Source organism: Lactuca saligna, chromosome 1 (assembly GCF_052625555.1).
Source record: "Lactuca saligna cultivar CGN05327 chromosome 1, ASM5262555v1, whole genome shotgun sequence".
NCBI lineage: Eukaryota > Viridiplantae > Streptophyta > Magnoliopsida > Asterales > Asteraceae > Lactuca > Lactuca saligna.
Window position 1 is genome coordinate 64,994,529 of NC_136417.1, and position 72,089 is coordinate 65,066,617.

At 37.3% G+C, this 72,089-nt stretch overlaps 1 protein-coding gene across 1 annotated transcript; it reads right to left on the minus strand.

Annotated features, from left to right (window-relative positions):
• Positions 1-24,338: 24,338 nt before the first annotated feature.
• LOC145038406 (non-specific lipid-transfer protein Lac s 1-like) lies at positions 24,339-25,227 on the minus strand. Its single transcript, XM_078986782.1, has 2 exons — positions 24,820-25,227; positions 24,339-24,574 (listed from the first exon to the last, which is right to left on the minus strand). Exons 1-2 carry the CDS (start codon positions 25,152-25,154, stop codon positions 24,565-24,567), a joined length of 345 nt encoding a protein of 114 aa, XP_078842908.1. The 5' UTR covers positions 25,155-25,227; the 3' UTR covers positions 24,339-24,564.
• Between the last annotated feature and the right edge of the window lie 46,862 nt (positions 25,228-72,089).

The following is a 72,089-nucleotide window of genomic DNA, read 5'->3' on the forward strand; positions in this document are numbered from 1 at the left end:
GTTATTACTCCGAAACGTTTATATGCTAGTTCTAATATTGTAGTCATACATTTAGAATCCTACACACATAAGGTTTCCAGATCTGGTCGGCAACAGACCATAGATCCGGACAAATAATGGCATATATGGCAAGCATATAGCATTTAGAATATAAAAGCATTTTAGGCATCTTTCCTTAAATATATTAGTGCTCGTGTCTAAATTATCGTAGACACTCATCTCACAATCATCACTTAGCATTCTAACTTTAAGTCTAGAAATCCTACAATTTCTTAGTTCGCTTAAACTAATGCTCTGATACCAACCGTGACATCCCCTAATTTCTCGGCCAAAAAAGACCGATTTAATTTATGCTTTTTAAAATTAAATCAGAGAAACCTTTATAAAAGATGTTGCGGAATAGGTCCCCAATATAAAATATGATAAAAGTTTGTCAAAACCTTTCTTTAAGAAATATATCATTTCCTTTTATAACAAAACCTCGGGATGTCATGTTCCGATACATATCAAAAGCATAAACAAGACATTATAAGCCTTACAACAGTTATTTATAAGGACTGGGCTATAATCCAAAATCACTCATCATAATCATCCGACTATGCTTGGGGACCTCTACCTGTAATATAAACAACTGAGTGGGTCAGGCATGGAAGCCTGGTTAGCATATAGGGTTTTCAACACACAATACATAATTTAATATGCTTAAACATCAACGAATCAACCAAATTTCCCCGACCCCATTATCTTATTTAGTTCTTAAGGGTTTAACCTAAGAATCAACTATCACTCCTTCCTAAGGATTCATCCTAAGGGTTGTGCACGAAGTCACATCGTCACCAGGGTTTATACAACAGGCACTAAGTCAATAGCTGCCATGGTTTATTCAACATGTGCTAAGTCCATAGCTCTCATTTATCGATAGTATTATTCACAAGTATTCCCTCCTGCAATATATGTCAATGGGTCTTTAGAGTACAGAAAATGAACATATAGTTCATTACACCTACAGGTTGCGGGCCTACTAGTGTTCCACAGACTGTGTAGAATAATCCATGGTTGTCATCCATACTCGGCCGAATGAAAGGGGCAAACATTTTAGGTAAGTGATTCTATCAAATTTCACCACTCACCCTCAACACATTATCAATATTACTGATCATCTCTTTTATCCAACTCACCTTTCATCAGACCCACTATTTCATCTACCCATGTTTTACCCAACATTTTTTGTAGATAAAAATACATGTGCAGTTTAAATTATTTAAAAACCTGTATAAATCATTCCTTTAACACCCATCTAAAATAAACAAACAATATAAATTCACACAGCAAGTACTTTATGTAAAATACTTCATATCTATGTGTAAGGTGAAAACTACACACTCACTTTATTTAATGAAAACCAGGTAACAATTCGTTTCATAAAATGATCGTTTCTGATAAAACCGGGAATTTTATTGAGAAACCGGGCTCTGCAAAGGTCGGACTTCGAAACCGAAAAGGTAAATTTTCCAGGCTTCATGGGCACTTCGTGGGCATATTCTGGGGGTTATAATCGATATCGGGTCTTTAGGGAATGTTAAGATGAAGAAAATAAGGAAAAAGGGGTTAAAAGTGGTGATTTCTTAAAAATTTCCAAGAAGGCTCGCAACCTTCTATTTATAGGGAGGAGCTTCTGATCGGACGGCTGAGAAGCCTCCTGGTGGAGAAGATCTAAGGCTCGCAGGAAAGGGCTCGCACATGGGCTATGCGTGCGAAGTGGCTGCTGGCAGCTTGTGATTGGACCGAAGCCTAGGTCCGAAGTAGGGGCATCTGTGGCTTCATGCGAGGGCTTAGTCATGTGAAAGAGGGTACGTGTCGCCTTCTTAGTGGACCACTCCAGATCAACTTACAAGATCGGTCGACTCAGCAGCTCGGACACGTGGCTCGCATAACTCACGAATTTCGGACACGTGGCTAGTTCTAAGCGAAGGTGACGTGGCCGAAGCCACTTATGCGAAATTTCTCGGTTTTCGGGCCAAAACTTCTAAAATCCATAACATTCGCATACGAGCTCCGTTTTAGACGTTCTTTATATGCACACGTAGGTAAAATTATGCTCTACAACTTTCGTTTTGACTTCATCGGCTAATCTTGAATTTAATTTTTATATTATTATTTTTAACACAACGGGATAGGAAATCCGTTAAAAATTCATAACTTCTTCATCTGACGTCTGTTTTAGTCAGACATTTTACCGTTGTGCTACTAATGAAGAGACCTTCAATTCTCGTTTAGGTTGTGTCAGCTAAAAATCAGTCGATCTGAATTCGATTTTTTAGCTATCTACTTCTAAGTTGAAACTTCGAAAAACCATAACTTCCTCATACGAACTCAGATTTTGGTGTTCTTTTTATACATACTCTCGGTTTAACGAGCACTACAAGTTTTTTTTAGATTACTAAGGCTAAAAAGTGGTTTATTAAAAAATCACTTTTTACAACATTTGGTACCATGCCGGTTTATCGTGAAACTTCGACAAGTCATAACTTCTTGGTTATAACTCGGATTTCAGCATTCTTTATATATCCGTAATCCTTATCACGCCCACTACAAGTTTCTTAATAGATATTGGCTTTTTCTAAAATTTAATTTTCGATGCTCATTTTTATTCTTAATTAATTAAATCCTAATCATTAAGCATAAAACACATAATTCATATAAAATTCACATAATTCCTTTCCATTTCTTCTAAATGAGTTACAAAGCTTAACCTAGACCATTATGTCAATATTAATTCCGAGCCTAGAAACACGGGTGTTATAGTCCGACAGACAGTGATAGAGGAGGCTCATAAGTCTCACTTTTCTATACACGCGGGGGCCACCAAGATGTACTGCGATCTGAGTATGAGTTACTGGTGGCCCACTATGAAGCGAGATATCGCTTGATATGTTGAGGTGCCTGACCTACAAGATGGTCAAGGCCGAGCATCAGAGGCCGCATGGTAAGATGCAACCTCTAGAGATTCCCATGTGGAAATGGGAGTAGATCAGGATGGACTTCATTACGAAGTTGCCGAGGATGGCGAAGGGGTTTGATGCTATATGGGTCATCGTCGATCGATTGACCAAGAGTGCCCATTTCTTGGCCATACGGGAGAGTTCGTCGGCTAAGAAATTGGCCGACATGTAAGTCAGCGATATTGTCTCTTGCCATGGAGTTCCAGTATCCATCATTTCCGATCGGGATGTCAGGTTTACTTCCCATTTCTGGCAGAAGTTCCATGAGGAACTAGGTATGCGGCTGCATTTTAGTATAGTGTTCCATCCATAGACCGATGGACAAAGTGAGTGAACCATTCAAACCCTCGAGGATATGTTGAGGGCGTGTGTCATTGACTTCGGTGGGAATTGGGATTCCCACCTACCGCTTATATAGTTCGCCTACAACAACAACTATCATTCCAATATTGGCGCCCTGCCTTTTGAGCTATTCTATGGGCGGAGGTGTAGAACCCCACTCTACTGGGGTGAGGTTGGGCACAGGGTGATGGGTTGGATAGAGGTAGTTCTGCAAACTACCAAGAAGATACAGCAAATTAGACAACGATTGCAGACTGCTCAAAGTCGGCATAAAAGTTATGTTGACAGACATCGATCTAGGTTGGAATTTCAGGTAGGTGACATGGTACTTCTAAAGGTCGTGCCCTGGAAGGGTGTGATCCGCTTCAGGAAGAGGGGAAAATTGGGACCTCGATATATTGGGCCATTCGGGATCATTGCCAGGGTTGGAAAAGTTGCTTATAGGCTTGAGCTTCCGGAGGAGCTTAGCTGGATTCACAGCACGTTCCATGTTTCGCAGTTGCGGAAGTGCATTATGGACCAGGAGGCAGTAGTATCGCTGGATGATATTAGGTTGATGAGCGCCTAAATTTCGTAGATAGGCCTGTGGCCATCTTGGAGAAGAAGATGAAGATTGTGCAGAACAAGGAAATAGCTTTGGTGAAGGTGCAGTGGGAACATCGGAGGGGATCCAAGTGGACATAGGAGCCGGAGGCAGAGATGCGTGAGCACTACCCGACATTGTTTATTCCAGAGGACTCCGAGGGAGAAGTCTAGTTCAAGTAGGGGAGATTTGTAATTCCCAGATTCTCAGGTATTGACTTAAATAAGAATTTCTTTTTTTATAAGTCCTACTCAACAAGTTGGTTGCCCTACACGTCGAGTAGTAGCTGTTGGAATAGTGTCTAAGGCTATAACTATATTCGGTGGTGCATGGTCCTTTTGGGTTGCCTTCACCATAGCAACTTGAAGGATGATTTATTAAGAGAGAGTAAATATTATAAGGAATAATATTTAGCTATTTGATTAATATAAGTCATAAATTAATTGGTATTAATTTGGTGACTTAAAGAGATTAATTAAATAAGAGGGTATAAACTGTCAATTGTTTGATAGTTAGACTTTAGACTGTAAATCCATTAGGATGGACCTTGGACGGATTCTAAGAGCTTTAGGATAGCTCAAAATCGTCCATAGGGATATCTATGGAATGGATTTGGATAGCCTTAAGAGAAGATTATCCAATTAGGGTTTAGGGTGAAACCCTTAAGGAGTCTAAAGGTATAAATAGGCCCTTGGGATGTGGAATTCGTGTACAACCTTCACACAACCTTAAGCAAGGATACTCTGGCCGAATCCATCCCCTCTCCTCTCTCCTAAATCATCTTGCTTGCTATTGGTGTTTGTAAGCCATTAGAGGAGTGACAATTGTGACTCTAGAAGCTCCAAGACAAACAAGATCAACAAGGGATTCAAAGGTATGATTCTAGATCTGTTTCAATATTGTTGTTTAACCTAATTAGCCATTAGAAGTCTTGGATTCAAAAGCATGTTTATTAGAAAGCCTAGATCCAAGCAATAGGGTTTTGCATGCGCACATAGGAAAGTTGTTATGGCTAAAAACCCAACAGTGGTATCAGAGCCTAGATTGGTTTTCTTTAAATTGTTGCTTGAATAACTGAAACAAACCTGCAAAATTCGATTTTTTGGGTTTTGAGTCACTGACTCGTCGAGTTCCAAGGTGGACTCGTCGAGTAGGCCTGACTCGGCGAGTCCCTTTGTGCACTCGGCGAGTCCAAGCGTCAGGAATGGCCAGATTTGGGATTTTTTTCATAATTATCTTATGGAAACTTACCTTAATCATATTAGATCAATGTAAATCCGATTTTTTGATAAATATGACTATTATCTTGATCTAATTAAAGATATTTATCATCTAATAAAATATTTAATTTCCTTATATGATAATAATTAATTATTTTGGTAATTATCTTCAAAGAAATCAAGATAAATCAAATAAAGATAATTAGAATATTAATTGTTAATTGGAATTATTTGTTATTTGATCCTTCATGTTTTTAAATGTTTAAAACCTACCCTATAGTTTTTGAAATTTATATTTGTGATTAAAGTTTTAATTTAGACAACTTAAATTTCAAACCCTAGATTTTGAAAAGTTTAAAATGCAACCCTATACTTATATAATATTACTAGGATAATATATATATGTATAACTAAATGCTAGTCTTACCGCTAGTAGGCCTCATTAACGAAGCCGATCTATAAGGTGGGTATAAGGTTGCAGCCTATAAAATGGCGCTTAATGGGTGTACACTCACACCCACCGCTTGCTTGATTGGTGGAGGGTCGTTAGCCGAATGGGTAGGATAGGGCAACCTCATCCTCTCATTAAAAGTATAATAAGAAATACGAAGTAACTAAACTTTCTTTTAAAATTTCCCAATCTTAGTTACTTTAGGAAAAGTGAATTGATGCAATCCCATGAAATTACACTTTGCACCTTGCTAAGATGTTAGTGGAGCGTGTGTGGTTTACCGGCACACTAATTGGTTCTAAGCGAAGGTGGCAAAGGGTGATTCATTGTTTATCATAGTTCGATGGAGCGTGTGTGGTTTACCGGCACATCGAATAGGTGATCGTTACAATGAAGGCACCAGGTGAATTTGCATGGTAATTCACACCCGCTTTGTGATCCTCGGCATCCCAGTCACAAACGAGAGGGGCATATCGAGATTTAAACATGCCATTGAATAGTTCAATGAATCTCATCCGAACATAGGAATTCTCAAAAAAAAACACTTAGGACTAAAAGTTTAAGTTTTGTGATGGAGAATTAGTGAATCGTCATTCACTTACCTTCAATTTATTTGCATGTTAGATTACGGCATCCCTTTTCTAGTATGTAAATGTTATTGTTGGATCCTAGCCCTAATTTTCTTATTGGGTGATAATTAGGGATTCTTGTTCTAATCTATCTTTGTCCTTGCTATAGATGTCAAACGCAAACAACGCTGCTGCTAGTTCTTTCACGTTGATGAGCCTTTGCCAAAAGGTCACCTTCGATGGAACGAACTTTGGCGAATGGATAAGATACATTCGCACCATTGCTCGCTATGAGGATAAAGAGTATGTCCTCGACGAGAAGCTTGAGAAAATCAACCCCGAAGTTGCTACTCCCGCCGAAATCACCGCCTTTGAAACTCATGAGCGAGATGCAACGAAAGTACATTGCATCATGATCGCTACCATGAACTCCGAATTCCAAAATTCCTACGAGGACATGTATCCATACGAGATGCATCAAGACTTGTTGGATAGGTACCACCAAAACGCGAGACAAGAGCGTTACGAGATCTTCACTAACATGATTTCCGCCAAGATGGGTCATGGAGAATCTCTTACCGTGCACTTGCAAAAGATGCAAAGGTATGTCGACCGCCTTCGCAAGTTAAATGTTGACTTCGGCGAAGACTTGGCGATCGACATGGTGCTTCACTCTTTGCCTCCGATGTACAATCAATTTAGGATGACCTACCACATGAACAAAGAGGAGGTCACTCTAAGTAAACTCCAAGGTCTCTTGAGGGTTGCTGAGAGCAATTTCAAGGACAAGTCTGTTGCACCAACTCCCAATCCATCCGCTGCTCTTGTCTTGGCTATTGGTCAAGGGAAGGGAAAGAAGAGGAAAGCTTCTTCAAATAACTATCGAAAGGTGAAAGCCCGAGATGGTTCCTCTTCTAGTGGGACCAAAGTTGATCCCTCTAAGCCCTGCTCTAACCCGAAGGAGGCAGAGTGCCACCACTGCCACAAGATAGGACATTGGAAGAGAAGCTGCCCGGATTACCTGCAAGCCATCAAGGAAGGAAAGATCACGCCATCTTTCGCAGGTATATATGCGATAAAATCTAACGATTCTAATCATGCTATTTCTTGGGTTCTTGACACCGGTTGTGGTTATCACATTTGTTCTAATGTGCAGGGACTAAGAAGAAGTAGGGATGTGGAGCAAGGAAGGATCAATCTAATCATGGGGAACAGAAGATCATCGCCTGTGACCAAGATTGGAGTGTATTCTTTAGTGCTTAAGAATAGTTTAGTTTTAGATTTGAACAATTGTTGCTATTCGCCAGAAATGGCTAGAAACATCGTTTCATTTCATGGTTTATATAGACAAGGATTTAGATTTTCTTTTAATAATGAGAATGGTTCTATTTTGGTTTATCTAAATGGTGTCTTTTACTTTGAAGCTATACCATGTAATGGAATATATGAAACTGTTATGATTGTTGATAACTTAGGAAATGATGTTTTGAATATTGATTCTTCCACTAGTATGGATAAAGCATCCTTGTGGCATTGTCGTCTTGGACATGTCAACAAGAAACGCATAGCCCAACTCCAAAAGGATGGAGTGTTGGAGTCATTCGACCTTAGGGAAGATGACACATGCGAGTCTTGTTTACTTGGAAAGATGACTAAGTCACCCTTCACGAGTACTTGTGAAAGGGGTGAGGGACTATTAGACCTAATACATACCGATGTATGTGGACCTTTTAGATCAACCACGAAGGATGGGAACCGCTTCTATGTGACTTTTACCGACGATTATAGTAGATATGGGTATATCTATTTAATCAAGCAAAAGTCAGAAACCTTTGAAAAGTTCTAAGAGTTCAAGAATGAAGTGGAGAATCAATTGGGCAGGAAAATCAAGATGCTTCGATCCGATCGAGGAGGAGAGTACCTAAGTCTTGAATTCCACGATTATCTCAAGGAGTGTGGAATAGTTTCGCAATTGACGCCTCCTAGGACACCACAGTTGAATGGTGTGGCAGAAAGGCGTAATCGAACCTTATTGGATATGGTTCGCTCTATGATGAGTCGTGCTTCACTACCTATCTTCTTTTGGGGGTATGCCTTAGAGACTGCCGCCCATATCCTTAACCGAGTCCCTACTAAGAAGGTTGCCAAAACACCTCACGAGATGTGGATGGGGAAAGCTCCCTCGTTGGCACATATCAAGGTTTGGGGTTGCGAGGCTTTCGTAAGACGAGATACTCACGACAAGCTTGAACCTCGAAGTGAGCGATGTATTTTCATCGGCTACCCGCAAACTTCCTTTGGATATCTCTTCTATAGACCGAAAGATAATGTTATCTTTGTTGCGAGGAGAGGAGTTTTCCGAGAGCGAGAACTCATAAGCCAAGGAGACAGTGGGAGGCAAATCGAACTTGAAGAGATTCAAGAGTCGATAGATGAAGGAACCTCTACCGCTGGCATTCAACCCGAGGAGGAAACTCCAGTTGAACCGATTGACGAATCCTTACCTCTTAGACGTTCCGATAGAGTTAGAGTTCATCCCCAGTTTTATGGTTTTCATATTACTACCGAAGGGGACACGTATATTAGTGATGGTACACTAGTAAATCTTGATGAACCTAATAGCTATAAGGAAGCCATGGCAGGCCCGGAGTCTGCGAAATGGAAAGAGGCGATGGATAGCGAGATCCAATCCATGTACGATAACCAAGTTTGGAATTTGGTTGATTACGTGCCCGAACGTAAGACCGTAGGGTGCAAGTGGATCTTCAAGAAGAAGACCGACGTGGATGGGAACGTACACACATATAAAGCGCGATTGGTTGCGAAGGGCTTTACTCAAAATCCCGGAGTTGACTATGATGAGACCTTCTCACCAGTTGCGAAGATTAAATCTATTAGAGTGATGCTAGCAATTGCCGCATTTCATGATTATGAGATTTGGCAAATGGATGTCAAGACCGCTTTCCTTAACGGAAAGTTGGTTGAGGATGTTTACATGGCTCAGCCAGAGGGGTTTGTGGATCCGAAGCATCCGAATAGAGTGTGTAAGCTTGAGAAGTCCATTTATGGACTTAAGCAAGCGTCTCGCAGATGGAATCTTTGCTTCGATGAGAAAGTCAAAGAGTTTGGATTTGTACGAAGCGAAGACGAATCTTGTGTATATGTCAAAGCCAGTGGGAGTATAGTAAGCTTCCTCGTTCTATATGTCGATGACATATTACTCATAGGAAACGACATCCCGACTCTGCAGGAGGTTAAGTCCTGGCTCGGGAAGTGCTTCGCTATGAAGGACCTCGGAGAGGCTTCTTACATTTTGGGAATATGGATAGTAAGAGAAAGAAGTAAAAGACTAATTGGACTTAGTCAGAATACTTACTTGGAGAAGGTACTAAAGCGTTTTAGTATGGAAAACTCAAAGAAGGGAGAACTACCGATACAAGGAAATGCCAAGTTGAGTAAGAATCAAAGTCCGAGTACCGAAGCTGAGATAGCAGAAATGAGCCGAGTACCATATGCTTCCGCAGTTGGCTCAATCATGTACGCTATGACTTGTACTCGCCCTGATGTAGCCTTCGCTTTGAGCATGGTTAGCAGATATCAAGGGAACCCTGGCAAAGCACATTGGATTGCGGTGAAGAACATCCTTAAGTACCTTCGTAGGACGAAAGAATGGTTCTTAGTCCTTGGAGGGAGTGATGACTTGAAGGTGCGAGGGTATAGTGACGCCAGCTTTCAGACCGACAGGGACAACTACCGTTCGCAGTCGGGCTGGGTCTTTACCCTAAATGGAGGAGCAGTGACATGGAAAAGTTCCAAGCAAGAAACCGTAGCTGATTCAACGTGCGAATCAGAATACATCGCAGCGAGCGAAGCGTCGAAGGAGACAATATGGCTGAAGAACTTCATCGGTGATCTTGGAGTTGTGCTGGCCATAAAGGAGCCCATGGAGATTTTCTGTGATAACGAAGGTGCGGTTGCCTTGACCAAGGAACCGAGGGATCATGGTAGATCTCGACATATCGACAGAAAATATCACTTCATTAGACATCGTGTAGAAGAAGGACAACTCGTAGTGAAGAGGATATCATCAGAAGATAACCCAGCAGATCCGCTTACGAAGGGACTGAGTAGGTTTAAGCACTTGCAGCATGCTAGGAGTATTGGGCTGAAGGATGATATTGGCATAGATTAGATAGTATTAGAAACGTATAATAGATAAATGTAATTGACATTTGATGATTAAATAAAGAAGTTTTATTTATGAGTAAAGTTACTATCACATGTTAGTTGTTTAACTATTGTTTCACTTTGCATGTTTTGACTTCCAGAATAATTGATTTTATTAGGAATAATGGAATTATTCAAATGGTCCACAATCGTTCATATGTTGGGAGTAGATATGAATGAAGATTGTCATGAATTGGTGTGTAGAATGTCTAAATGGTGTTAAACATAGCAAGGGTTGCTGCAACGTTCATGAGTGCTTATGAACTGGTTTTGAGCATTGGAATAAACCCGCGCTTGCTGGAATCACCTTATGGAATACGATATAAAAGGTGATCGCGAGACGATAATATCATATGGTCTTAAAACCTAGATATATGGTTTATTATTTGTTAATTGATTGTGCATTGATAATGCGAAAACGCATCAGTAACTTGATGTTATAAAACGCATTGTTGTGTATAGTTGGTTAATGAATAAGTAAATGCATATAAGTCGAAGTTTATCTGTAAATTTTATCCTAAAAGGGTAGAAGAGATATCTTGGCCACTCGATGATTTGATTTGACTTATGTGCCGGGCCCGGTCAGAACTGAATTGATGTGTTCGATTAAGTTCTATGTCAAATAAATCGAAGATCGAGAAATCTAAATGCTAGACTAACCATTCCATAGGATTTGTCAGCATGATATCTAACAGAGGACTGTACGATCCCTTATCTAAAGGACAAGATTGATTAGATCAGAGTTGACAGCGTCTTTGAGAGCTACGATTGCAAACCGTATTGTACTTGTATAGTTACTAGACTTATCCAAGTGGGAGACTGTTGGAATAGTGTCTAAGGCTATAACTATATTCGGTGGTGCATGGTCCTTTTGGGTTGCCTTCACCATAGCAACTTGAAGGATGATTTATTAAGAGAGAGTAAATATTATAAGGAATAATATTTAGCTATTTGATTAATATAAGTCATAAATTAATTGGTATTAATTTGGTGACTTAAAGAGATTAATTAAATAAGAGGGTATAAACTGTCAATTGTTTGATAGTTAGACTTTAGACTGTAAATCCATTAGGATGGACCTTGGACGGATTCTAAGAGCTTTAGGATAGCTCAAAATTGTCCATAGGGATATCTATGGAATGGATTTGGATAGCCTTAAGAGAAGATTATCCAATTAGGGTTTAGGGTGAAACCCTTAAGGAGTCTAAAGGTATAAATAGGCCCTTGGGATGTGGAATTCGTGTACAACCTTCACACAACCTTAAGCAAGGATACTCTGGCCGAATCCATCCCCTCTCCTCTCTCCTAAATCATCTTGCTTGCTATTGGTGTTTGTAAGCCATTAGAGGAGTGACAATTGTGACTCTAGAAGCTCCAAGACAAACAAGATCAACAAGGGATTCAAAGGTATGATTCTAGATCTGTTTCAATATTGTTGTTTAACCTAATTAGCCATTAGAAGTCTTGGATTCAAAAGCATGTTTATTAGAAAGCCTAGATCCAAGCAATAGGGTTTTGCATGCGCACATAGGAAAGTTCTTATGGCTAAAACCCAACAGTAGCAATGTGGGATCGCGTGTTTAGTGACCCACTCGCCGAGTCCATAAAGGGACTCGTCGAGTATGAGCTGGCAGATAAAACCATAAATCTCGGGGTTCTGCACTCTATTTAAGGAAGCATAAGCCTCATTTGGCCTCTTTGCAGTCCTTGAGAGCTCATAGAAACCCTAATTCGTGTGGTGCTTCATTCTTGTGTGCTGTAAGATTGGAAAGAACGTTTTTAGAGAGGAAAAACTTGGAGAGCAACAGGATGGGAGCAAGGAAGGAGTGGGAATCCAAAATCTACCTCAGCTAGCATCCATTGAAGGTATCAAGTCATCATCTTTACCTCTTTTCCTTCAAGACCTCATATGGTGGAGATCTAGGGTTTTTATGGTTTGAATGAGGTGATATTGTAAGATATAAGCTAGATCTGCAGTTGTAACTTCAGATCTGGACCCTTCTTAAGTCCTAGAGTCATAAAGTTTATGATTTGGACGTGAATTAAACCTTCCTTGGGTAGGAAACTGCATTATGGGTTAGGATTGGGAATTTAGAGCCCTTATATATATGCACGCATGTAAAGTTTGCAACTTTTCGTGAAAATCATCCCTAAGAAGCTTGGATTTGTACTTTGGAGCTGCTGCATGAATCAAATGAGTCTATATGAAAAAGTACAGAAGGGACTCGGTGAGTCACATGGTCGACTCGGTGAGTCATATGAAAATAGGCTTGAACTCGACGAGTTGGAAGAATAACTCGGCTAGTCCGTTGAATATTGCCATAGACTCGACGAGTTGTATGAACAACCCGGCCAGTCGGATGAGGCTTCCCCGACTTATGTATGTGTGTGTAACCATCAACTTGCAAGAAGGAAACCCGACGAGTAGCCTTGGAGTTCGATCGTAAACCGAAGGAACTCGACGAGTCACTCTGTTGACTCGGCGAGTGGAGAAGTATGTCAAGGAACTCAGCGAGTAAGGTCAACATGGACTGTTGACCTTGACTGAGGAATTTGAATTTGGTTTATGGAGTACCTTGTAAGGTTGAGGACTTATGGGTATATTTGTATTATGGTAATAGGTGGTGCGGTCTTTGGCAAGTGATCCGAGAGTTGGAGTCTATCTACTGATTCGATGTCTACGAGGTGAGTTATCCTCACTATATCGATACGGTGTACGGCATCGAGGTTGGACCTTTAGTTGTTATTGTTATGGTATGCTACAGGTAGTTATGATCTGTTAGATCGGAAATAGGATAGACAGTATGTTATGCTCTTATGATTATTAGGGATTGGTATGTTAGTGGCCTCCTTGGTCGGTGCTCTAGTTACGAGAGAATTCTATGACTGATGATCAGTGAGATAGACATGTTTGATGTTTGTATATGCCAGTATATGATAGTTATGCGCACATGGTTATTTGCTTGTTGGTTGGGTTGAGGCGGTCCTGGTTTGTGCTGAAGGCTAACATACTGTATGAGCAGTCCGAGGAGACTGTAGGCCTATGTGGCAGACCAGTCATGCCGAAGGCTCAGGATAGGATTAGATAGACTATATGCCCTGCAGCGCGGTCCAGTCAGGCTGATGGCCCGATATGCATGTTATTGATTGTTTGTTACTAACATGGTATTGTCAGTGTGGTATTGGTATTTTGAGGGTAGCTCACTAAGCCCTCGGGCTAGCAGTTTTCAGTTTATTGTTTCAGGTACTTCAGGAGATCAAGGCAAGGTGAAGTCATGACCGTACCGCTCCTCATTCTTTTAATCTAGTTATTGGGACACTCTGATGAATAATGATTTGAAAACATTTTGTAAACAAATACTCTTTGGTTATTTATTTATGATTGGAAAAGTTTAAATTGGGTGTAAATTTTTGGATGTTAGACTAGGTTTGAAGACTTATATGATATTATCATCTCATGATCACACGAGATAAATTTCATGAAGTGATACAAGTGAGCCTGGTTTTAATCCAATACTCAGTACTTATGAGCACTCATGAATGTCATAGAATATGTAACCATTTTAGAAAATCTACAAGCCAAATTGATGATAGTCTTGATTCAATACCTACTTCCAAAGTATGACCGACTGTGGATTGTTTGAATAATATTATTATTATGGAAGTCAAAACATGAAAAATTGAAACAATAGTAAGTAATTGAGACAAGATAGTAACTTTACTCATAAATAAACAACAACTTTTATTTAATCATCAAATGGCAATTACATTTTATCTATTGCAAGTTTCATAAATAACTATCTAATTTTTAAAACTAATATTGTCCTTCAGTCCGATGCTCCTCGCATGATGCAAATGGTTGACCCTATTCAGTCCCTTCATGAGGGGATCTATCGGGTTCTCTACTAACGATACCCTCTTTGCTACGAGGAGTCTTTCCTCTATCTTGTGTCTTATGAAGGGATATTTTTTGTCAATGTGCTTGGATATTCCATGATCTCTTGCTTCCTTGGCTAAGGCAACCACATTATTATTGTCACAGAATATCTCCATAAGCTCCTTTATATCTGGTAAAAATTCAAGGTCTCCAATGTAGTTTGTTAGCCATATCGCCTCCATCGTCGCTTCGCTCGCTGCCATATACTCTGATTCGCACGTTAAATCAGCAATGGTCTCCTGCTTGGAACTTTTCCAAGCTAATACTCCTCCACTCAAGGTAAATACCCAACCCGAATGAGAACATAAATTAACTCTGTCAGTTTGAAAAATGGCTTCACTGTACCTTATCACTCTCAAGTCATCACTCCCACCGAGGACAAGAACCAAGTCCATAGTCCTTCGCAGGTACTTGAGAATATTCTTTACCGCAGTCCAGTGAGCCTTACCAGGGTTTCCCTGACATCTGCTGAACATGCTTAACGCAAAGGCCACATCAGGGAGAGTACAAGTCATAGCATACATGATGGAGCCAACTGCGGAAGCATATGGTAATCGACTCATCACAACTATTTCAGCCTCTGTACGCAGACACTGAGTCTTACTCAGTCTGGCATTGTGCTAGATCGGTAAATCACCTTTCTTGGAATTCTCCATGTTGAACCTCTTCAACACCTTATCCAAGTAGGTACTTTGACTAAGTCCAATTAGTCTCTTACTCCTGTCTCTCAATACCCTTTTCCCTGGGATATAGGCAGCTTTTCCAAGGTCCTTTATAACGAAGCACTTCCTAAGCCAAGATTTCACCTCCTGCAAGGTTGGGATGTCATTTCCTATGAATAGTATTTCATCCACATACAGTACCAAAAAGCTAACTGTACTCCCACTACTCTAACATATACACATGACTCATCCTCACTTCTCGAAAAGCCAAACTCTTTGACTTTTTCATTGAAACAGATAATCCATCTACAAGATGCTTGTTTCAATCCATAAAGGGATTTCTCATGCTTACACACTCTATTAGGGTATTTAGCATCAACAAAACCCTCTGGCTGAATCATGTAAACATCCTTAGCCAACATCCCATTAAGGAAAGCGGTTTTGACATCCATTTGCCATATTTCATAGTCATGAAATGCAGCAATGGCTAGCATAACCCTAATAGACTTAATCTTCGCTACTGGTGAGAATGTCTCATCATAGTCAACCCCCGGAGTTTGAGTAAGTCCCTTCGCAACTAGTCACGCCTTATAAGTGTGTACCTTCCCATCTATGGAGGTCTTCTTTTTGAAGATCCATTTGCACCCAACTGTCTTACGACCCTTTACATTGTCCACCAAGTTCCAAACTTGATTGTCATACTTGGACTGAATCTCGCTGTCCATAACCTCTTTCCATTTTGCAGACTCAGGGCCTACCATGGCTTCCTTATGAGTGTTACATTCATCCAAATTTACTAGTGTACTATCACTAATAAATGTTTAATCTTCTGTAGTAATATGGAAACCATAAAACTCAGGTGTATTTCTAACTCTACTGGAACGCCTCATAGGTATAGACTTGTCGATCGGATCGATAGGAGTTTCCTCCTCAGGTTGATCGCTAGTTTTTTAGGTTCCTTCACTACTTGACTCTTGAAGCTCTTTAAGGTCAATTTGCCTCCCACTATCCCCTTGTAATATAAGTTCCCTCTCATGGAAAACGCATCTCCTTGCAACAAGACAACATTGTCACTCGGTCTGTAGAAGAGATAACCAAAGGACTTTTACGGGTAGCTGATGAAAATACACCACTCACTTCGAGGTTCGAGCTTGTCGTGAGTCTCGCTCCCCACGAAATCCTCGCAACCCTAAACCTTGATGTGTGCTAACGAGGGAAACTTCCATGTCCATATCTCGTGAGGTGTCTTGGCAACCTTTTTAGTTAGGACTCTTTTAAGGATATGGGCGGCAGTCTCCAAGGCATACCCCCAGAATGAGATTGGTAACAAAGCTTGACTCATCATGGAACGAACCATGTCTAACAAGGTTCAGTTGCGCCTCTTAGCCACACCATTAAGATGTGGTGTCCTAGGTGGCATCAACTGTGAAACAGTTCCACATTTCTTAAGATAGTCCAAGAACTCGATACTAAGATACTCACCACGTCGATCGAATTGGAGCATCTTTATCTTCCTGCCCAGGTGATTCTCCACATCTTGCTTAAACTCTTTGAATTTATCAAAGGTTTCTGATTTATGGTTTATTAAGGGGGTGTTTGGCTTAGCTTTTCACAGCCAAAAGTTCTTTTTGGAAAAGAAAAAAAAGCCAAAGATGTTTGGCAAAATTAGTTTTAAAAGCTACTTTTGAAGTTTTTACATAAGGAAAAAGAATTTTTTTCGAAAAGTCAGGAAATCCTGACTTTTTGTAACTCTTCCAAAAAGGATTTTTGGGGTTTGAAAAGCTAAGCCAAACACCCCCGAAGTAGATATAGCCATATCTGCTGTAATCATCAGTAAAAGTCACATTGACGCGATTAGTATCCATTGTGGAGGTTCTGAAAGGCACACGCACATCGGTGTGTTTGAGATCCAACAAACCCTCACCCCTTTCCCAAGAACCAGTGAAGGGTGACTTTGTCATTTTTCCAAGTAAACAAGACTCGCAAGTGTCTTCCGACCTTAAGTCGAATGACTCCAAAACTCCAGCCTTCTGGAGTTGGCGTATGAGCTACTTCTTGACATGTACAAGATGACAATGCAACAATGATGCCTTATCCAAATAATTAGAAGAATCGATATGCAACACATTATTTCCTATGTTGTGTACAACCATCACAGTTTCATATACACCATTGCAAGGTAATGCTTTAAAAAAAACCATTATAATAAGCTTTTATTGCACCAATTTCATTATCATAAAAAATGTGAAACCTTGTTTGTACAAACCATGAAAAGAAATAACATTTCTCGCCATTCCGGATGAGTAGCAACAATTATTCAAATCTATTTCTAGCCCACTACTAAGCAATGAAGAGTAAACTCCAATCTTGGTGACAGGTGAAACCTTCCTATTCCACATGATCAAGTTTATCTTCCTATGCTCCACATCCTTACTTCTTTTCAGGCCCTGCACATCAGAACAAATGTGAATACCACAACCTGTGTCAAGAACCCAAGAGTTAGAATGTGAGGAGTTTTTAGATAGAATAGTGTAAATACCTACATGGGTGGGTTTAACCTTCCCATCCTTAACATCCTACAAGTACTTGGGGTAGCTTCACCTCTAGTGCCCCTTATCATGAAAATAGAAGCACTCTGATTCTTTTAGGTTGGCCAAGGGAGTAGCAGAACCTCCTTTGGTTCCACTTAAAGATGATCCATCAAGAGAGTTTCCCTTATGGATCTTGGAAGGAGCCTTCCTCGTCGTCTCCTTACCTTGCCCGTTTGCCAAAACAGGGGCACTAGTAGTAGGAGTGGTTACAACATTTTTACATTTGATACCACTTTCGACAGTCCTCGAAAGGCACTGAAGTATTCTCATAGTGACCTCCTCCTTTTTCATATGATATGTCATGCAGAACTGATCATAACATGGAGGTAGGGAGTATAGGATAATATCTATCACCAGATCATCATCAAAGTTCAAATTCAGTTTGAGTAGACAGTCCACAAACCTTTGCATTTTCTAAAAGTGGCTCAAGATGGGTTTACCATCCTTCATCTTTATTGTAATCATGGAGCAGATGATTTCATAACGCTCTTGACGAGCACTCTAATGGTATCTTTCCATCAGATCCTAGTGCATCACAAAAGGGTAAAAGTTCTCATAGGACTTTTGGAGTTCAGTAGACATGGTGGAAACTATGATACAAGCTACCTTGGTGACATGTTTCTCTTGTGCCCTAAAATTAACAATCTCATGAGGAGTAGCAACAGATTCATTGATGACCTTAAGCTCCATGTCTAGGACATATTCCTTGTCCTCATAACGAGTGACCATCCTTATATTCCTAATCCAATCATTGAAATTAGTTCCGTCAAAGATGACTTTCCCACAAAGATTTATGAGACAGAAGGAGCCGGCAGGGTTTTAGCCAGAAGCAGCATTGTTGGAAGACATCTGAAAAGGAAGAAAGACAAAGTTTAGATTAGATATAGATTACTTAATATAACACCCAAAATGAAATATTAAGGCTAGGACCCAACACAATATTATACAATTTGGAACAGGGATATCGTAATCCATCTTGCAAAATAGTTGAAGGTAGGTAAATGACGATTTACAAATTTTCACCATGAAAAACGAAATTGATTTATTAGGTTTTAGATGAATTGAAATTCCTAGATACTTTTGAGACTCATTGAACTTTTCAATGGCATTTTTAAATCCCGATTATGCCCTTCAAGTTTGTGACTGTGATATTGAGGATCACAAACAAGGTGTCAATAACCATACAAATATACTTGGTACTCTTAATGTCATTTATCAACTAATCGATGTACAGGTTAACCACACACGCTCCATCGATCTATGAAAAATATTAAGCCACCATTTCCCACCCTTTCTAGTCCATATTAGTGTGTCAGTTAACCACACATGCTCCACTAACGACTTGGTAAGGTGCAAAGTGTAATTTTATGGGTTAACATCAATTTCACATTTTCCTAAAGTAACTATGATTGAGAATTTATAAAACATTTAGTTACTTTATATTTATCTTTATACATTTAATAAGAATTATAGTTTTTGTCCTACCTATTTTGCTAACAACCCTCCACCAGTCAAGGAAGCAGTGAGTGAGAGTGGACACCCATTAAGCTGCCATTTTATAGGCAACAAGCTTATACCCCCTTATAAACCGGCTTCGTGAATGAGGCTTACTAACGGTAACACTGACTCGTTCTTATATATATATATATATATATATATATATATATATATATATATATATATATATATATATATATATATATATATATATATATATATATATATATATATAATTAAACTTATAATATTATAATTGTATAAGGGTTGAATTTTTAAATTTTAAAATTCTAGGGTTTGGAATAAATTTTTAATGTGTGACTTTACGAATTCCAAAACTTCAGGGAAAATTTTGAAACTCTTCAAAACTTTTCAACTTCATAACATATGAGTTTAATGGTCTTTTAAAATGAGACTCTTCATTTTTCTATAACCTATGATTTTTTAATGATTCATTTAAATGGAAAAACTTTTAGAATTCCATAACTTGAGGACAAGTTATGGAGTCCATTAAAATCATCAAGAACGACAATTCAACTAACAAGAATGTTCAAGTTCTAGATCAAACTCATCTGATCAAGGCAATTCAAGTCAAACAAATTCCATGTAATTTGGACTAATCATATAAACAAAAACAAAACATGAAATTGTGACAATCACCTTACAAATGGATTAACATGATCATTACCACATATTAAAAAACATATTTTTATGATTCAAACAATCTGGGATAATGATTATATCAATTTGGGGAAAAAAATCGTTTTACTGCACTCAGCACAACTAACTCGGTGAGTCCATGAATTGGACTCGTCTAGTAGCTCAATTTGTACATGGAGTCGTCGAGTCCAGCAGTGGAATCGGCGAGTTCACCAGTAAGGAGGCAAAAAAACTCAATTTTTCCAACTTAAAACAAGTAGCCTAAAGTATAATTGAAAGCAAGCCTAGTCTCTGATAGCACTAATGGGTTTTGAGCATACTAACACTCCTAAGGTGTTCATGCAACCCTAAATACCTTGGATCTATGTTTTCACTATTATACATGCAAACTTGAAGTTTCCAAGGTATTAAGCTAACTAGCATATAAAACTTTGATACATAGTGAATAAAACTAGTTAGGAAACATACCTTTTGTTTTGGTTGATTACTTGGAGTTTTAAGAGCCTAGCACCAATAATATGAATGCCTCAAGTGGAATCACAAATAACCACCAACACTTGCAAACTTTGGAAGAGAACTCTCTACCTCACAAAATCGGCCTTTCCTTGATAACTCACTAGGGTGCTTTTTTCTTGAACCAAAGGGCTTCTTATATAGCGTGCACATTAGGGTTACACCATGTAACACATGACTTTCCACATCCCTCATGATCCATGGGTTTTAACCTCCATGGAGCACCCATGGGTCACCACATGGGTTAAGCCCATGATAAAGAATTATGGATCACTAACCCACTTTATGAGAATGAATGATTTACACAATCAATCCCTATATATTTAATTAGTCTCTTTTGACCACAAATTTAATTCCAAATCAATTATTGATCAATACTAATTAAATAATATGATTTCATATTAATATAGTATAACTAATAATATATTAATAAATCATACATATCCTCTTCTCAAAGTCCAAATTGTTCCGGTGAAGTGCAACCCAAATGGACAATGCCAAATCGGGTCAAGTACATACCAAATATAGTTATGGACTTAGACACCTTATCCAACATTTGCTTCAAATATGCCATGTACGTTTTAATGAGTCATGCCCGTATTAAGTAAGCCATGCAAGTTTCAAGTAGGCCATGTACGTCTTGAGTAGTCCATGCATATTCCTTAGGTGTCAAGCTCGTCTTTATGTTGATCATCCATGCATGTACCATCTTTTCTTTCTTGATTCTCAAGTCATCATTATCTCGCTTGTTTCTCAATATTGATATCATCCTATTTATACTAGGGTGTTATTCAAACCTTCTGAGCCCACAAGATGGCCCATGCAAGCCCTACTACGGCCCGTTGATAAATCCTAGAAACCTCCACCTATAAATACTCCACTTTTATTTCTCATTCTTGTTTTCTAACTCTCTCATAGATTGTTGCTCTCACACCCATTTGGAACATCTTCTAGACACAATTCCATTTGGAGCAACTTTGGAACCTACATTGAACCTTGGAGCAACTTTGTGACCAAGTACCCCCTTTGAAGCAAAATCGAGACTTTTTGTTATTGGATCAACATCAATTTTTTGGGGAATCTTTGGTCTTGGTGCATGATCAACACCTCACAGAAGAACCCTGGCGCACCTTCGGTTATGGTCCCCCCACCCCCCTTGAAAGTTCCTTGGCGCAACTACTCTTGGTCCAACTCCCATTCGTAGGCCGCTTTGAGCATCTCCTTCACTTTGCAAGATCTTCTCGGTGCAAACTCTTATTGGTCTAACTCCCCCTCGTAAATCCCTTGGCACAAACTCGGCCTAACTCTCCTCTCTTTGCATATTCTCTTGGCGAAACACCTGCTTGGCACAACTTCGCCCTCTCCCCTCACCTACTCCTTCTTGACCACTCACCTTCTAGTGCCTTATACCCTCTTGCGCCACAAACCATCTTGGGCCACACACCCACTTGCACCACACAATCTTTTGGGCCACACACTTCTTCTCCTAATTTCTCCATCTCTCCTTATTGTGTTATTCGATACTTTGAACCCAAGGCACACATTTTTTTGGCGCAACACTCTAGCCGAAAATGCCTCCCTTACTCCACATTCAACCCACGATACCCTTCTCTACTTGCGACATACTCCAAGAATTTATAATTGTACCACACCCAAACCTCATATCTTGCTCCTCACTCTACCCTAGCTAAAAAATACCTTATAAAAGTCTCAAATCGTGAGCCCTTGCTTCATTTTCTCATGTCCATTCTGATCCACAGCCAACATTGATTTTTTTTCGCAACATACCTTTGGCGCACCTTCTTCATCAATCCTACCTTTGGAAAACATCATCTTGATCCAACCTAACTTGCGCCATCACGATCCCTTGTAGAAATGCAACATCACCCATTCTCTTGTCTTGGCACAACTTAAACAACATCAAAATATTAGTGCATCTAAGATGAAACTATTGGCACAACTTCTACTCATCCAATCTCATGTTGCGTCATCAACCAAAATCTTTCTTTTGCCATACTCTCAGTTCTACCATAAGTTACTCTAACTAAATCTTAGTTTCGTGCAACTTGATCTTGTTTGACACTCTTGGTGTAATTATAACTATTGTGCCACACTCCCTCTTGCTCCACCTATCTGTTGCATCCCACTCTATCCGAGATACTCTACAAAGTCTTTGGTGCAACATTAAAGTATACAACAATACCTCTTGGCGCAACATCCTTTTTGCATATCTCCATAATTAAGAACACAGTTGTGCCAACTCTTCTTCTATCATGATCGTCAAGCAAAAAAACGAGGTTAACTTTCTCTTGTGCCATCAACAGTTGAAGCAACATCACTTGGTCTCAAACCCTAATTGTGACATTCACAATCCCAAGGTGAGCATTATGATTTTTTAATCGATTTTTCTTTTTTTCAAAACCCTAGTGATCGAATTTTCTATATCAAGCCCTAGTCTCTTATGTAGAGCATCACTAATTTTTTGTGTTGGAGCATCATCATTGTAGCACACTCTCTCGTGGACCATCTCCAAAGTCTAGGTAAGCATCATCATCTTGGTATGAAACCCTAGTTGTCAAGTTTTTTTTTTGTTGAGCAACATCATGTGTTGTATGTACAATACTTAATTATTATGTGTACATCATAACCTTTTTGTTGATAACTCTATGCTTAGTCAAAACCATCAAAGGTTTCATCATCATTCTTTGTTGAGTATCACATTCCTTGATCAATTTAGGTAACTATTCATTCTCTTTCTTTTCCTCAATGATGCTCATGGCATACATACCGTTTTTTTGCTTCTCTTGACATAACATAGATTTTAAAAAAATTTCAAGTGTCATTGTCAATGTGTGCACCTCTATCTTTGTGTTGTTCATTGATTCAACAAGACATCAACCGGTAAGTCATATCCCTCTTTCTTCTTCAAATAACCTCATGCGATAATATTGTCTTTCCTTCGTTGATGACTCGTGTGTTCATTAGTTTATACATACCTTCCTATGCTCAGGTTCCCCTAGTATTGGTCTATCACTTTTTCTTTATGAATACCACTTCTTATTGCAATCATATTGGGTGAGCATCACACTCTTTTAGTATTCTTTTTTGTTGATCATTCATTCACTTTCACATACCATGCTTAGGTTACTTATTGTTGATCCTTTGATCATATCTTTCCTCTGAGCATTATACTTATTGGTGCATATCTTGCTTTTCCATCTTCAAGAGTCTATTACCTTCACTCTTCTTCCTCAAGGTAATGTCTCTTTTTTTTTTATCTCTTTTGATCTTACTTCTCATGCCTCATTCATTTTATTTAAGATCAACATTTTTTTTTGTTTTCTAAATCTATCTAAATCCACACACTCTTCTATGTATTCTTGGATTTACATATATAGTTGCCACTTACTGTCTCTATGATACATATTCTCTTTGTTAGTATCTAAATACATCATCGTTTGATATGCCGTAGTTATCATAAACCATGATTTAGCAGTTTACTTGATCCTTGCACTTTTGGTATGATTTAATAACATCAACTTTTTGTTGTTTTATATGGCATCTAGTCCTTTCTCTTTTATTCTTACTTGTTACGTCATTCATTTTCAGGCCTATATATACTTAGTGAATTTCTAATTTGCAGATTCTTCCTATCTATAGTTGAATCAACAATACTACTCAAGTCATAACTTTGTTTAGTTAATGAAAATGAGTACAATTTTTTTCTCACACCCCACCCCCTCCCTTTATTTTATTTTGTTTTTCCTTGGAATTTAATTAATATTATATGTTAGGAGTAAAGCTGCTGACAAGTAAAACTATAAATACACAACACACACTATTTACGTGGTTCGGTCAAGATGGTCAAGATGACCTACATCCACTGTAATAGAAGAGATAGAATTGAGAAAATTGATGTGATTCTCTTTCTAAGATGACTCTGTGCTTAAGACGCGCATTTTTATATTTTTCTGGACCTCAAATAAGTTGGATGATTAAAGGTGCAGCCTCAAACCGGTCCTCTCTGTGTCCAAAAAGTATTTCGCTTAAAGCTTAGCACGTGTAAATTAATAAACCTTTGCAGTTATTAAGAAAAAGACAATACTGATATATTACAAGTAAGTAGAGGAAGGGACATAAATAAGACGATGACATACAAATATTACATGCATAGGCACCAGTCAAAAGGCCGTACAAATCATGCATAACCATATGCGGTAATATATGTCTTTTTCAATCAAAATAGTGCTCTCGCTATTTATTGTAATTTATATATGCTTCTAATCTTCGGAACATCCATTAGAATCACCTTACTGAACCCTGCAAAAATGACAAACGCCAAGCAAAATCAATACAACTAATGTGTGTTCATGCAATATTTAATCCAAATAGATGTCTATGTAAATTTGTAACTGATAAAAACATATAAGCATATATATATATATATATATATATATATATATATATATATATATATATATATATATATATATATATATATATATATATATATATATATATATATATATATATATATATATATATATATATATGTTTGAACATACTTGGAACAATCAGTGCTAGGACTGATCTTGTAAGGGATGCTGACACCACACTTGCCGGGGAGGCTAGCAGCGTTGCCAGGATTGACGCCACCAGAAGCACTCTTTAAACAGCGACAAGCAGTCTGACGATCAGGAGTTGTTCTTGCAGCGCTATTGAGTGATTTAACCCCATTGCAACATGCCGATGGCACAGCACCACCATTTTTTAGGTAGCTAAGGCATGGAGATAAGCTACTTACCACCTGAGCACAGGTAATAGCAGCCTCTGCATAGGGTGCGGCCACCACCATGGAAGTCACTACTACACATAAGACCATCATTGCCATCCTTGCCATTTTTCAAGTTTACAAGCACAAAAGTCGTAGGAAACTTATATGTGATTGAAAATGTAGTTGGTGCAAGAAACTTTGTACGTCAAAGGTATTTATAGCAATTCTTGTCCATGCCTATGTGTGTGTGAATGGATTCGTTGGTTGGAAGTTGGATTTAATATTAATTGAACCTTCAACGCCTTCGATGGAGCTCACTTTTAATTGTAGGGCATAGCTATGACTTTCCATTGCCGACCAAGTTTGGGCTTTTGGATCTTAAATTCTGTATATCAAAAACTAATTTTTACTTTTCTCATATTATTGTTCACTAGTTACTAATTAAGCTTGGCCAAATTAAATCTATCATTGTGACCACATATAAGACATTATCAGTTATAAAGTTTGTTATGTATCATGCATATGTATTATAATGACCTCATATAAGACATGTTTTACCAGATTTTAGATGCTTATTTTTTGGTGTCTACATAAGACTTAGTTTTACCTGATTTAGATGCTTATTTTTTGGTGTCTACACGTCCTAAGTAATTTTTTTGGAACCAGCAAATATATATAAATAAAAGAAAAGACTTCCAACTGCCAAGGAGCTAAACTAGGAAGAAATGAATACAAACTAAAGTAATGAAAAAAAGCGATAATCCCAAACAAACATCAGTAACACCTCAATAACAAAGAATTGGACATGCATTCCACTCAATCCGATTACACACTCCTTGGGTGCTAGGGTGCTTTAATCATAAAGACGTCATTGATTTTACCTAGTCAACCACTTTTGTAGGAAAAATCCTAGAATTATTGAATATACTCGCATTCCTCGCTTTCCAAATACACCAATGATTTATGTAGCCCATTCCAGCATGATTTTGTTTCTTCTTTGGGGCAATCAATCCACTTAGCTGCAAACTCCAAAAAATCCTTGAATTTACAAAAAAATGTTAAGTGTAACACCACACCATTTGAAAATCCACTAGTTTTCGCGAAAGAACAATCTGTAACACTAGGCTTGAAATCATTTCATTATCCGGGGCCGTGACCCAAAGATCAGTTATCATAAGGCTTCGGGCCTTGAGGAAAGAGAGAATTAGACCCTTTTTGGATGTGGGTATTATAGATTTGGTGATCTGAAAGTTCGCTTTGTGTTTTGGAGCCTGAGGGTATATCGGTAATGTGTCAGATTGGGCCTTTATAAAATTTGGATTTGTAATTCGAAAAGCTTTGAGGCAAGGGTAAGTTTATATAACTGTATAGCTCCTTATTACCTTTCCGTGGATATTAAGAACGTCAAAATCGGACATAGAATGAAGAAGTCATGGCCTCCAGAAGTTTGGTGGTTTAAGAGCTAAGCCTAGTACAGTGGGCGTATAAAAGAGCACGTTGGGCGTACTAGGCAGAAGAAGTGCGGGAAACTTATGGAGCACAGTGGGTACTAAGAGTACACGGGGCGTACTCCAGTGAGATGAAAACCCTAATTTTTGGGTATGAGCCCTATTTAAATATCCGTATGGCCTTTGGACAACTAACCTTATCATCCCCGATTTTTCATTTCGTCCAATTGAAACCCAAGTTCATCCTTTGAGTGTTCTGGAGCTTTGAATTGGTTTTTGTGGCATTTTTGTATGTATTCAATTGGAAGGAACTTGGAGACCAAGCATTTGTTGAGGTTGAGCTTCTAGATAGTTTGATTTTAGGGTTGTTTAAGAGCTTTTTTGTGGTCCCATAGATTCTCCTGGTGAGTTTGTGTAACTTCAGGAGTTGAATATGTTATATCTCAATCTCTTTGTTGCTCATGTTGTATAAAAATGTCATCCTGATGGTTGATATGAGACCATGCATGAATTTGAGTTCTTAATATGATCATTGATGGATAAAAATGGATGTTGGGTTCCATTAAGACATGTTAGGGGTTAAGGTTTCCAACCTTATGTATTAGAACCATAAGATGGTTGAGATCTAAAAGTTGGACCCAATTGTTGACTAGATTAAGCACTAAATGGCTTAGGGTGGCAAGCAGCCCAGTACGTTGGGCGTACCGGTGATCGGTTGTATACGCCAATCGTACAATGTGTACACCAAGCGTATACCTCTTAGTAGCCTTTTGAATATCGGTTCGGTTTTGGTCATTTGGGCCTTAGTTAGGTGTTGAGCCTTAGCTTCTTTATTTTAGGTTGGCCTCAAAATTTATTAGTGGACCTAAGTTGCATGATTTGGGCCTTATGGGACTTGAGGTCAATATTTTGTTATTGGGCCAAGTTTGGGTAGGCCCATTATGGAATGGTAAACGCACTAGTACAAAAATGGGCTATGGTTACACCAAAAAACTGTGACCATATGCCTATAGTCACACCTTTTTTTTTCATCGGAAGTGTCACCGAAGGACGTGCCATTTTAGGCACCATACATCCACTTTTAAATTTAGTGGTTGTAACATATGAAAACCTGTGACCATAGCATAAAATTGTGGCTATACGGTAGAGATTTTTGTTGTTGTACACTATCATTTTATCCAATATTGTGGTCGTAAACACTTTTTAGACACACATTTTTTTTATTTTAGTGACTATCTTTCATGTAATGGTTACGTGAAATTATTTTTAGTGTGGCGTATTGCTATTAATTGGTCACACAAAAAAATTTTATTATGACTATAGACTATCGTTTAGAGACACAAAATTAAGCATAACATGACCATGTTCATCAAATGGTCACTTGAATTTATTATCACCATTACGTTTTGCTAATAAATTGTCACACAAAAAATTATTCGGTATGACTATTAACAATCTTTTAGACACACATAATTAATCAACTCATCACAATGCTCCCAAAATGGTCACATGAATTTATGATTTTAATGACCAAAAGTATTTTAAAGACACATACTATATTTTTTACTATGATTATCTTATAACTTACAGTCACATACATATAATTTAGCATGACTGTTGCTATCATTTAAACACATAAAACGTAGTAAGTGTGGTTATTTTTTATCTTTTCGACATAGGAAATCAATTAAACATAACTGTAAGTGATTTATAGAAACAAAAGTATATATAATAGTGGCCAATGTTCACCTTATGAACATAACAATTTGTTTTAAGTGTGACCGATTTTATCATTTAAACATTAAAAAATTCCAGATTCTTACTATTGTTTTTATTGTAGTCACACATACATACTTAAACCATAGTTGTAAATATCATGTAGTTATATAATGTTTTTACAAATGTGACTATTGTCGAACATACAATTACATGAAGGTAGAAATAAGTGACAGATGTTATGATTTTGACACACAATTATCTACATTAATAATATTATTTAGTTTTTTGTCACATATATTAAATTAAAACATGACTATAAAATCATTGTAGACACACAACTAATGTTTATCGTCCTTATTGTTTAGTATTTAGTCACACAAAATTTTGATAACCATAACATTTTTTATCCTTTAGACACACCTATAGTTTTCAATGTGGCTATTGCTCATAATTTAGATATCGCAAACCAATGCAATTGTAACCATTAGTGTTGTATCGACACACAATTTCATTTACCATGACTATATTTACCCTATTGTCACATTAGTTTTATCTTATCATGTTGTTTTTTTTAAGATTTTGACTCACAAGTATTGTTTAAATATAACAATACATAAACTATTAGTCATATGATTATTAAATAAAGTGACATATGTATCTTTTCCGACACACAAATTTTCAAGGTTGTATTTGTTTTACTTCTAGTCACACATGTTTAATAAAAAATGACTGTAAAACACTTGCAGACGCATATTGAGTTTCTATCATGACTATTGTTAGCCGTTTAGTCACACGACACATTTGTTGTGAAGTAACCATTATATACATTTTAGTGACAATAAAATAAAACATGATGATAAAATTATTAGACACATGGAATAAAAAAAAACAATGTTAAATAAACATAACCGTAAATGGACATATAAACGACAGAAAATATCAATATTAATAATAATTCAAATAAAATTTTTCATTCATAATTTCACTAGTTAAATGGTAAAAATCCTTGTAATCAAATCATGTTTATTAAAATTGTTAAAGAAAGGAATAAACAGTCATAATTAACGAAAAACTAGATTTCTTTAATCTTGTTGAAAGTGCTCCTTGATGCTTGCCAATGCTATCTGTCGTTAATTTTTTTTTTTTGCTTCGTGGAGCTTTTATGTTCATCATCTTGAGTTAAACTTTTTCTTTGTTTCTTGGAGCTTTTATGTTCATCATCTTGAGTTGATCCCATTCGTGGTACCTGAAAAAACATTGAAAGAAATTTGAACAACTATTAATTTAAAAGACTAATTTAAAAAGGAAAAAAAAAATAATGCATAAAGAAGTTAATAGAAGAAATAAACCTTTTCGTCACATTTGTCAAGGTATTTTGGCCATGCAACAAAAGTTTTATGTGCATCCTCAACTAATTTGATATCACCGTTTGGATATGGTAAAAATGCAACTCCCTTTATCACTTCATCAATTGAAACTTTATAGCAGTCGTCTTGAAGTGGAACTCCATGAATTATTTGTCTTTCTGAAGATATGTAAACGGTACCAAAAGCAACATTACTTCTATTATTTGGATATTGTAGAATGCACTTCATTGTCTTCATTGTCTACAATGATTGCACATATTTAGATAAAAAAAACAATAAACATAAATTTATATTTTCATGTCAAAATAAAAATACATACCTGTGAGAGTTTTGGTGAATGAGTATCTTTTGTTTTTGGATGTGAATTTATAGTCGTACTCTTAGATTCAACAGTTATTTTGGTGGTCTTTTCCATTACCTAGAAAAAAATAATTTAATATCATATTAAAATCAGAAAATACTGCAAAAAAATATTAAAATCAATGAATTTGTCAAATAATTACTTACTCGTGTAACTGTTTCATTTGTCGATGCTTTATTTGTGATATGTGTTTTCTCTATGATAGTATTAGTAACAGGAGTGGCATGAGATTCAATGTTCTTGTCCACTAAAAATACCTACAAAATTTAAGGAAAATGATCAATTTATATAATAAATGCATTTTGCAGAAACAGTAACAACTCACTTGTGTTGGAGAATGATTCGGATGAGATGGTAGATTAGGTATCATTGTTCCTTGTGATTCAAGATGAGCTAAAACTAACTTTATTGTATTATCTTGTTCTCTCACCTTTGTTGACAACGCCTTAAGTTCTTCATCTTTTTTCTGCAGCTCAAGTCTCTCATATGGTAGTTCAAACTTTAGGTCCGCAATTTGTTCTTTTGAAGATCCTTTGGTTCTAGGAATGTGGAAATATCTGTTAGTAGTCACCCCTGTGCCAACCCCTTTTAAGAATCCACCATTTTCCTTGCCAAAGACTATTGTCATGACATCTATCCCATGATCAAGCTTCACATCTCCATCTTTGATTTGTTTTTCATGTTCCATCTGTACACAAAAATATATCAAAATAATGTCTTCAATAGTTATTTAACAGGTCTAGTATTTATTATAGTAATAAAACAATAAAGGAGAAAGTTTTAATGAACTTACTAGTTTTTCTGCCATGACTTTAACATTAGCATCTTCCAATTCGTCTGCTTTGTTTTCACATCGTTTACACCACATTAATGACCGGGGGGGGGGGGGGGGGGGTATTTCGTCTTTGGCAAGTACTTTATTATTAACCTAGTAATCATATACAACAAAATGCAAAAATATTATCAACATGAACCAAAAGAAGCAAATAAAGTAAAAAAAAATATATACATTCTATTAATCTTACTACGATCATTATCATAAGCAAACCTATATTTTAAATAATTAATTTGCAATTGATGGACTTTGCTAGATCTATCATAACAAATACTCAATAAATACACAATGAATGGAATAAAAAGCACTTTTGATTTCAAAACCTCATTATTTCCATAGGGATGGACTCTCCCAAGAATAATCTTGATAATTTTCGGGGAAATAAAAGAAAATAAAATTATAAAAAAAATGATCCATTAATTTGTTGGTAAATGTTGACCTTCTTGGACCACCTGATGTAAAAAATGACATTTTTTTCCATGTGGTTAGTGTCGGCAGTTTTGAACATGCTTGCAAAAGACCGGATACATAACAATTGTGCACATGACAATTTTGATTACACTTCTTATGTGTAAATTATCTTATTTATAATGATCTGTATAAATAATAAAACATATCAGCTGTCATGATATGAACTTTATACAAAATATAATGACATTTATATCCAGCAAAAATCAAATTAAAACATGTCATAAATTTTAAATTTACCATTTCACTAGAATCTCTTATTATGAAAAGTCATATGCTAGTTATATTGTAATTTGCAAATAAATATCAATTTACTCGTGATAACTAGTTTGTCGACATACAAAAATATGAATATTATATATGTAACAAACCAGTTAATGTATCAATCATTGAGCTATCGTGAAATAATCACATATTTGTAACGCATCAAAATTTGTTTTGTTTAATTGTGCTCATACTGCTGGTGAATTGGTTTTCCTGGTGACATTGGTTTTCCATTCCTACCTGCCGATAATTTTTCCCTCCTTCAATTTTTTTTTGTCATCTAATAAAGTTTTATTAAGGCTGTACATATGCCTATAAAAAAATATTTTCCAACTGTTATCTACTTTAAATGGATTAACATAAAAGCCCATATCAAACAAAACGAAACTCACGTTTATATAATATAAGCCTATATGAATCTTTACAAATTAAAATTAAATGTTTACTTTTATGTATAAAACATTATATATAATATATTATAAACTTCTTCAAATTTCTAAAAACCACATGTATCCTCTATTTTTAATAACTCAATTCCAATTTTACCCTTTGATAACTCTTTTACATCTTTTTTTATACTTTCAGAGCTTCCCTAAAAACAAACACATATACAAATACACAATCCAATCAAAGATAGAACTTACCAGTTTCTCTCTTAGAGCCGTATATCCTCCTCGTCCCATCCGGTGATTATAATTCGATTTCGAACGCGCTACTATCGCCTTTCTCGACGTATCCTTCCAAAAAAAAAAATTCACAGATCTTATAAGTATTTTTAACCTTAATAAAATATAAAATAAAAGTCATAATGAATATAAAAAATGATTTTAACCTTGAATTTGTCTGACTGTGTGTGTTCAACGAACTTGTCCCAGTGATCTTGGCTAAGAATTATTGTACGGTATCGTTTAGGAATTCTTTTAAGCTTGGCGGTATTCCCTAAGTTGGGCTCTATGTACTTTGCATACAATTTTCTTCTAAAATTCCGTAGAAGCATACCAAGCCGATTCATTATATATTTTCTTCGACTATCCTCAATTTCATAAAAACGCTGAATACAAGTAGCTAGTATGTTAGTTATTGAATGAAATTGTATTGGAGAATACCAATAACATATGAGTTGCATATAAAAAAGCATTATTTACCGTTATCTCTTCCGATAGTTTTTCCTTGACCTCTTTTGTTACCTTCTTCCATATGAAAACACTAACTCCTACCCTTCCCATACTAAGTCTCCCAGATAACTAGGTAACTATGATCTATACTTCCCTGCAAACCTTCCAAATTCATCAAACTTTACACGTTTTTTTCTTCCACCAGAATTTGTATGTTCGGTCCGTAACTTTGGCAATCGAGTCAATCCCCTCTTCCTTGTTTTCTTTGTAGTCTTTGTATTGCTATTGGAATCACTAGAAGTGTAATCCGATGTGTCTTCATGTTCTGAATCATCTAGTTGGCGGTTGCTACTGGTTCTCCCCTAAAAAAACGTCAATTGGTTGATGTTTATTAATTAGAATTAGAACTAGAACTCATTTGCCTCATTTGTGTTTTGACTCAAAAGTGACAATAATACATTTATTGTTAAACTATTTTTTTTAACCAAATTAAATGGTAGATTAATGATGGAGAGCTCTAATTATAAGAATGTACTTTATTTTTCTCTCATTGTAATTGTACTATTCACAGTTCTTTGTTAGTATTTTAATTTAATATAATTTATTTTGTATTCAAATTCTTTGAATTTATATTATTTTATTTAATCAATGATCAATTAAACCATCACTGTATTTACTTTGACTATTTTTGCAAAAGATGTTTAGAGTTCAACTATTAAACATTGAGTATTACTGACAAAAAATACTTATGATCACATGTTTTTTTTTTCTGTTATCATAACAAAATATTTAGTTTTCGACACACATAAGAATTAAACAGTAATCATGAAATACTAATAGTCATATGTTTCTTCTTTTTTGACGACGATTGTTTACTTTTAGTTGTACGTAAAAATTAAACCATAACCATACAACACTTGTAGTTTAAGGTTCTTTTTTTATTAAACCTTAAGCATATAATACTTATAGCCCTTGTTTTTTTTCCTTAAAACATGGCCGTAGAATACTAAAGGTCACATGTTTTTTTATGATTATTAATATTTTTTACTTATAATCACTTATATATATATATGAAATGAATAAATGTCCACAAAATAATAATAGTCATATATTTTTTTGTTCTTTTATCAAGACTACTATTAACTACTAAACATGCATAAGAGATTAAATCACGACTATGTGTTCTAAAAATTGGCAATAAAATACTCATAGTCACACGTTTTATATTTAATCATAGTCTTTTTTTTTGCTTTTACACACCTAATAATTTAATCAGCAACCTTTAAATACTTACAATCAATTTTTTTTTTCTTTTATGATGACTATCTTTTACTTTTATACATACACCAAATTGTAAAAAGTAACAATAAATTACTTATAGTTACAAATATTTTCTTTTTTCATGAATATGATATACCTTTTAGCCATACATAACATGTTTAACTGTGACTATAACATATACTTATACATTTTTTTCTTTTATCATGACAAATGTTTATTTTTAGACACACATAATAAACTAAACATGACCATAAAACACTTATATTTACTTGTTTGGTTGCTCTTAATCAGTGTGTAATAAACGCTATCGTATGGACACACAAATAATTAATGTCGCCATATATTACTTTTTAGTTACGTTGCATTCAAATGTCAATATCTGCTCCATGATACAACCACATAAACATTTGTTTCATGTGACCATATAATAATCTATTGTCTCTAATAAAAACCATCACAAAGTTTTTCAATATATCTAACAAAAATGTGACGGATGGTGACATTTGGCCTCATTGTTCCAGTGTGGCTAATAATTGTCACATTTGTTATGTTTAAACGTGTCTAAAGGTTTCAATTATATTACTAATTGTAACACCGTAAATTTCAAAACAATTTTCCATTTAAATATAATGGCTTAATTCTTAAAAACACTTTTCTCAAAATCTTATTCATGATCAAATGACAAAACATAACTCCATTTTCACTTGCATAATAAACCAGGATCCTTGAAATATAACTCTTTTGCTAGTGTGTACAATCAAGTCGGTGCCGTCCCGTAATCTTGTGAGAAACCTGAAACACATAACACAAAACACTGTAAGCACGAAGCTTAGTGAGTTCCCCAAAATACCACATATAACACATATTAGCCACTCGAGGCTATAACTCTGTGGGTACGTGCACCCAAACTCTGCGAACCCTCAGGTTCTAACTCTGGGAACCTTCCGGTTCTAACTCTGTAAACATGCACAACATAAATCACATAGAAATAATGCAGTACAACACATAACATACATAGCAAACAAATACTCTGTCACATAACTCTGGTTACCTACTCAAGGTAAAGTATAGTGAGAAGACTCACCTGGCAAGCAGGAAGCAGATATCCTCACGCTTGCATCTCGAACTCGCCACCATCTATCACATAAGGCAAATGCTCTCATGAACATAACTCTCGAGACTAGACTCTATCCTCTCATGGCATCCTCTCAAGGGTAAAAGACCATTTTACCCCCTTCTTGGCCCAAAGGCCACATTGTTGACCAACCCTAAAAGTCAACAAAAGTCAACGGTTAAACTTTGACCCAACTCGCTGAGTGCACTCCGGTGACTCGACGAGTACACACATGACCGCTAACTCTTTAAGATCCTCTCTCGACACGTTGAATATTCTCCTAACTCGATGAGTTCCACCTGGCATGAGTTGTGGGGCCTCCACTACTCAACTCGCCGAGTCTCAAGAACAAATCGGCGAGTTCCAGCTTGGCTCAGTCCACCTATCAACCCACTCTGACTCTCCCTGACTCACTGAGTCAATCCCTTAACTTGGCAAGACCACTCGCTGAGTGGTGCTGGGCAATCTTCATGCTACTCGCTGAGTCTGTTCTTCAGACTCGGCGAGTCCATGCCATGCATCAACTCAAACTCACTCCTGAGGTCAGATCTGTTCCATACATTCATAGATCTGGCCTCCCCAAGCATGATAATCACGTAAAGTCCAAACTTTGGGGCTCAAACAACAACTATTTGCTCATAAATGATGTTTTAGCCCCATATCTCATAACTCTAGGCCAATACTCTCATGAACCCTCATAAAGCTTAAGGAATATAGCTCTTTTGGACCTCTATGGATCTCATCTCAAGCCTTATCATGAATAGGGACGAAATGGACATCAAATCTAACCAACAAATGGGTCAAGAAACCCTAAACCCCCATGTTCATCATAAAAACCGAAAAAGGAAGCCAAGATATACCTCCAAGATGATGCTCTGAGCTCCAAAATCGTAGAATGTCCACTTCCCTTGCCTTCTCTTAGCTAGAATCTCCTTTGCCTTGCCAAACCAAGCTTCAAAGGTCAATAATGGCCTCTTTTCTCTCCAACAACGCTCAAATCTCTTTAGGGTTTCTCTCTAGGGGTTGGTGGTCGCAAATGACGGCCATAAGCCCCTTTAAATAGGTCTCAAACCCTGGAAATTAGGGTTTCATTAAACAGCGTTGACTCGCCGAGTCCACTCTTGGACTCGCGGAGTCCAGACGCGAACCCGCGTCCAAAATCGCGATCCTACTCGGCGAGTTTGAGCTCCAACTCGCTGAGTCTACTCACAATTCTCCAAAAATACACTAATAATAAATACCTGGAAATTCCGGGCTGTTACAATTCTCCCCCACTAGAACTAGACTTCGCCCTCGAAGTCTCGCTCTACAAATAACTCCAGATGTTGCTCGCGCATCTCACGCTCCGGTTCCCAAGTCATCTCGGACCCCTTCCGATGCTGCCACCGAACCAAAACCAAAGGTACCTCCTTGTTCCTCAGAACTTTGATTTTTCGATCTCTGATTGGCACTGGTCTCTCAGCATAATTCAGGCTCGCATCTACCTGAATATCCTCTAACGAAACCACTGTCGACTCATCGGCTATACACTTCTGCAATTGCGACCCATGGGAAGTGTCGTGAATCTGTCCCAACTCTGCTGGCAATTCCAATCGATAGGCTACCCTTCCTACCCTCACAATCACCCGAAATGGACCAATATATTAGAGCCCCAACTTGCCCCTCTTCCTGAATCGAATCACTCCTTTCCAAGGAGAGACCTTCTGAAGCACAATGTCGCCGACCTGAAACTCAAGCTCGGACTGGCGTCTGTCCGCATAACTCTTCTATCGACTCTGAGCGGTCAATAACCTCTGTCTGACCTGTTGGATCTGCCATGTCGTCTGAAGCATGATCTCTGTACTTTCCATCACACGTTACCCTACCTCTCCCCATCAAATGGGGTCTGATACCTCCATCCCTACAACAGCACAAAGGGTGGCATACCGATGCACTAATGATTGTTGTTGTTGTAGGAAAACTCTGCCAAGAGCAATTACATGCCACAATTTTCCCCCCGAAATTTAATACACATGCATGAAGCATATCCTCGAGTGTCTGAATTGTTCGCTCGTTCCGAAGTGTCCACAGACATCACCTATGGAAAACTCTAGCTCATTCCTCATATTCATCTTCGCTACTGATCACCAGGTCAGCTTTTGGCCTCACAGCTGAACCTCCAATGGTCACACATAACATCATCTGAAATATCTCACTAACTTCCTCCCCGTGACTACTATCACGACCCAGCAACACGCAAGTCACGAAATTCCTTTTTTCTCATAAAAGTATAATCCAACCGAAGATCGACTCAGCTCTAACCTCTGGTGTCTGCTGCGCATATTCTCCCGCGCGCCTAGCTGACCCTTCCTGGCAGAGACGGAGAACCCAGTCTCGCCCCGGTTTAACCACTGGCTCCATAAACTCAACACTATGGCTACTCAACCCTAAAACTTTTCTGCATCATGCACTCATTGGAGAACACTCCATCATCATAATCTCTAGCCAACTAGTGGGCACTTATGGCTTCCCGCAACATTACAACAGTCTCTGACTAGTGATAATACGACTCCTCGTAGTATCACAACGCCAACTAACTAGTACGTACTATAGCTCCCCGTAGTACCACGACTCCCTCCCTATGACTTGTGAGTACTACGGCTCCCCATAGCATCACAACACGCTCTGACTGGTGAACACTACGGCTCCTCGTAGCATCACTACTCTCTCTATCTCTCTCTCTCTCTCTCTCTCTCTCTCTGACGTGTGAGTGCTACGGCTCCCTGTAGCATCACAACTTCCTCTGACTGGTGAATACTGCGGCTCCCCGTAGCTTCACCCTATACTCTCATTCTCATTACAATGCCACACTAAGCTCACTACTCCTGCACTAAAGACTATCATAGGTAGTTACACACACACTTTCCCTGATATGCATTACAGACTCTGGCGGCAACCACCATAACACAGAACCTGTCTCTGTGGAGATCCACTTCCTTAAATAGTCCCTCTTGATGACAATACAAGAAGGGCTCCCACTGGAACCGCAGATTCAAGATACATCACTAGTCATCTTAAACCCAAGATTCTAAATAACTCCGAAATCGGGACGCTATACGCGGAAACCACGGAACACCATAACAGAGCATTACAATGTCCTGCCTCTACCACTGATTCCCTTACTGCCAGCACCATACACATACATCAATACATTTCCTCTGAATCCCATAAGAATTTCCTATTTCACTCAACGCGCAACTTCAGTGCATCCAAACACTCAATTGGAATACAAGGAAGGCGCTAACTCTACAGAACACACTGATGATCCTCCAAAACCCTTTCCACTACTGCTCAAAATCCAAGCAAGAATACACATCCCATCCCAGGAGTTGGCTACTCAACAATCTTCTACCCATATTTCCACCCAGAAGTTCTCAACTGCCCATACCGTCATTATGATTCTCCCACTTGAAACGTCTCTGACCACCACCAGATTCCTGACCATTGACCACCCACCGTGGAGACACCCACCCTTCTCTCAGACATATACCACATGCATTATCTCGGCCTGCACCTTTCCTGCATCACCAATGACCCTGATCTCATGAATTCAAGTTGCAGGTTTCTGTATCCAACCCCTAACCGCTCTTGCACAAATTTCTGATTCTCTCAATAAACCACATGGTTCTCCCCCACTTAGGGTTCGAACCAACACTATCTGACACATCAACAATCTCACAAACTATTTTCACCAACAATAATGCACCTGCCCCTGGAAAGTGCCACTCAACGCTCGATAATCCCCTTTAAGGAAATCAATCGATCTCATATACTCTGAACCTCAGATGAGATCCTCAAGAACTTCTCGTCACAACTGCCTCTAGTCGTTCCAAGTCTTGCACCAATCCAAAACCAAACAACTCCACTATCCAATAATATCACTGACCCATAGATAGGACCACGAAATCATCATACTCCCCCACCTCGACTCATCAACCGACGTTCCATCACATGGATCTTCCCAAGAACAAGGACCCACTCCCATATTCAATACCCAATATAGATAGAAAAACCACTGCACTGATAATTTCGACTGGTCTCCCCACTGATACCTCTATAATACGCCCTACTGTACTCAATAGGTGTAACGTGGTCCTCGACTATCTTAGTCCCACATGACTATCTGCTCATAGAAAATCACTACCTCGTGGCACACATTCTACCTGATACTCTGATGGAAAATCATCCTCAATGACAACCTGCAGTGTTTACCCCCAAAACCAAAACTTAAACATCTTGCCTCTCATGTTTCATACACGAACATAACTAGCACCACCCATGTCATAGAAGGTGACATCTCCTCTATCGACTGATTGCTCAAATCAAACCGAAATTTTCCCTCCCTCTGGCTCCTTACCAAAATACTCTGAAAGGCTCTCGACCTCCCTCTCAAAGGACGTCTCTTTGAACTCAATCATGGTCCACTGGCCTAAGGCCCATAGCATCCAATCTCTACCTCCTCAATCCTGACCGGAAAACCGAAGAACCACAAGCATCATTCAATACGAACCGTGGTACTCGTCCCATGACATTTCTTCTCAATATGCTCTGATGTATGATACACGAATCGTAAATTCACTCCTCAATCCACTCCGATGTATGGTACTCGAACCATAACATCACTCCTCAATCCGCTCCGATGTATGGTACTCGAACCATAACATCACTCCTACATCTACTCCGATGTATGGTACTCGAACCATAACATCACTCCTCCATCTGCTCCGATATATAGTACCTGAACCATAGCATCACTCCTCCATCTGCTCTGATGTATGGTACTCGAACCATAACATTACTCCTCTATCTGCCCCGATGCATGGTACCTGAACCATAGCATCACTCCTCCATCTGCTCTGATGTATGGTACTCGAACCATAACATCACTCCTCTATCTGCCCCGATGTATGGTACTCGAACCATAATATCAATCCTCTATCTGCCCCGATGTATGGTACTCGAACCATAACATCACTCCTCTATCTGCTCCGATATATGGTACCTCAACCATAACATCGCTCCTCATTCCGCTCATTAGAACCTTCAGAATACTCCCTGTATCAAGTATGGGTCCTCTGCTTTCGGTAGTACAGGCCCATACTACCTGCCACATCTACCCATACTTTCCACACGGACTATCCCGGAGCTCCTAAGTAGCTGCTTGACCTTCTCGTTTACCAATTCCGTTGCGCGTGCTGGCTCCCCAGCGAAATTCTCTATTCTGCCAGCGCACTCATCTGGCTAAGGTTACTCCCTAGGCTCTTCCTAGATTCCCACACTTCTCTGCCATCAACTTCTGAAGAGCTCCTAATGATGCCAACCATCTACCTCCTGAATATCATCATATTCGCTTGGTAGCTGACTCCCATCATCGAGATTTCCACAAAGCACGAAGCAAGCAGCATTCGAGCATCGAAGAATACATAGGACTCACTCTGGGTGATAACTCCACTTGCTCTGCTCATCCTTGAAAGTACCACCGAACTCTGCAACTCTTCCCCACGCGGGTTCTAACTATTCTTTCGCTACGTACCACGGTACTCATCTAGGTATCTCCCCTAGATTACTCCTCTACTCAAATCCCCTAAAGGATTCCAACTAAATATCCTCACTCATCACATACTCAAAGGCACATCGCATATAACAACAATTCCTAGGATAAGGCATCACAAATCAGGCCACTCTAGTCCTAACATATGAATTACCTAGCCTATCTCTAGCATGCAATAATATCTCATAAAGTGCATCATAAATATCTCATAACACAAAAATAATGGTATTTTGGGAAATCACTGTTCGGGCTCTGGATGATTGTACACACTACTCTTTCTCGCTTTCTCTTTGAACTGTTATTTACTTTAGAAAAGTATTTCTTTGAAAAATTTTCTTACTTCCTCAGTTTGAGTCTAGATTTACCCGAAGGTGCATCCGAATCCCTCAAACCAAGGCTCAAATACCAACTTGTAACACCGTAAATTTCAAAACAATTTTTCATTAAAATATAATGGTTTAATTTTTAAAAACACTTTTCTTAAAATCTTATTCATGATCAAATGTCAAAACATAACTCCATTTTCACTTGCATAATAAACCATGATCCTCGAAATATAACTCTTTCGCTGGTGTGTACAATCAAGCCGGTGCCGTCTCGTAATCCTGTGAGAAACCTGAAACACATAACACAAAACACTGTAAGCACGAAGCTTAGTGAGTTCCCTAAAATACCACATATAACACATATTAGCCAATCGAGACTATAACTCTGTGGGTCCGTGCACCCAAACTCTGCGAACCCTCAGGTTCTAACTTTGGGAACCTTTCGGTTCTAACTCTGTAAACATGCACAGCATAAATCACATAGAAATAATGCAGTACAACACATAACATACATAGCATAAAAATACTCTGTCACATAACTATGGTTACCTACTAAAGGTAAAGTATAGTGAGAAGACTCACCTGGCAAGCAGGAAGCAGATATCCTCACGCTTGCATCTCGAACTCGCCACCATCTATCACATAAGGCAAATGCTCTCATGAACATAACTCTCGAGACTAGACTCTATCCTCTCATGGCATCCTCTCAAGGGTAAAAGACCATTTTACCCCCTTCTTGGCCCAAAGGCCACATTGTTGACCAACCCTAAAAGTTAACAAAAGTCAACGGTTAAACTTTGACCCAACTCGCTGAGTGCACTCCGGTGACTCGACGAGTACACACATGACCGCTAACTCTTTAAGATCCTCTCTCGACACGTTGAATATTCTCCTAACTCGATGAGTTCCACCTGGCATGAGTTGTGGGGCCTCCACTACTCAACTCGCCGAGTCTCAAGAACAAATCGGCGAGTTCCAGCTTGGCTCAGTCCACCTATCAACCCACTCTGACTCTCCCTGACTCACTGAGTCAATCCCTTAACTTGGCAAGACCACTCGCTGAGTGGTGCTGGGCAATCTTCATGCTACTCGCTGAGTCTGTTCTTCAGACTCGGCGAGTCCATGCCATGCATCAACTCAAACTCACTCCTGAGGTCAGATCTGTTCCATACATTCATAGATCTGGCCTCCCCAAGCATGATAATCTTGTAAAGTCCAAACCTTGGGGCTCAAACAACAACTATTTGCTCATAAATGATGTTTTAGCCCCATATCTCATAACTCTAGGCCAATACTCTCATGAACCCTCATAAAGCTTAAGGAATACAGCTCTTCTGGACCTCTATGGATCTCATCTCAAGCCTTATCATGAATAGGGACGAAATGGACATCAAATCTAACCAACAAAGGGGTCAAGAAACCCTAAACCCCCATGTTCATCATAAAAACCGAAAAAGGAAGCCAAGATATACCTCCAAGATGATGCTCTAAGCTCCAAAATCGCGGAATGTCCACTTCCCTTGCGTTCTCTTAGCTAGAATCTCCTTTGCCTTGCTAAACCAAGCTTCAAAGGTCAATAATGGCCTCTTTTCTCTCCCAAAACGCTCAAATCTCTTTAGGGTTTCTCTCTAGGGGTTGGTGGCCGCAAATGACGGCCAAAAGCCCCTTTAAATAACTCTCAAACCCTGGAAATTAGGGTTTCATTAAACAGCGTGGACTCGCCGAGTCCACTCTTGGACTCGCCGAGTCCAGATGCGAACCCGCGTCCAAAATCGCAATCCTACTCGGCGAGTTTGAGCTCCAACTCGCCGAGTCCATTCACAATTCTCCAAAAATACACTAATAATAAATACCTAGAAATTCCGGGCTATTACACTAATGGTCATGGAATACAACTTAAAATGTCATCAAAACAATGGTAGAATTTTAGCAATAACCTTTAGACACAATTTTAGTCAAAAGTGTGGCTGGCGGTTTTGGCAAAAGTGTGACCATAGGTCATTTTTGTACTAGTGACGGGCGTCTCTCCTAGGAGTTGGGTTAAGGTTTTAGACCCACGAATATGGCTTAAAACCTAATTTTGATTACGGTTATTTTTTTTTTTTGATAGTGTGGGATCTTCCAGTTCTGCAGCAGATCATCTAGTTATTTATTCAGTAGCATGAGTTGAGTTTTCTCACTATATCTATGGGTCGAATGCACTAATGTTCGCCCATTACTTGTTATGTGGAATGCTAGTTGTCTTTGCAATGCTTGTATGAAAGACCAGTATTTGGCCCCTATCAATTGTATGAAAGACCAGGATCTAGCCCCTGGAATTGGAATGAAAGACCGGGATCTAGCCCCTGACACTGCACGGAAAGACCATGGGGGTAGTCCATGACACTTGTATGTTTTGGTACTTCATATCCTGTGGAAATCACTAAGCTTTGTGCTTACGATTTATTGTGTATGGTTTAAGGTACTTCCGCTACGAAAGGAAAGGGTGCGGTGTGATTGCACTACACTGCATCCACCTATGTTTCTGCAATGTGATGGTTTGAGGGATTCAGGAACACTCTTGGGTATGTCTGAACTCAAACTGAGGAATTGTGTTATGCTCCATTTTGAATCGATTCATTATTCGGGGTCGTAGCCCGATCATCAGTTATCATGAGGCTTAGGGCCTTGAGGAAGGAAGGTTTTAGCCCATTTGGATGTAAGTGATGTTGGTTATGTGATGAAAGGGTTCAGTTTGTACTTTAGAGCCCAAGGATATCAAAAAAGGCATTCGTTCGGGCCTTTTATAAATTTTGGATGTTAGTTCGCTTTGCTTTCAGATTAAATAAAACTGATAGATGTGTAGAGCTTCTCATTACCTTACCGTGGATATAAAGAACCTCGAAAACGGATACGGGACACAAAAGTTATGATCATTTGAAGTTGGAAGGGTTTGGACTAAACCACGTACGCATGGCGTACAAGGTTGGTACACATGGCGTGCACAACAATTTGGACACAGGAGCATTTGGGAATGCCTTACGTTCACCAATGGAACACGCTGCGTTTGTCATAGTATGTTAAAACCCTAATTTAGTGTCTTGGACCTTATTTAAAAACCTTAACTTACCTCCAACCGTAATTTCATTTAGCCTCCATCCTCTCTAACCCTATGAACGAAACCCCAGCCTCCATTTGTCTCTTTCTTGAGCTTTATGGTGATTTTTGTGTGTTTTGGTGCTTGAAGAGATAGAAGGAACTTCTTGAAGAGTCAATGCTTGACTTAGAGCTTTTGGATCCAATCTTTGCTCACTTAGATTTAACTTCTAGAGGTATAAAATCTCAACGTTGACAACTCTTTCATGTAGATCTACCTAGTTGGTTTTAGTTATGTGTTTGGTCCCTTTGTGGTGGTTCTTGTGAGTAGAAGTTACCCCAGAACCTTTGAGCTTCATATTTTGTCCTTGTTGGGGTTATTGAGTCATAAAGTTTGGATCTTGATGAGTATAAACCTTCCATGCATGTTTTGGTGGTCTTTTCGAAAAGTTTGAGACTTAGGGTTTTGATTTGGGTCCCAGTAATTCTTGCTAAGTCATAAAGTCAACAACTTTATGACTTAAGAAGTCCCTTTGAATTAGATCTAGAAGTTTGGACTAAGGTCTTAAGGTAAAAGCTTGCATCTTGGCCTCTTTATGGAGTTCGAATATTTGAAATCATGGTTGGGTCCGTTTAGACCATGAAAAGGTTCCAATTTGACAATTTTATGGGTTAAGTCAATAATATGAAGTTATTTTGAGCAGTTAGACGTTGGACTTAAGGTATTAAGTGATTGGTGTAATTTTTGGACATTGGCCGGGAACGCCATGTGTTCGTCTCGGGAACGCCGCGTGTTCGGGTCATCAGTGGACTCTTTGTGCTTTTTTACTTTGGACTTGATTTTGGAGTTGGACTTTCTGTTTTGAACCATGTTTGGACTTATCTGGTTGGATAGCCTAGTTTGGGCCTAAGGAGTTTGGGTTGGGCCTTAATGGGCCCAACTTGGGTATATGACTTAGTAGGCCTAATTCATTTAGGCCATTAGGGAGTTGGGTTAGATTGGTCAATCATTGGGCCTATGTTTTGGGTTTATCCCTAGTTATTATCTTAAATCGGTTTGGCTTGGCTCAGTGAGTGGAGTCGGTTCACAACAGCAACGAGTGAAGGATTCTGTTATCAATTAATCAGTTTGGCTTGGCTCAATGAGTGGAGTCAGTTTATCCCTAGTTATTATTTTAAATCAGTTTGTTTTAGCGGGTCGAAGGCACTAATGTCGGCCCATGTTTATGCTATGTTAGTATGCTAGCTGTCATCGTGACACTTGCATGTGTGTGTGTTTATATACTTTCCGGGCTAAGGTCCGATGTCGGGCGGGGCCTGATGACTATTTGTATGCTATGTATCTATATTACATGTGTATGTGTTTATTTGATATATATTATATACATTCTGGGCGGGGCCCGATCTATTACCTAGCTCAGCTCGATGATTGAGCAAGGCCTGATGAGCTGGCGGGGCCCAATGTCGGATGGGGTCCGATGACCGAGCAGGGCCCGATTACAGGGCGGGGCCCATTGTCTGTAATTTGTATGTATGGTATGTGGTATTCTAGGTAACTCACTAAGCTTTGTTCTTACAATTTTTTGTTTATGTTTCAGGTGATTTGGTTTTCAAAATAATGGAAGAGCTCGAGATGATTATAGGGCACACCGCATGTGTCCGCATTCGATGATTTACTCTGATTTAATGATCTTTTGCTAAATCTTGGCTACCTTGGTTTTATGGAAATGATATGTATTAACCATTTATTAATCTAAAAACAAAATTATATGTCATTATTTTTGGGACGTTACAAGTTGGTTTCAGAGGTTTGGTTTGAGGGATTCGTGCACACTCTTGGGTGTTTCAGAACTCAAACTGAGGATTTAGTAAGGTTTTTCAAAACCAAATATATTTAAAAAAAAAAAGAGTTTTCTGAAAAAAGAAAAGGGTGTGGTCCATGCAATTAGCCGAGCTCAAGTAAGTTTCTCCTACAATACCCATACATGTTATCTGATATGATTTGATTTATGAATCTGCAAATCGCATGTTAGTTAGGGCTAAGGATCTGTTTTGTTTTGCATGGTAGAATGCTAGGAGAGATGCCTTGTATGCCTATTGTATGAGCTTGTAGACTTGAATGTTAGTTCTGATTAGCCAGTGATAGAATAGCCTGATATATGATGCATGTGGTCTAGGAAACATGGGATGCTGGATTAGGTATGATTTGTATGCATAAGGCAATTAGTAGGGGGTGGAGGCTCCTAGTATGGGTTGTAGTATGTAGGATTGGATGCTCGTGATTATTCTATGGATTGGAGTGTTTTTGCACGAATGTTGCTTGCTTTGTGCTTTGTGGAACTCGTTAGTGATGAGATTTAGCTATTAAGTGAATATGTCAAGTCACATGTGGTAAAGTTTGGATAATCTTAAAGTGACAGGCTTGACCCTATTACGCAACACTCGTTTGAGTCTAACCGTTGTAGGGACGACACTATTACTTGGAATATTATCTAAGCTTTGTTGCATATGATTGTGTTCTGGAGGTAGCTAACAGACATTATGAAGAGTTCTTTAGTAGCTGATGGCAGGGTGAGGTTGGGAACCTAGGAAATCCTAAAGGTTTGCTTCAACGGGATTTGTTGTGCAGGTTTGTAAAAATCGATTACTTCAGGTCAATAAAAATCAAACAAGTCAAACCAAAGTCAAACGGTTCAAACATAAACTATATAAATAAATAGTTAAAAAATAAATCATAAAAATTTTATTACTTAAAGACTTTTCCATTTTGGGAATAAAATCCCATGGCTAGGCCAAAATCATTTCTTAAGCCTAGACCAAAATCCCAATTGGCTGAAGTCAACTCCTTAACCGAAAACCCCTAGCTAACAACCATCCCACCGTGAACCACTTGACCCGAAATTAAGCTTGGACTGAAGACTAGCAGTTCTCGGTTACACATTGGACTTAAATTACCTATGATTTCGTTGGAGGATAAGCCGAAAACACAAATCTTATCCGATGGCACACTATTCAAGATGATAAATTACACATTTCAATGAAAACATGGCATCACATTATGTATATATATATATATATATATATATATATATATATATATATATATATATATATATATATATATATATTCATGACTGAAATTAACATCCCATTTCTCATTCTTACATCTCAAACTCCTCACTTTTCTCTCTAAATTCATAAGAACTTCTTCAAATCTTCAAGTTTCCCAAGAACAATATTCATATCTTCAAGTAGTTCTAGAAAACTTCATTCAAACCTTTCCGAGAAAACTTGTATGTCCTCATAATTAATCTAGTGTTTATTACATCTTATATATTAATTCGACTAAATTACAAACAATATTGTGTGTTAACTACTTGCAGGGTACGAACATGTTCATATATTATAACCTAAAGAACATTGCCACTAACTTCGATATCCAACCAAGAACACACCCGAGGCGAGTTCATACCCCTACGCTTTTCATGATTTTCTATGTTTTAAAGGGGGGGGGGGGGGGAGATACAAGTAAAACATAAGGAAACTTGCGTTAATATACAAACCATTACATTTATATTTTTCCAGAATACAAATATACATATGGTACACGTTTGATGACAATAAAACTTTAACCCTTTTGTAGCATGTAACTGATAATAGCTTATAATAGCATAGGAAGGATTCACTATTTCAAACGAAACATTTATATAAACTATAATAGGTATAGTTTATGGAACATTCACACTATTTTACCCTAATGGGAATACAAAAATAATTATTTTCACACTATGTAAACAGTATGAAAATGTAATACATACAATTACAAGAAAATGGGTTTTTCACTACACTTTACGTAAATTGGTTAATACAAGGTTGTGAGACACTATCTTCACGTACTTTCCAGAGTACATACTAAAGTCATGTATTATAACCAGAGTCTCCTGGAGGGAGAGCATGACACTTGTGTATAGGTCTATATGGGACTGACAATCCCACACCTAAACTATTAACTACAGTTAGACCGACAATTCTGGGGGTGACAAATGTCGTACCATTTCGACGCATGAAGAACGTCTTACATGCCACTAGTCGCTAGCATGGTTATAATAACTCCCATAGGGTATTAACTAATACATTTGTTTTATGGGGCCAAGTTTCCTACAATAAGTTTTATTAGATAATAAAACTACACTACACTATTTATCGTTCAACTGGTAGTTCCAGATACATACATTCAAGGGATTTTACACATATACAACTACAGTACACTATTTTTAGTATAGTACGACTTACATTTAGGGAAACATATATTTAAATGGTTTTATATAAGTACAAAACTATTACTATTTTAAGTATGGAAAATACTTGTACATTTCTGTCTTGGAACATTTAAGACTACATTATATTTTAAAAGAAAATATTGGATTTTATGGCATCACATTCATTCATTTTACAAAGAAAAAGGACAGATTTCTCAGAAAAACGCTTATTAACTCACCAACTTAATTGTTGACACTTTTTCAAAACTACTTATTTTCTCAGGGAATCACTAACACTGGTAACAACAAGCTTTTGAAGATGAGACGCTAAGACGTCAGTCAAGTCTTATATCATCATATTGCAATTGATTTTTGAAACATGTAATACATACAAACCATGTAACTTTATCAATTATATATATGATGGTTGTGTTTACTTTGATCTCTATTATTCAATTGTTGTGATACTATTCATGACGTCATCTGCCCCGGACGTTTCCATCGTTTTACCCGTTCGAGTGTGTGATAGATTGGTATTAGAGCATTGTTTATAGTGAACTAAGTATATCAAACCATATAAGATATAAAACTGTAAATACAATGGGGCTAAAACGATTTGACTAAAAGTATACTTTTAAAATATAAGTATTTTATAAAAAGTATACATACATGCATACATACCAGGAATAGTATCACAGTAAGAACCATATAAAAGTATTTAGATAAGTTGGACGTTGCGGTTAAGCCTAAATAACTATGTAATAATATTTAGGATAAATATAGCCTAATCAACTATATTTACGAAAGATATGACTAACATGTGTTAGGGAATGATCGTAGGGAACAACGAGTCTAAAACTTACCAACTCTACATACCATGAAACTCTAGAACATAACATAAAGTTTTAAATACTATAGGAGTATTTTATGAAACTATAGAACTATACAACTAGAGTCTTCATGTGTCTTTATATTGCTATTCTTGTGCAATCAACATAACTAAATAGTTAAGACACTCTGTTTTGATAATGCTTGATTCACAGCCATTATCAAAGACTTATCATTATTCCACTCTTAAACCTTATGGAAGAAATATGCCTCCAAAGAAGTCAAACAGGAAGAAAAACAACACACCACCAACTCCGCCACTGCCACCACCTCAGCAGATGGACACTACCATCTTCCAAGCTGTTGTAATAGCCGATGTGGCAGCCGCCATAGCCTAAATTAGTAAAATAGTGCTAGCAGATTGGTAGGTGGTACCAATAATGCTAGCCAGGGAGATAGTTAGGGACACCCGAGGGAATGTTCCTACATAACTTAAAAAATTGTAAATCAAAGTCTTTAGATGGCACCAGAGGTTTTATTTTTCTAACAAGGTGGTTCGAGAAAACATAATCGGTGTTTGAAATCTGCACATACCTTTCTCCATATCTTACTTTGACAGTCAGTAGGAGTTAGGCACTGGTAACATATCCCTCTTAAGTGATGGTAAAGGTCATTTCATCCATTGGGATTATCAGCAGAAATGAAATGGTATCTAGTAATGAACTTTGAGTACATTGATCCTTTGGTAGGTGAGTTATTGAATTGATGATCCGTCTGTTCCGGTAAAGGGTTATAGTTCCTTGTCGTGTCCTGAAGTGGCTTAAGAATTTGGAATTGTATGAGGAGAAGTACTAGTGATCATTGAGCTCGTAGACATTTTGAGAAGTGTTCATCGGGTTTTGGAATGGGTGTGATCATCAAGGTTGTCTAGTAATGGAGTGATAGTTTTTGTAAGCCCTAGTTGTTGACTAGTTTGAATTGTAAGACTGTGAGATGGGTTGGTAATCCATCAACTTTTGGTGAATCGGGAAAGGGCAATCGAATCCAAGTGGAGGAGAATCATTTGGTTTAAAGGTTGTACAAAAAGGAATATTCAGGTTTCGTTGCGCATCAGTAGTGATGTTTGGTGGATATTGATTAGGAACAGGTTGAGGGTTGTGTTGGAGCGTCTGCCTTTTCTTGTTTGATGAAGGATTTGGGGTTCGAAGCATAACCCATCCACTTGGTTGTAATTGTCGTAAGACTGTGGGGTGGCCGTAGAATTCACCAGATTAGTAGATAGTATGAGAGTGTTGTAAGACTGCGGGGTGGCTGTAGCATTCACTAGGTTGGCAGGTAGTGTGGTAGTGTTGTAACACTGTAAGGTGTCCTATAGCATTCACTTGGTTCTTGAGTGGCTCTGAGGGCTTGGTATCTCTATGGTTGGCCAGTAGTTCCTCTAGGTGGGATTAGACCATGCTCGGGTAGGTCGGGAGACTGTGGGAAGTCCACAACATTAATAGAATTAAGGAAGGTTGTAGGTTGTATGGTTCCGGTTGAGATATAAGACAACAATTGCGCATGTATCATTCTTTATTAGCAAGTGGATTTGGTTGCATTAGGTTTTATGGTTGGATAAATACATTTAGATCAAGAGGGCTGTTGGAACCATGATAGCAAATAAGGTAGGACAATTCTCGCAAGTTAAGACCCTCGTTCGGAATTCGTATGTTGCGATTGTGTGAGATATAGGCCTCAACAACCGATTAGAAATCCGGTATATTGGTCATTGGGAAGGTAAGTACGAGACCATATGGAACAACAAGATTACCCTGAGGTGGTGCTAGGGTTTTGACCTCATGTTAGGAGTCGCTTTGTGATTAAGTGGATATGTTAAGTCACTTATTGCATGGGTTAAATAATATTAGAGTAATTAATTTTCCCCTGTTGTGTAGCTCTCATTTGAGTCTAACCATTGTAGGGATGAGTCTTCACTCGAAGGATTATCTAAGCCTTCTATTAGGAGAAAAGTTTTCGGAAAACAATGAATGATTAGTGATTCTATTTCCAGTGGAAGCAACAAGATGATCAAGGGTTGGAAGTATTATGATTGGTTTGGAATGCGAAGTGGAGTTGATCTGATGGTGTTTCAGAGTGGGACGGTCTGTCAAGGAGTTAGACATGGTCTTCAAATTTCGGATTTCGGGCAAGTAGTAATGGTTTTCTTCAAGGGTTAGCTTTAGTGATGTAAAGACTCACCCTTCGTAAGCAATTGAAGGCCCTGCTCAGGCCAGGTTCAGTTACAAATTTGGAATGATGTTATAGGTGTGCGTATTCTCTCAGTCTGTACTAGAATTATAGCTTGGGTTGTTTAAGTTGTCTGTTGTAGCTAGATCATAGTAATAAGTGGTTTCGAGGATGAAATATAATTTATGTGGGGAAGAGTTGTAACTCTCGGTTTCGAATCATTTCATTATTCTGGGTGGTGACCCGAAGACCAGTTATCATAAGGCTTCGGGCCTTAAGGAAAGATATATTTAGACCCTTTTTGGATGTGGGTAATATAGATTAGGTGATCCGGAATTCCAGTGTGTGCTTTAGAGCCCAATGGTATATCGCTAATGTGTCTAGGGGTGTGCAAAAAAACTGCAAAACCGAAAAACCGAGCCGAACCGGCCGATCCGAAACCGAAAAAAACCGTAACTGAAAAAACTGAAACATAAAAAAACCGAAACCGAAAAAACCGGATATCAACGGGTCGGTTTTGGTTTGGATAATTAGGTATCCGCGGATAACCGAACTGAACCGCTTGATATATATATATATATATATATATATATATATATATATATATATATATATATATATATATATATATATATATATATATATATATATATATATATATATATATATATATATAACTTTTAGCCATATCCCAAACAAAAATCATGAGCGGCTATTCCAATTTTACACTTCTACATTATGTTTTCTTCTATTTTTATTTTTATATTTATTATACTAATTATAATTAATGTTATTTGACCTTCATTATGTTTTTATAATTCTTTGGACTTAGTAATTTTCATAAAGAAATCGTTGGAATGAAGTTTGTAATTTTAATTGTATTTGAATTTTTATATTTAGCGGGTACCCGTGAACCGAACCGTGGTTACCCGCCTTTATACGGTTCGGTTCGGTTCGGGTTTTTTGCTAATTCGGTTCGGTTTCGGTTAGTGCACATGAAGTACCCGCCCCGTGATGACGGTTCACAATTTTATTACTATCCAAACAGAACCGCCCCGTTAACACCCCTAAATGTGTCAGTTCGGGACTTTATTGATTTTGGATTTCGAATCTGGATAGCTTTAAGGTAAGGGTGAGTTGATATAAGTATAGAGCTATTTATCACATTTCTGTGGATATTAAGAACATCGAAATTGAACGTAGAACGAAGAAGTTATGGCCTCCGGAAGTTTAGAGGTTTAAGAGCTAAACCTAGTACGTTGGGCATACAACGAAGTATGTTGGGCGTACTAGGAACAAGAAGCGTGGGAAACTTATAGAGTACGTTCAGTGTACTAAGAGTACGCATGACGTACTCCAACCAAATGAAAACCCTAGTTTTTAGGGAATGAGCCTTATTAAAACATCATTATGGCCTTTGGATACCTACCCTCATCACCCCCCTTGTTAATTTCATCCCATTGAAAACCTAGTTCATCCTTTGAGTGTTCTTGATCTTTAAAGTGATGTTTGTGGCATTTTTGTGTGTATTCAAGAAGAAGGAACTTGGAGACCAAGCATTTATTGAGGTTGAGCTTCTAGATCTAGAGTTTTCATCAAGTTTCGGAGCGTTTGAAGGTATAAGATCTTACCTTGAAGATCCATTATGATAGATTGGGTAAGGGTTATGTAAGAGTTTTTTTTTAGTCCAATGGGTTCTCCTTGTGAGTTTGTGCAAGTCTAGGAGTTGGATATGTTAGATATTAGTCTCTTTGTTGCTCATGATGCATAAAAATGTCATCTTGATGTTTGATAAGAGTCTATACATGAATTTGTGTCTTTAATATGAGCTTTGACGGATAAAATTGGATGTTGCGTTCCATTAAGACATGCTAAGGGTTAAACTTGCCAACTTTATGTATTAGAACCCTAAGATGGTCAAGATCTGAAAGTTAGACCCTATGGATGAATAGATTAAGCACTAAATGGCTTAGGGTGGCAAGCAACCCAGTACGTTGGACGTACTAAGTGGTACGCTGCACGTACTGGTGATCGGTGGCGTACGCCAAGCGTACAATGCATACGTTTAGCGTACTCCTCTTAGAGGGATTTTGGCTATCGGTTGGGCTTTGGTCATTAGGGCCTTAGTTAGGTGTTGGGCCTTCTCTTGTTTAAAGTAGGTGGGCATCAAAATTTATTAGTAGGCCTAAGTTGCATGAGTTGGGCTTTATGGGCCTTGAGGTCATTATTTTGTTATTAGGCCAAGTTTGGGTAGGCCATTATGGGAAGGGTAAAATGGACTTCGATCCTAAGAGTTAGATTTGGGTTTTAGACCCACGAATATGGTCCATAATCAAAGTTTCTCTACTTTTTAAATTCATTCTTAATTGTTGAAAGACAAAAGCTACAAAGGGACAAATTGGTTAATATATATGAACAACATTTATTAAGTTGACCTTTATGGAAGCTACAGAAGAAAAAAGAGAATTGGCTGTTTAAAAGATGTCTCGGTGCAATGGTTCTCAAAAGTTGTCTCAGTTTTGATAAAGAGTTACGATGGTTCTCTTGAATTCTTGTGATGGTTTACAAACAACCATCTAGGCATTTCATATATATATATATATATATATATATATATATATATATATATATATATATATATATATATATATATATATATATATATATATATATATATATATATATATATATGAAAAAACTCTTGTGCAACAGAAGAGGATTTTATTATTAATAACAGTATCAACACGAATTACATCATATTATATATATATATATATATATATATATATATATATATATATATATATATATATATATAAGTAAATTCAAATAAAAATAATAAATAGTGTGAGAACGTAAAAAACACTATGGTTATGTTATTATTCTGTAAAGAAATTTTGTCTATGTGTATTGTTGAAGTAATTATGACATAAATATTGACTTTCGATTAGTCATATATTCATTAAAATGTTATTATTCTATTATAAACTTATGTATGTGCGTTTTCATAGTAAATTCTAATTTTTATTTTATCCTTTGACTATTCATTTATTCCTTGTTGAATAATGACATAATGTTGTCGATACAAAACTCATTGCAGAATAATAACATAAAAAATGTTTTTACTTTCTCACACTATTTACAGTTTTAATTTGAACTGTCGCCTATATATATATATATATATATATATATATATATATATATATATATATATATATATATATATATATATATATATATATATATATATATATATATATATATATATATATATATATTGTAATATGATGCAATTCGTGTTGATAAATTAATTAATAATAAAATCCTCTTTTGTTGCACAAGAGTTTTTTCTTATCTATATTTTGTCTTCGATGTTTCTCCAGCAAAGTGGTGTCATGGTGGTTTATGATTGAAAGATGATGCTAAACGGACATTGAAGGCAAGAACGATTGTGAAAAAAACAAAAAAAGAAGTAAAGAGAAGAAGATGGTGTAGTACTCTTGCTTGTGGGGATGGTGCGATGGTAAGCCCTAATGACACGACATGATAAGAAAAGGACATGAAGGAAGAGAAAAATATAGGGAGAACAAGGAAGAAGAAGGATCTAAGACCCAATTAAGTCAGACTTGATGCCAGATGGGTTCATGGTGAAACGTATCTTGTGACATTACGAGATGTGTGGAAACCATAAATTGGTGGTTGTGATTATAAAAAACTTCAAAAACTGGAAGTTTTATGTACATGTTGTTTGTGTGTATCCGTATGAAAAGACTCTCGATAAAAATAATAATCTATATGTGTATGTGGGATAAAAGGGGTTGTTTAGTCTTGTGAAATTGCCCCGAGTACCATGATCTTGTTACAGAAAACCAAATCAAGATGTTGATGTTGTTGATCCCGATAAATTTTACCATGATTGTGTGGGTTTGGTAAGAAACCCGATAAAGATGATGATACTATAAATGATGATGATGATGATGAGAATACAACTTTAGAAGAAGACTCTCTAGATGAGATAATTCTTGCTCATGTGGGAAAAAAACTAGTTTTACTGTGGTGAAGGACAACATTGGTCATAACGTTATCCAGTTAGTTTCTCATATTTGATAATATGAGATGATTTGACTAATCATTTGTTCCTATTGAGCACATGGATTGTCTAGGGCCAAATGTAGTTATCGGTAAGCCTTGAATCAAATCCAATAGATTTAGAACATCCTAACTTCACTACATAATGAAATCATTCCCTCTCCATCAGGAGTTAACGTATTTGAAAGGGGGAGGCCCAAAATCATGAACCCCCGAAGATGATAGAACCGAACAGTAAGTGATTGGAAAACTCCAATGGCAGGGCTGTAACAACCGAAGAAGGGAACTCCTTAAAAAAATTGGAAAAACCCAAAAATTGATTTAATTTGTTGAGTTTCAAGTCGCCTCTGCAAAAATAAGTGAATTTGTATCACCCCATCCTCATATCCGTGAGCCTAGCTTCATGAATGAACTTGTTACAATCAACTGCAGAGTGGGAACAAAATTGAGAACCTAATCATTCATCTGGTCTTCTAAGAACATTGAAATCTCCCATAAAAATTTAGACGCCTTCCTTGATTTTTCTTATTACAAGAAACTCATACTATAGTCGTTCTTTGCCCGGATTACGTTAACGAATATACACATATGTATGAGTGACAGAACCCTGGATACAATTCCATTCCATTCATCAATTTTTAATAATATAATGCCTTGATTTTAGATTTCTAAAAGCTAAAAGAGTCGATTATCCCATATACTAAATAGACCACCTGATCTACCACTAGCATCAAATCCTACGTGTCCGCAAATATATGAACCCCAATTATTTCTTACATTTATTTACCTCTTCAACATTTGCAAATTGTGTCTCCTGAATACAAAAATATGAAATTTGATGTTCATTTTTCAATCTTCTCACCCAATTGACCTGATAGTCCTCTTTATACCTTTGATGTTGAGCGTTAAATAACTAATTAGAAACCTATCTTCTCACCCTAATCACTCATGACTTCCATGAACATTGGATTATCGACTTCCACTTTGAACCCAAGTTCATGCCCAACTTCAAGTGCGAGAGACGGCTTGAAAGCTCAACATATTTTGGATTCTCTATGTGGGGAAGGGTCTATCATAGCCACGGATCTCCTACATGACATCACCGTAGTGGTTAACCTGTGGCTAAGAGGAAGATGTTCGTCATGTCTAGCAGAATTTTGTGGCGTCTGCACCTCTTACTCCGCTCCTAAAACCTGACAATGGAATCCGTCCTATTGTCGTGGGCATTATACGGAGGTGTTTGGTCTCAAAGGTTGCTATGAAAGGAGTTGGTCAAGAAATGGCGCAGTAACTTAATGACTTTCAATTTTGAGTTGGTGTGTTGAGTGCACGACATGATGACGAATATCTTGCAATGCTTACTGTGGATTTCTCAAATGCCTTCAATTTAGTGGATATATTTGCCTTACTTCACGAGGTCAGGATGAGGTGCCCTTCCATTTCCTTATGGGTCGAATTCTTATATGGTCATGCAGCAAGGTTGTATTTGAGAGATAAGCATATTTGGTCCACTACGGGGGTCCAGCAAGGTGACCCTTTGGGACCAATTCTTTTTGCTCTTGTACTGCACCCACTTATACATAAAATTTGAGACAATTGTAAGCTTCTTCCTCATGCTAGTACCTTGATGATGGGACAATCATTGGAGATTCAGAGGAGGTGGCTAGAGTATTGGACATCATTAGGGTGGTAGGCCTAGGATTGGGGCTCGAGTTGAATATCAAGAAAACTGAGCTATTTTGGCCATCATGGGATGGTAGGAAGCTTCATTTAGGTTTATTCCCTGCGAACATTAGCCGACCGTCAGTGGGGGTGAAGCTTCTTGGGGAGCTGTTAGTAGAGATGCGAGTTAGCCATGAAGAGGGCTGCCAAGGCTGTTTATTTGATGTGCCTTCTACCACAATTACATGACCCCCTAAAGTGAGCTCCTTTTGCTTTGATCTTGCATAGCCATCGCCAAACTTCTCTTTGGTCTGAGAACGTGCCAACCCGCTCACTTGGAAGAGGATGCTTTGTGTTTTGATAAAGGGTTACGTAAGTCGATCAAAGATATTGTGGTTTGTGGGGGTCCATTCTTTGGGGACCTTCAATGGCAACTGGCTTCGATACCAATTAAGTTTGGTGGTTTGGGGTTGTAGTCAGCAGTAGAGGCTTCCTCATATGCTTTTGCTGCCTCATGGGCCCAATCATGGGTGTTACAAGACCACATCTTACGAAATAGCGGCATATGTGGTATGGATTCAGATTATGTTTGTGCTTTGGCTTGTCTTCATGATACGATTCCGGGCTTTGACTTCAGAAGTTTCACTAATAAGGACACCGCCCCTCCAAAAGCCCAACATTCATTGGCGAGTGCCCTTTTTAGTAAATTTGTCCAAGACATGGAAGTTCACTTTGACATGACGATTAGGCAGAATGCTATTTATGAGTGTTTAAGGGCCCTACATGCTCAGGATTTTCTTATGGCTATTCATATTGACGGTCTTGGCCAGCATATGTCGCCAGTGGAGTATCGTGCCATCCTCAAGTATCGCCTTATGATCCCTTTATTTCCGGCTGACGAGACTTGCCCTGTTTGTCGTAGGGTGTGTTTCGACTCGTTTGGGGAGCATGCATTTCATTGTAAAGAGCTCCCGGGTTTCAAGTACCAACACGATCTGGTTAGAGATGTTCTTTTTGACATATTTAGACACGCTGGGGTTTCTGCCAAGAAAGAGGCACTTGTGAACATTCTGACTGGCCCATTGGAAGGAAGATCAACACTTAGACCAGCTGAAGTTTTAGTATTTGGGTGGGCTGGAGGAAAACATTCATGCATGGATCTAACAGGGGTTTTCCCTCTTGTGGATTTGGGGAGTGGAGTTTTCACGGTGGGACAAGCTGCTTTAAAAGTTGCTTCAAGCAAAGTGGCGAAACATGAGAAAGCGTGCATAGAAAATACCCTTTGCATTTGATACTTTTGGTTTCCTTGCGCCAGAAGCTGTGGAGCTACTGAATAGAGTCCAACGGGTCACGCATTGTAATGTTATGACTCCAAGATCTATAGATGTTGTTTTTAAAAGAATTAATTTTTCCATCCAAAAAGGGGTTGCGGCACAGCTTGTTGCTTGTTTACCCGCTACGTCTATGTAAATATTTCTTGATTAATATTAAGTCATTGTTTGAGTAATTGGAGGATTATTTTTATAGATTGGAGGATTACTTCAAGTGGTCTGGTGGACTTAGTTACATATTCAATAGCAAATCCCATTTTCCCTAACATCAAGACACGTGTTGCAATTGATGCCAGTTGTGGGAATATAGTCAGATATCAGAGAGTGTTCCCGATGCTAATGCTCGACTACCACAATTTGAGAGATTGTCGGAGATACGGTGGCCAGAGCCATCTTATGATCACCAACCAGATTTTGGCCACCGGTAATGTGGCTGGCCGAAGTCGTCTCATGTTCCCCAACTGGATTCTGGTCACCAACAACGTTGTGGTGTAGAGTGATTTCCCATTCTTCATATCCGTGCACCTTGTCATTATCCATCCACATATCTGACATACCATCATCTTCCTCCTCTAATTCTGATGCAGGATTAGCGTTGCCTTCCATGGAGAGTCGATCTTAAAGGGAAACCATTCCTCCTCATACTCTACGATAGCAATTTTAATTGGTCCTCTATCAACGAAGGAAGTACACTCATCATTAATCTTTCTTGTAATTGGTGTTAGAATTCCAATTTTAATATATGAGAATTCTCCTCTCCCTAAAACTGAATTGGTAAACCCACAATTCGCACCCAGGCAATCCTATCGATTTCCGATTCAATACAATCTCCAATTTTAAGCCAAAAAAAGTATTTCTTCCACTTATTCTTATGCTCCAGAAAATGAGTGGCTTCAATCGATAAATGGAAATGCAGAGCAACTTTTAAGCTACCCGCGTATTTTACTACGAATTTGTCATCGTTATAGATTTTTAGCAAGGCAGGGAGATGCTCTAGAAACGGAAGGGATAAAGTTTACCAATTAACGTAATTTTTTGAAACCAATTAACAATGATAGGAACTGCTTGAATTTGTATCGGGGGTACAACCAAGGGAGACGGATGTGGGGCATAAGGAAAGTGATGGAAATTAGTTGGCTTAACTTATGAGGTTGGAAAACTCTTCTATTAAACACTCAACTACTACAAAAAACCAACCCTCTCACTCAACTATCACAAAAAACAACCCTCCCACTAACACACTCACTCTAAGTGTTATACTCTATGTTTGCGATGCATCTCAACTAAAGATGAAGCATGTATTTATACCAATGGCAACTACCATTTGTGCAACCTTCATTAATTGTGTTCATCATAGGGTGTGAAGAAAAACTTGTCCCATAGGTTTCATTTTGTCAACAATGATGGCTACTGTAGCTTTGGAGACTAAATCAAAACAAATCTCCCCCTCAAGTCTCCATCCAACAATACTCATCCCAACTATGTCAACACATAGTTTGTGTTTATCTTGTGTCACCACCTTTGTCAACATGTGTGCAGGATTGTTATTGGTGTTGATCTTTAACAACTTCAATTCTCGTCCCTCAATTTCTTCACTAAACCAGTGATAACGACTATCAATATCTTTTGTGCGGGAATGGTACGTCGAGTTCTTACTCAGATCCATAGCACTCTGACTATCGCAGTGAATGATGTACTCTTCTTGTGAAAATCCTAATTCTTGAAGAAATCATTTCATCCATAGAAGCTCATTCCTAAGTTCAACAACAACAATATACCCGGCTTCTGTTGTTGACAGTGCAACACACTTATGTAACTTGGATTGCCACGAGATAGCTCCCCCTGCCAAAGTGAAAATATAACTTGATGTAGATTTTCTATTATCAAGATCGCATGCCATATCGGCATCTGTATAACCTTCCATAATTGGATTTGCTCCCTTGTAGCATAAACATAGTTTCGAACTACCCTTCAGGTATCGAAGTATCCATTTGACTGCTTCCCAATGTTGTTTTCCTAGATTAGCTAGATATCTACTCACAACACCAACAGCATGAGCAATATCTGGTCTTGTACATACCATTGCGTACATAAGACTTCCTACAGCTGAGGAATAGGGGATTGCTTTCATCTCTTCTTTTTCTTTGTTAGAAGAGGGACAATATTTCTTACTCAACTTGAAGTGATTAGCCAAGGGTGTTCCAACGGGCTTTGCATTTTCCATGTTAAACCTTTTGATTAGACATTCAACATAATCCTCCTATTATAAAAATAACTTTCTTGATTTTCTATCACGAATAATTTTCATTCCCAGTATCTATTATGTTGGGCCTAAGTCTTTCATATCAAAGAATTTAGATAAATCCTTCTTCAAGTTGTTTATCATTGTTGTATCTTGACCCACTATCAACATATCATCCACGTAGAGCAAATGGATGACAAATTTTCCATCTGGAAACTTCTTCAGATATACACAATGGTCTGCAACGGTTCTCTTGTACTCATGATTCATCATAAATGAATCAAACTTCTTTACCACTGCCTTGGGGCTTGCTTAAGACCATAAAGTCTATTTTTTAATTTCCAGACAAGATGCTCTTTCTTTGGGACTTTAAAGTCGTCGGGCTGCTCCATGTATATTTCTTCATCCAAATCACCATGGAGAAAGGCTGTTTTCATATCCATTTGCTCAAGTTCAAGATCTAGACTCGCAACTAATCCGAGTACAACTCGAATAGACATCATCTTCAAAAAAAGGTGGAAAATTTTCATCAAAGTAAATTCCTTCTTTTTCTTTTGGAAACCATTGCCAACAAGTCTCGCCTTATACTTCATAGTATTTCCCTTTCCGTATTTCTTCAGTTTGAAAACCCACTTGTTTTTCAAGGCTTTCTTTCCTTTGGGAAGTTTTACCAACTCATATGTTTGATTCTTCTGCAAAGAATTCATTTCTTCTTCCATGGCCTTCTGCCAATTTGCTTTTTCAATATGAGATTGAGCTTCTTGAAAGCTTTTTGTCTCCCCCTCACTAGTAAGAAGGATGTTTTTTGAAGTCGGATATCTTGATGATGGAGCACGTACTCGTTCGGATCGTCTAACTTGAGTTCCTTCGTTTGTAACTTCTGGGAATATATCTAAAGTATCATGGGGTGGAAGCCCCCCTACTCAACACCTTCTCGATCTGCATCATCGACTTCTTCATCCACTTCTTCAGCAGAAACATCTTCTATATTTTCAGATGTTATTTTGGAGCCTAGTTGCTCGTTAATCGATTCCTTGAAATCATGATATTGTTTTTCATGGATAACCACATCTCTACTTCGAATAACCTTCTTTAGTTCTGGGTCCCATGGTCTGTACCCGAACTCTTCATCTCCATATCCAATAAAGATGCATGGAGTGTATTTGATGTCCAACTTCTTCCGTAATTCATTTGATACATGTGCAAATGCCTTGCACCCAAATACTCTCAGCTAACCTTTTAAAACACTTAAAGCCTGATCAGCTGGATGAGCAAGTCTACTATGCGAAGTTAATATTGAAACATAACATTTAGAGTTATTAGTTATACTAGCAGAATTACCTGAGGGAACATGATCAAGATAATACAGTCCCCCAAATTCTCTACCATTCTCCGCCATATCCTTTGATAGTGAATCCTGGATTTTACAATTATGTTCAAAAAATATAACTTCACAACCACTATCCTAACATAGTTTATGTACAGACAAGAGATTCACATTAAAGTCTGGAACAAAAAATACATCAAATAAAGTAAGGTGAGAGGATAACTGTAAGTTTCCTATTTTATTAATTGGAGCAGAAGAACCATTTGGATGTTTTACAAGAAGATTAAGTCTAGATACATCCACTGTATCTTGATGATGTGACTCAGAGGCTATCATATGTTGATTTGCCCTAGAGTCAACAATCCAACTTTGATTGGAATTGCAACAGAATTACAACATGAAAAAATATATGTACCTGCCATATTTGCTGCATCAGATAAATCCTCACTAGTAGAACTTTCATTAATGACACGAGGAAATTTGGCGTATTGTTCACTGGTGAGATAGTGAGCATCACCATCATGAACAGACTCAGAAGAAGCTACCGTTTTACCATTAGAACCAACATAAGCATAATTTATAAAAAAAGATCTATTCTGAATAACTTTTTCATCCTTTTGCTTAAAATCTTTTGGATAACCTATCAACTTATAACACCTCTGTATTGTGTGACCTTTAAGATTGAAATGTTTACAATGTAAATTCTGATTTCTGAACCTCGTTTGAGCTTGTCCTCTTTTAGAATCATTAACTTTACTATTAAAACCTGAAATTTGTGGTTTACAAGAGACAATAGAACTTAAGGAACCATTCTTTTGAAGAGACTATTCTCTAGATAGAATAGAGAAGGCTGACGTAACATTAGGCAAAGGTTGCATCAAAAGAATGTGACTTTTAACTTGATTGTAAACATCATCAAGACTACTTAGAAACTACATTAACTTCATTAGTTTTGAATGATCACTAAGTTTAGTTGCAGCTTCACAAACACATTCAGTTAGACTGGTCAAACCATCAAACTATTTCCACAAGGAATCTACTTTATTATAGTAATCAGAAATCCATTTTGTTTTAAGGTATTAATCTGTTGATGTATGTTAAAGATTACAGAACCATCGGCCTTATTATAGTTTCAAACGACTCATCCTAAATATCCTTAGCCTTATTAGAATAGACCTGACTCGCATATATACTTTCAGAAATTGAACCCAAAATCCAATTATTAACAACAGCATTAACACGTTCCCACTTAGAAGCTTTAGAAGTTTCAGTGCTTTCAGGAGTAATAGTACCATCTACAAACCCTAATTTGTTTCTAGCTTTTAAACCCCTAGTCATAGCACTACGCCACAACCTATAATTTTCATTACCAGACAGATTGATTGTTATAATAGAAGTCATAAAATTATCAGAAGGATGTACATATATGGGATCATTAAAGTCCACAGGAATATCTTTAGGAGTACTACTCCCTTCAGGTGAACCACCAACCATAAAGAATCACAAAAGAAACAAAAAAATAACAAATAGCAACAAAGGTAAAAAAAAGATGCAAACCCTGTGTTGACTTTTAGTCCAGATGGTCACCACAGCATGTCGGGGCCCAAGACAATCAACACAGAGTTAAAAAACTAGAACAATCTTGAAGAAAACAACCAACAAACAACTGGTGTACACAAGACACCAGAATCACCCACAACTAATAACTAAAAAAGAGTAAAGAGAATGAGAAAGCCTCACAGTGCTATAGGCAACAAAAGTTTATTAGAATTAACTCCCTGAATTCGTTCCCTCTAAGGTTTATCGGTGATGAAACCCGACCCCAAGAGAGTTATTTCAGATTAGAGGGATTGATCGATTAATCCAAAGATCACAACGGCAGACAGCGGCTAGGACAAGAAACTTGTTAATCTGCAAGATCAAACAAGAAAACTCGCAATACCAAAAACTCAAAAAAGAACCAGATCGTGTTTAGGGAACTATAACAAAACCCTAAAAAGGAACAAAGCTGAAAAAGCAACAATACCTTTTCGACAGATCGTCAACGCGGAAATCACAAGAAGACGAACAACCAACTAATTGAAGCGCCAGGATCAAGAAACACGAGCCTTACTACTCTGATACCATGTTGAAAATAGACAATATAAATTTCCCAACATCTTCATTTCTTATATCATTTAAGGATTAAGAAACAAAAGGTTTTCAGGTACTTACAAATGAAACCTTACTACAAAGAAGCTATACTACTCTCTCGATTTATCACTCAATCCTAATCTAAACAATCAAAACAAATCTATTCATCTGAAATACTATACTTAAACAATAGAACAACAATTCATTAGCGTAACAGATGAACAAACAAGATCAGAAAGGAACGAGTAGATGGAAACCCTACACAAGAAACCCTATCTCTAGATCTGGAAGTGATAAGATCTGATGAACAGGGACTTCCTTCGTATATAAAGTACGGTTACTCACATATGGAGCAAACCCAAACCCGCAAAACTGATCCATCTTTTGACCCGTGTATTTCTCCTGCAATTTTACTTAACATTCACAAAATATATATTGACCAACTTTCACCCTTTATTATCAAAAACTTCACATTTTAAGTTAATAAATATGAGATTGAACCTTTATTACTTTCAACAGTTTTAAACTATGTAATGTTAACCGAATGGTTAAATTATGGATGAAAATGCATTTTTTTTCTTCGAAATGATAAGATCTTATGATTGGTTTTGATTTTACGATTTTACAAAATATAAAAAGATCGTATATAAAGTCTTGACAACCATAATTTTCATTGTATCGTGCTCTATTTTATATAATAAACAATTTGTCTATAAACAATCTTGACAAAACCATAACTTTCATTGTATACAATTTGTCTATAAAACTATTGGACTTTAACCTTAATTTGCACGTGTGATGAGTTAATAAACATTTGCTGCTATTAAGAAAACGACATTACCGAAAAAATCTAGGAGTAGGATAGAAGGCATATAATTTGGTTTTACTAGTGTAATTCTCTTATTTCTGTAGTTTGTATATGTTGTTAATTACTTTTCTAGCAACGCACCAGTTTCGTTTGAATAGGATTCCGTCGTTTTTTTTTTTTTTTTTTAAAAGGAGGCATATAAATAAGGTGATGACATACAAATATTACAAGAGCACCAGTCAAATTTAAAGGCCGTAAAAATCATAGACATATACAGTAATATATGCATTATTCAAACAAAATAGTGCTCTCGATATTTATTGTAATATATATGCTTTTATTCTTCAGAACATGCATTAACATCTCGAGCTAACTACTGCACCCTGCAAAAATCACCATATATCAATACAACTAATGTCTGTCCATGCAATATTTAAGTCAATAGATGTGTAATTAGATTTGTGACTAAGAAAAAGAAAATATAAGCATATATATATTTGAACGTACTGGGTGCAATTAGTGCTACGACTGATCTTGTAAGGGATGTTGACACGACACTTGTGGGGGAGGCTAGCAGCATTGATAGGATTGATTCCGGAATTTTCCGCAGAGGCGCTCTTTAAACAGCGACAAGCCATCTGACGATCACAGGTTGTATTTGCAGCGTTATTGAGTGCCCTAACTCCATTGCAACATACCGTTGACACACCACCACCTTCTGTTAGGTAGTCAATGCATGGAGATAAGATCTTTATCACCTGACGACAGGAAATATCAGCCTCTGCATAAGGTGCCGCCACCACCATGCAAGTCGCCACTACACATAAGACCATCGTTAGCATCCTCGCCATTTTTCAAGTATACAAGCACTAAAGGCGTAGGAAACTTATATGAGATTGAAAATGTATTTGGTGCAAGAATCGTTGTCAAAGGTATTTATAGGGATTCTTGTCCATGTCTATTTGTTTGTGAATGGATTGGTTTTGGTTAGAATTTGGAATGAATATTAATGGAACCTTCAACACCTTTAATTGATGTGTAGCCGTAATCGTTCCATCTAACTACTTCATAATAATGGTGGAGCTCGCTTTTAGTTGTAGGCATGGCTATCACTTGCAAGGCGGACCACGCTTGGGATTTTTGATCTTCAATTCTATATATCACAAATTACTTCTTATTTTTCCTCTCATGATCTTCAAGTGTGATGTCCGGTCAAGTTAGATTGTGGGTGGGAGTCTAGTTAGATTGTGGGTGCGAGGTTGAGAGTTCGATTCCTTAAACCATCTCTTGTGGTGTCATGGTGTCGCCCTATAGAGAAGAAAAAATTCTCTATAGGTAAAAGAGCTCAAATTCTGAATGCTCTCTGAAATATTGCGAGTAGTAAAATAAAATAAAGAAAAACAAAAAACAAAATTTCATGTCGATTACTTGCATTTGGTAGTCGGTAGACATAACTTAGAGAGTAAGTATGTGAAATATAACCAATTATCTTACTAAGTTATACAAAACAGTTTATTTAATTTGTTTATATTATCGATAAAAAAAATGGCATAATGAATGAGAAAATCGACATTAGCTAAAAAGATTAATTACTAAGAGAAAATGATCAATAATAATAAAAAAATAGTCCGTTTATATTATGAAAAAGTATTAATTGTTTAATAGCTTGATACAAAGTAAACAAAAATAGAGAAATTAAATATCCTCTTACTTTTTATTGTTAATATCCTCCAACTTATTTTAGATGGTAACAAGTGTTATTAAATTTAATTTAAATTTGATTGAGATTTTAAATTTGTATACTTGTTATCATTTTAAATAAATAAGAAGAAAAGTATGACAAAAAGATAGGATGATATTCTAACAAAAATAATTTATGTGGTCATTAATTAGAAATCAGCTATTTTAGGCTCAATAGTTTTTTTCTTATAATATTCCCATAAATTAACTTTGTCCAAATTAAATACATCATTAATTTCGTATGACATTATTAATTATCATCTATTAAGTTTGTTCAATATGCATGGTTATGATATCATTTAAAATATGTTTTAACAGTTACCACTTTAAGGTGCTTATTGGTTCATCTCGTGTGTATAAATCACTAAATTATAACTCATAGTATAAATCATTAAATTATAACTCTGAAACCACAGTTGTTAACGTTCAAAAAATCATTATATAAAAAAAAAAAAAAAAAAATTATACTAAATGTAAACGAAATCAAAAGGAATGTATTTCTGATTGCAAGTAAAGTTGAATTAATTTGATAATTAATAAAAAAATCTTTTAACTTACACTTTGAAACACTTCTATGTATTGGTCAAAATATCATTTTTATCTAAAATCAATAACGTTAATCTTTATCTTCTCCCTTTACTCTGGATAAAACAACATATATTTGATTATGTAAGAAAACTGATTCTCGTAAAAATAACTCAACCTTTAACAGTAAATGATCTTGACTTTTATTTATAGACATAGCAAAACAAACAGTCACAATAAATTGCCTCTTTTTGAATTCAAATGGAATTTTGACGTCTGGATATGTTAAAGACAAACTTGAAATAAAAGTTCAATGTATGATATCACTTCCAGTTATGACAACTGTTTGTATAACATGATTATCCAATGATATCTCGTGAAGTTTAGTTTTATTACATAAGTAATTTTTATGATTGATGTTTCTTAGTAACAAAACCTAAATAATAACTTTTAAAATTAACTTATGGCTAGGCAACCCGGAAATTATGTCATTTATAACATCAGGTGAGTATAAAATCTCATCAAATTAATTGTTAGGAAACTCTTACTGTCAGATATTGTGACATCCCTTATTTTTTTCAGAACCGAAAAAGTAACTTTTCTTTAAGCTTTAAAATTCATAATATCTTCTATACCGGAAATTCCCAGTACATTATAATATTTTGAAAACAAAATATTATCTTAAATGATAAAAACTCTAAGCATATTATATTCGATACACAACATATGTTATAGCGTAAAGACCTAATGGTCATGAACACTATTGCATGTCTTCTCTTCAATCACTTAACATCATGTTTAAATATTCACCAGTCCTAAATGCGAAGCCTGTGATGCATATAAAATAAGTAAGTCAAGTTGGGAAACCTGGTGAGATACATAGGGTTTTCAATCCCACAATATTTTAATGATAATAATATATATCTCATACCTACAAAACTAACAATTATCAACAACACAAATATATCTTTTATCTATAACGCTAATTTATCCCATCCTGTCCATCCTCACAAGTGGATTCTATACAACGATCTTACTAGATCTTTCTAGATGGATCATTGTGAACAAGTTGACTATACTGCTTAGGGAATTCCTAGACAGCAGACGAGGATCAATAAAGACAAGATATAAGGCTAATCAAGGACCCAAATGAATACACAATCCAAACGCCCCAGAGAGTATGATTCATAATGGAGCACACGAATCAACATACTATCCAAACACCTTAGATAGTATGATTCTGAATGGATTACACGAGTGAAACATAATCCAGACACCGCGTATATTATGATTCATTATCACCACAAGACAATTAAGTCATATGGGGTCATTTATACTTTGTTAGTTAACTTAGACATATATCGCAGTAGTCTGATATAGACACGCCCTATCTGGCAGTCTCATAAGTTCATCAGATCACTTTGTAATTAAAAATGACAAACACGAAGTTCGTGAAAAATAAAGGAGGGGGATACTAAAATAACATTCATGTACGTAAAATGTACCCCTCCGGTCATTCATAAGTAAAAGGAAGGGGGATACTAATATAGCACTCATGTGCATAGAACGTCCCTCATGAGTCATCATTATCATTGAACATAGTTCTACGCTCCATTCCCATCTCACACACACCTTTAGTCTGATGATACCCAATATTCAAACTTAATTGAACTAAGTATCTCCTTTAGGTTTACAATACTCATAATCATCCTTCGACATCAATTTCCTATCTATGTAATATATTTATGGAGCAAGCTATAACTAATATTTCTTTCAACTCAATTTGAACTAAGCATCCTTTATAAGTCTTATCTTATTACCAGGCAAGACTACAACGCTTATAATCAACTTTCAATACCAACTCTGTTTAGGAAACACTATCCTAATTTAGTGTATATTTTAACATAGAGTATTAGTTATTTTATCTTCTTATTAATAATATTTTTATAATTATTATCATATAATGTACATCTTAACACATAGAGAACCATATTTTGTTCGCGCAACGTATATTATCAGATATATATCCAACACATTTTATACAATACCTTCTACTTACAACAAAAAATATAGGATTTTCTGGAACACTCTCTTTATACATTTTCAAAAAAGAAACACACATGCTTTAATACAAGATTTGATACAAAACATTGAGACTATTTTTACAGAAAATATCGGATTTTCTAGTGTTTACAAAGTGATACAAAAAATTTCATACAAACATGCTTATGAACTCACCAACATTATATATGTTGACATTTTCAAAGTAACTTGTATTATCAGGAAAACGTTAAGCAGGTTGGTCATCAAGAACACATGGATTTTGTTGTATTTTTGTTATCATCATACACTTATTTAATTGGGATGTAATTTGTAAACCAACACACTTATGTAAACAATGATGGTTGTATTATTGTATGTGTGATGATGATGTTGTCTTGATTCAATTATTTACACTATGATGACATTACAAGATGAAGTCAACCAACCCCTGGACGTTTCTGCCGTTCTGGTTCGGGGGTGTGATATGTTGGTATCAGAGCAATGTTTATAGTGAACCGGTATATCTAATCATACAAGATATGCAACTATAAATACATTGGGACTAAAATACTCTGAAAAATAAAATAAAATATATACATATGTGTGCATTATTACAATAATAATAACGTCTTTTGAGGAATTGAACATCGTGGTTAAACCATGATAGTTATGTAGTCGTATTGGGGGTAAGTATAGTCTGATCAACTATATTTATTCCAAATACGACCAACATGTTTTTGGGAATGATCATGGTGGGCAATGAATCTAGAAACTTACCAACCTTGTATCAAACAAGTTTTAAGGAACTCAAACATAAACAACTAAAATACTATAGGAGTATTTTAGAATGCTATCTACATACACCCCTTACACACTTGTCACACCTCTAATTCTCGCACAAACATCATGGATGAATACCAACAATGTGATCTTTACTCTCAGACCTTAGTGGCCCATAGATGGATGGAGGAGAAACCTAAAATGGTTCAAGAGGCAGATCCAAGAATAGGACCTGAAGAGTATCAAGAGACTGATTTCGAGGATGACGGATCCGATGAGGATACAGGTGGGGGAGAAGGCGGTGGAGGAAATTTCTAGCGAATCATACCCTTCGGGAATAATACTAGATCCACACATAGCACAGGATGACCCCACAGACCGGACACGCTCCTTGGAGGAAAAAGTTGCCACTCTCAGGCAACAACTTTTTTGCAACAGAAGCAAGAGCAGTTCGAGCATAGCAAGAGAGAGATCAAATCACTCTGGAGATGAGTGAACTGGCTGAACTTTTGGTGCGTCACTCCGACATCTGAGTATCACCTCCCCTATCAATAGGGCCCTCTCTCTTTGTACTATTGACTCACTCTATGATTAAGTGACTACACTACTCATAGAGCCGTTATGCTGACGTATTTTATTTTCCCTATTTATTGTACGCCTTCTAATGCGAATTTTTATGCATTGTATTACAAAGTTTATCATTAATGAAATAGCTCTATGTTTTATTTGTGATATTGTTACCTTCTATGTGTTCTATTTTCCATGTTTCATGATATTGTATGAATTCACTCATATGCACAACCATACTATCGAAACCATTATATACCAAAGGAAAACGAAACCACAAACCACTATGTACTCATCATCATTCTGTTCCATGACAGAAGATGCCTAGACGATCCAACAAAAGAATCAACAACACAGCTGCACCACCCTCCACCGCCACCGCCACAACCATAGATGAACTTTGTTGCATTCCAGGCAGCAGTATCAGTTGTAGCCACTGCAGCACTGGCTCATATTCATAATGGAAACAATGGTGGCGGTAATGGTCAAGGAACTGGAAGCTCGAATCAAGGAATGAACCAAGGACCTGCAAAATTTTGTACCTACAAAGACTTCTCAAATGCCAACCCATGAACGTTTAATGGAACGGGAGACGTGATAACTTTAAAGTGATTGATAGAAAAGATCGAGTTAGTATTTGAGATCTACAGATCCTCTAAAGAATGCAAGGTGAAATTTGTAGCTTGTATGTTTGTCGACCAAGTGCTGTCATGGTGGAATGGTCATGTGGAGGTGATGACACTCCCAGTGGAAAATGGTATGCCATGGGAGGAGCTCAAAGAGATAATGATGGCATAGTAATGTTCCTGTGGGAAGGTACATAAATTAGAGTAGGAGTTATGGAACCTCACAGTACAAAACTCAGACATCGAGTCTTACATCTCAAATTTCAATGAACTAGCATCATTATGCCCGGGTATGATCACATCAGAAGTGAAGAAGATCGAGTGGTTCATTTGGGGATTAAATTCTCCAATCCAAGGAAACATTATTGCGGTAAACCGAGAGACTTTTGACACTACAAAAAGGATAGCTCAAAAGCTTTACGACCATGGCAACAAGGAAGGAGCCAAAACCGCTGAGATTAAGGCCAAGAAGGAAGGGAATAACTAGAAAAATAGGGACAACAAACGAAATGGGCGACAGAATCAAAGATCCTCCAAAAAGCAGCAAACTATAACAGTCTACGCTGCTACCGCTCAAGTTGCGCCAACAACAGCTTCTCTAGCCTCATCTGCGCAAACCACTACCAGGCCATAGTCAGGAACCTTACCAAAATGTAAAAAATGCAACTACCACAACAATAGCGATTGTAGAGAAATATAGTGTACCAACTGCAACCGCAAGGGGCACACCGCCCGATACTGTAGATCTCAACCCCAACAGAACCAACAACAACAACAACAATAACGTCAAGGACATTCATACTTGTTATCGATGTGGAGGAACCGGCAATATTAGGCGAAATTGCCCCAAAGCCCAAAACCAAGGAGTAGGAGGATCAAGTAGGGTCCTGATATTGGGTCAAGGAGAGGCAT

Coding starts and splice junctions, on each gene's coding strand:
- LOC145038406 (XM_078986782.1), bottom strand. CDS start 25,154: ATGGCAAGGATGGCAATGATGGTCTTATGTGTAGTAGTGACTTCCATG.